The sequence below is a fragment of the Fundulus heteroclitus genome, unplaced genomic scaffold (assembly GCF_011125445.2).
Source record: "Fundulus heteroclitus isolate FHET01 unplaced genomic scaffold, MU-UCD_Fhet_4.1 scaffold_71, whole genome shotgun sequence".
Lineage (NCBI taxonomy): Eukaryota > Metazoa > Chordata > Actinopteri > Cyprinodontiformes > Fundulidae > Fundulus > Fundulus heteroclitus.
Genome location: NW_023397154.1, coordinates 1,205,391 through 1,275,734, shown reverse-complemented (window position 1 = coordinate 1,275,734; position 70,344 = coordinate 1,205,391). Strand labels below are relative to the sequence as shown.

Below are 70,344 nucleotides of genomic sequence, written 5' to 3'. Positions count from 1 at the left end.
CTGGGTAAGTTTGGCAACTGTACTAAAGAGAAATCTAGGATTATTTTTATTCTCTTCAATTAATGATGAAAAATATGCTGCTCTAACTCTGCGGAGGGTCTTGTTATACAACAATAGTCTGTCCCTCCAGATTAAGTAGGATTCCTCTTGGTGTGTAGAGCGCCATTTTCTCTCCAATTTCCTAACATTGTGCTTCAAGGAACGCAGCTCTGAATTAAACCAAGGAGCCAGCTTCCTGTGAATAATCACCTTCTTTTTCAAGGGAGCTACATTGTCTAATGCAGAACGCAATGAGGAAGTCACATTGTTAGCAAAGGTATCGATTTGTGAATGGGAAGAAACAGCAATGCTGCCATCTACAGGGCATTTCTGCAATACTGAGGATATTAAAAAGGGGACAGACTCTTTAAGTTTTGATACAGCATTATCCGATAAAAATCTACTATAATGGAACCCTCTTTTGGGGGTGGAGAACTCAGTTAGATTAAACTCAAATGTTATTAAAAAATGATCAGACAGGACAGGGTTGTGAGAGAATACTGTTAATTCTTCACAATCAATGCCATATGTCAGAACAAGGTCTAAAGTATGGAGCCGAGAGTGCGTTTGTTCATGCACATTTTGAGCAAAACCAATTGAATCTAGGATAGTTTTAAAGGCTACACTAAGGTTATCACATTCAGTGTCAACAAGGATGTTAAAATCACCCACTATAATAACCTTATCAGTATTTAACACCAAATCAGATAAGAAATCTGACAACTCATCCAAAAACTGAGTGTAAGGGCCTGGTGGACGATACAAACAACAAACAGAAGAGGTTTTATTGCTTTGCAGTTTGGATGAGGGAAACTGAGGGTTAAATGTTCAAAAGAACTGTAATTATTAGTTGGCCTGGGACTAATTAATAAATCAGACTGAAAGATAGTTGCCACTCCTCCTCCTCTTCCCACAGATCTGGGAATGTGGAAATTTGAATAACTGGAGGGGGTTGACTCATTTATACTAACGTAGTCCTCTTGTAGCCAGGTTTCTGTGAGACAAAACAAATCAATCTGATTATCAGAAATCAATTCATTAACTAACAAAGTCTTCGGAGGGAGAGACCTTATATTTAATAGACCACATTTAATTATTTTATTTTTTGGTTCAAAGTGATCCGTATGGATTTGTATTAGATTTTTATGATTTGTTCCTTTTAGATCAGTTTTTGATCTGTTAAGTTTTGGCCGTGGGAAAGACACCGTCTCAATAGGATAATGGGTGGGTAACAGTACAGAAGCTGCAGAGAGGTGTGTTAAACTACGGCTCTGCTTCCTGGTCTGGACCCTGGGTTGTCAGCATTTAGGAGGACTAATAAATCCGGCCAGATTTCTAGAAAGAAGAGCAGCACCATCCAAAGTGGGATGAATGCCGTCTCTCTTGATCAGACCAGGTTTTCCCCAGAAAGTTCTCCAGTTATCAATGTAGCCCACGTCGTTTTCTGGACACCACCTAGACAACCAGCGGTTGAATGATGACATGCGGCTAAACATGTCATCACTGGTCAGATCAGGCAGGGGACCAGAGAAAATTACAGAGTCCGACATAGTTTTAGCAAACTCACAAACCGAAGCAACACCAACTTTGGTGACCTCTCATCGGCGTGACCGGGTGTCATTACCGCCAGCGTGAATAACAATTTTGCGGTATTTACGCTTATCCTTAGCCAGTAGTTTTAGGTAGGATTCTATGTCGCCTGTTCTGGCCCCTGGTAGGCATTTAACTATGGTCCCTGGTTTCTTTAGTGCCACATTTCTCATTATGGAGCTGCCAATAATTAAGGTCGGCTCCTCGGCAAGACTGTCGCTCAGAGGGGAAAATTTATTAGAAACGCAGATGGGTTGGTGGTGATCTGGGGTCTGTAATCTAGAGCTATGCTTCCTACGAACTGTCCCCCAGCCAGCCTGGTTACCAGGCTGCTCGGGTGCTACTGCTTTAGGTCCACTACGTGAAGTTACTCTATGCGGCTCCGCGCTAGCAAAAGAGCGGCTATCAGCTGGTTTTTCAACAGCACGGAGCCGGGTCTCCAATTCTGACACCCTCGCCTCCAAGGCTACAAAAACACTACATTTATTACATGTACCATTGTCACTAAAGGAGGCAGAGGAATAACTGAACATCTGACACAGAGAGCAGCAGATAGGAGACTTAGTCAGAGACGGAGAAGCCATTATGAGGCTAAGGCTTGGCTAGCGCTAGGCTAACGCTAGGCTAAAGCTAGGCTAGCGCCCTATTATCACGCCAAAGAACAAACCGTGTGAAACACGAGGAGTTCCCAAACGTGATGAGCAGCCACAGACAATGTTTTAAAAGTGCTTATGTTTGGAAACAGATGTTACAGCAAAGAGGTTTAAAGATAAAAAGCGAGAGAGCCTGGAGCAAAGCTCCGTCGTTCACACACTAACAACAGGAAGTGACACAATACGCCTTACCGCAAACAGGAAGTCCGCGAGCCAATCAGCAATCTTTGTTTTACTTTTTACTTATACTTTTTATTACATTACTTGAGTACATATATTTTTACAGTAATTTTCATATTTAAATTCAAGACTTTTCAGATACTTTAAGATTTTTACTCAAGTAACATTTCAGCCAGTGACTTGGACTTTTACCCAAGTCAAATTTTGGAGAGGTACCTATACTTTTACCTGACTCCGAGAATTCAGTACTTTATACAACACTGGTTGGAAATGCCAGAGGATTATGTGGGAGATTATTTAATTTATCGAATCTTAAAAAAGAAAGTAAACTCGGGGGACAAAGATTAAAGCTTCTATGCTTGCCAACAGGAGAACTTTATTCAAAGTCACACAAACACCAACGGGTGTGAGTAAAAGTACTGATTACAATGCAGTGAATACCCCTTTTTATAGGCCAATATTGTGTGCGCGCTTCGGATGGACATTTGCGTGTACACCAAAATTGTGTATGTGGAGAACATACTGTGTGTGCATGATCTATCTCGGCAGATATGGCCTTCATTTCTGGGAACAGTTCCACAACCATTGAATAACAGATAGCTTTTTGGAATAACAGGAAACGAGTGTAATGTCATGTTCCAACCTTGTTCTCCCATTACCTCACTGCCAAGGACACCACAAACAGTCTTAAAACAATCATCAGGCCTCCGATGTTTTCCAAACTTCTGCATATCCCCTCTTGGTACGTTTAAAAAACGTAACACTCCTAAAGAAACCTCTATGTACTAAAGTACGCAGACTTAACATGGTATAAGCAGAAAGCATTACAGCATAATACTAAATTAGCACTAGCAATGACTCCATACTAATCAAGCTTAGTTGTAATAAAAAAACAACTGCTTAACCAAATAATGGATAATAGACTAATGTAATTAAGGTTTCCACATAAGTGCTGATCAAAAATGACATTCAACAAGTGCAGATTGCATTCAATAACATATTTCCAGTAATGGAAAGAGAGAGAGAGCATAAGTATGCAAAACATTCATTGCTTTCACATTGGCATCAATCCAATTAATATGGAAGCGAAAAAACCCCGTTGTTGGCACTTATTCATGTATTGTTCTCATGGAAAAACTCTTCCATGGACCCCTGTTTTCCATCAAGCATCCGCCAGCTGGCCACCTGACCGTCCGGCATCAGTTGGAAATTAGCCTTGCTACTCACAATGAAATCAAGCACTAGTCATTCAGAAAAATAAACAAACATAATATAACACAATATAACATACCATTTACAAACAACATAACAAAATACATGGACTATATATATATATATATATATATATATATATATATATATATATATATATATATATATATATATATATATATGCAAATTATCGTGTTAATAATACTGATACGGAGTGTTTAAAAAAGAAATGGGTTTAAAAATATAATGTTATGACAGTTTAAACTAACTGGCCGGGAGGTCAGCCCTTCGGATGGCTGCTGCCTGATGTCATCCATCTATACACCGTTCCTACAATCCACCTTTTCAAAATAGGCACAACACAACACACAAACAAAAAGATTACAATCAGTGTTATCACCAAAATTAGTCCTGTTTTAACAGCTAGAGCTCCCCATTCTCCTAACTTCATCCAGACTTTTCCACGACCAGTTGTTTCTACAAGCATTCTCTTTTACTTCATCTTTAAGTTTCATGAGTTTAACCATTACTGCCCTAAATGAACCCTTAGGAGCTGTGTTCATGGGAATGTATATGCAGCGCTGATCACCGAACATCTGACAAACTTCTCCCTTACTTGCTAAAAACCAATCTAAGGCTTGTCTGTTTTGCATTACCATTCTACTTTTCATGTAGTTGATCTCCCATTGCAATGAATCCTTCAACCGTGAAATTTATCATCCTTTGCTGATTGTAGTAAACGTAATTTATCCATTCAACATTTTTATCAATAGTAACCCAAGGTAAAATAGATTCAAAACCTGCTTTAACTGTTTGTGCTTTAAATTCATCTAGAATTCCTCTTGGTTGACCAATAAGATTCAAATAACGTCCTTAATTTAGTCCATAATCGCATAGACTCTAACGAGACCTAGTTTTACCTAATTAAATCTGAGCAAATTCTTTTACTCCTTCATACACTAAAGTTATCGGTACTTCCATTCGTACTAATGCACAGTTAAGTGGTAAGGTGTTCATTAACATGTCGTCACCACACATCCAGTAACTGTCTGCTACTGGATACGTCTGGTCTCCTTAAAAGACAAGTTTGGGAATAGTCATAGTTATATTTTTACAGTCCTCTTGTATAAAATCTGGATTTTCAAACCAAACGGGCTTTGTAGCAAACACTGGTGTTACATTTGCATGCTTGAACCAAGATAACACCCAGGTTACTTTACATTTTACAGTGGTGTTTCCTAAATGAACTTCATTGTCTTCAAAACCTCCACTTACAAAACATTCGTACTCTGCGTCATAATCTATTTCATAATCGGTAGGTGGAACATTATCTATAGTCCCTTTCCATTTTTCAAAGTATTGATGAGAATTTCTTGAGAGTTCTATAGCTCAGACCACATATAGGTAATTTAAAAAATGACACTGTGTCTTCTCTTGAAATGAACTCACCATTCCTACATTTTTCATGTTGTACAACTGCACATTCCTTTGATGTGTATTTTTCTGGAATGACCATAGGGACTGCTCCCGGAGCAACAGTACAGATTAAGCAATCATTTGTTAGTTAAAGCTTTTGCTGTATACCATGACGCGCTATACAATGTAGATTTTGTGTTTTCTAAGTTGCTAGCAACCTCTGTAGGTTGCACAACCTTTTTCAACTCGTATGTTTTATCAATCCGGAACGCTATTACATCTGCTTCAATAATCCAACCGCAATCTGCATTTCAAACAGTTAATTTACAATTAATGTTTTCTTGATTTTGACCTGCTAATTGATATCTTACATTAGTATGCGAATTACACATCCTTCGTCTGTCACCTTTTTGCAGTAATCTAGAGATAATCACGTTCCTTTCAACCAAGTCATATTTATTACTGTTTGGCTCGACATGTATCCTTTTTTTTTTTTTTTTTTTTTTTTTTTTTTTTTTTTTTTTTCCCTCGACATGTATCCTAATTCGGTCATTAAACATTTGAACTGTAATGGTTAATCCCTTGCTTCCTACCCGTCATAAATCACCACTTCCTGACACAACATTGGCGTTTTCTAGATTTTTCATTGTTAAGTCATATTTGTAAATGTTCACCTCAAACTCTGTATCTAATTTTGTATGAAATTCTGTATCTGTTACCGCTGCTTTCCATTTGAATTTAGCATGGGTTTTTCTTTTCTTATGCACCCTTTTTGTTTTTATTCCTAATTGTTCTTTAAGACCTGATGAGTCATTAGCTTTAGTTCAGCTGGCAAAAACCACTGGTGTGTACTTGTGCATACCCATTAACGTTGTGTTGTACTTATCTTGCTCTACAAAGGTGGATTTCCCTTTATAGACAGTAGTCCCACAGTTCATGGCTGGATGTCAATCGTCTCGACCCACACTACTCATTGCTCTCTCCACTCGTGGTTGAACTGATGTTGGCTAATGCTGTGGTGCCGGCTGAAGGCTGTGAGAGTTCATCTCCGGCCTCGCTGTTGTTAGATTCACCACTTCTGCCAACATCCACAGGAAAGGAGGGTCCGTCGGCTAGTCGAATCTTGGATTCAGGAAGAGCAGTGTTGTTTTCGTCCTGGCCGTGGAACACTGAATCAGCTCTACACCCTGAGCAGGATCCTGGACATGGGAGTTTGCCCAACCAGTCTACATGTGCTTTGTGGATCTGGAGAAGGCATTCGACCGTGTCCCTTGAGGGATCCTGTGGGGGGTACTCAGGGAGTATGGAGTACCGGACCCTTTAATAAGGGCTGTCAGGTCTCTGTACGACCGGTGTCAGAGTCTGGTCCCGAATTGCCAGCGATAAGTCGGACTCTTTTCCGGTGAGAGTTGGACCCAAGGTTGCCCTTTTTCACCAATTCTGTTCATAACTTTTAGGGACAGAATTTCTAGGCGCAGCCAAGGTGTTGAGGGGATCCGTTTTGATGGCCTTAGGATTGCGTCTGTGCTATTTGCGGATGACGTGGTCCTATTGGCTTCATCACGGCATGATCTACAGCTCTCACTAGAGCGGTTCGCAGCCAAGTGCGAAGCGGCCGGGATGAGAATTAGTGCCTCCAAATCCGACATCATGGTCTTGAACTGGAAAAGGGTAGAGTGCCTCCTCCAGGTTGGGGATGATGTGCTGCCCCTAGTGGAGGAGTTTAAGTATATTGGGGTCATGTTCACGAATGAGGGGAAGATGGAGCGGGAGATCGACAGGCGGATTGGTGCGGCGTCTGCTGTGAAGCGGGCACTATACCGATCCGTTGTGGTGAAGAGAGAGCTGAGCCAAAAGGCAAAGCTCTCGATTTACCGGTCAATCTACGTTCCTACCCTCATCTATGGTCACGAGCTTTAAGGTCATGACCGAAAGAACGAGATCCGGGATACAAGCGGCCGAAATGAGTTTTCTCCGTAGTGTGTCTGGGCTCTCCCTTAGAGATAGGGTGAGGAGCTCAATCATCCGGGGAGGACTCAGAGTAGAGCCGCTGCTCCTCCACGTCGAGAGGAGCCAGTTGAGGTGGCTCGGGCATCTGGTCAGGATGCCTCCTGGACGCCTCCCTGGTGAGGTGTTCCGGGCACGTCCCACCGGGAGGAGGCCCAGGGGAAGACCCAGGACACGCTGGAGGGACTATGTCTCTCGGCTGGCCTGGGAACGCCTTGGGATTCCCCCCTGAGGAGCTGGCCCAGGTGGCTGGGGAGAGGGACGACTGGCCCTCCCTACTGAAGCTGCTACCCCCGCGACCCGGCCCAGGATAAGCGGAAGAGGATATATATATATATATATATATATATATACATATATATATTAGTGCTGTCAGTTAAACGCGTTATTAACTGCGTTAACGCAAACCCATTTTAACGCCGACAATTTTTTTGTCGCCATTAACGCGTGTCGCGTCAAAACACACACACCGTTCCCTAATGTTTTTCCCCCGCCGCGCTCTCCGGACTGTGTTTCTTTTACCCTCGGCGCTTTCCGTAGTTTCAATAGTGCTAGAAAACTGTAGCAAAACACACCCGCCCCGAAGGGTTTCTTTTACCCTCAGACACATGCGACTTTGGGCTTCTTTTTTCTAAAAGCGCTTCTAAATTTCATGAGTCACGGGTTGCGGTTTTTTTTGGGCACGTTTCTGAAAGTGAAATCGCTTATTTGGGCTCTAAAATAAGTGACGAAACAGCGGTTATTATAAGACCTGCCTACATTGCCCACACTCTGTATCCAGCTGAACTATCCCTCCGCCATAGGAGCCGACGGTAGTAAAGGCAGACAGAGCAACTCTGCACGTATTTTCTGCAGTTTACGGTGCAATAACCGGTGATAACTGCTAAAAGTAGATTACATGGTGCAGATCACCATTTTATCAGACATTGGTTCTGAAGATGAGCTTTTACACGTTGATAAAATTGCAGAAACCCAACCCATAAACCGTACTTTAATGCTTATTAATTTGTTTTCTCTGTATTTGACAAACTAAGGCTGAATCACGTTGCCAAACGAAGGACCTGGAGTTACTAAACAGTCTCATTCAGGGTATTAAGCTTCTGCCCAGTTGCAAGCAAAGTGTAAGACTGGAATGAGCTGGAAATTTAAAACCTTTTTCCAGGCTTAAACTGTATAAATATGGATATAAACAGCAAGCAAAAATATTGTTGTTGGTGTGAAAGCTCAGAATTAGATGTGTGAGAGAGAGAGAGTGAAGAAATGAACAAAACTTATGACTTTATTGAAATGTACAGTTTTTATGAATTTATATGTTTATGCATAATACCATGTCTATCTTTGTTTAAGAGGCAGAAAAATATATATCGGCATGAAAACAGGTATTTATTTACACATTTGTTTACACATGGTGTAAACATCAGGGCGTCATGATTAGTCATTTAGCCATTATAGTCCAGAGTTTAACATTTGGCACCAGGATGTTTTCATTCCAATTCTGAAAAGTGCTTGAAAAATAACATAAAAATATGTTTTGTACAAGCATGTATTTTATTAGTGTCATTTATTGCAAAATTGCACATTAAAATGCCCAAACAGGCTATTACACTTTCAGAAATAAAAGGATAAAATATGCGATTAATTGCGATTAATCTGGAGTTAACTATCGACATTATGCGATTAATCGCGATTTAAATTTTTAATCGTTTGACAGCACTAATATATATATATATATATATATATATATATATATATATATATATATATATATATATATATATATATATATATATATATATATGCTGCACAGTGGCAGCAAAAAGGAGAAAATAAATCCACAAAATCACATTGTCTGATTTTTAAAGAATTTATTTGCAAAGTATGGTGGAAAATAAGTATTTGGTCAACAACAAAAGTTCATCTCAATACTTTGTTATATACCCTTTGTTGGCAATGACAGAGATCAAACGTTTTCTGGAAGTCTTCACAAGGTTTTCACACACTGTTGCTGGTATTTTGGCCCATTCCTCCATGCAGATCTCCTCTAGAGCAGTGATGTTCTGGGCCTGTCGCTGGGCATCACGGACTTTCAACTCCCTCCAAAGATTTTCTATGGGGTTGAGACCTGGAGACTGGCTAGGCTACTCCAGGACCTTGAAATGCTTCTTACGAAGCCACTCCTTCGTTACCCGGGCGGTATGTTTGGGATCATTGTCATGCTGAAAGACCCAGCAACGTTTCATCTTCAATGCCCTTGCTGACGGAAGGAGGTTTTCACTCAAAATTTGACGATACATGGCCCCATTCATTCTTTCCTTTACACGGATCAGTCGTCCTGGTCACTTAACAGAAAAACAGCCCCAAAGCATGATGTTTCCACCCCCATGCTTCACAGTAGGTATGGTGTTCTTTGGATGCAACTCAGCATTCTCTCTCCTCCAAACACGACGAGTAGACTTTTTATCAAAAAGTTCTATTTTGGTTTCATCTGACCAGGGGTGGACTGGGACAAAAAATCGGCCCTGGCATTTTGGATTAGACTGGCCCACCACATTGTCATGGTTCCTAAACAGGCGCGCTTGGCCTCCCCTGGGATTGCGCAATCCCATGTTAACTGCGCTGGCTTCCATTCTGTGAATGCATAATCCTGTCTCTAGATCATAAATTCAATTGTTCAAACAGTTATGAGCTGATTTTCCACAACCTAATATATGTGGATTACGAATTGTGTTTTGGTCATCAAACTGTGAGCAGGTAACATGTTTTTGTGCTGCTGCGCAAACATAAAAGGCAAAGAGCTGGTTGTAGGTGAGGCCGGCAGTTCCTTGGCCTCTAGGCAGGGGGCGCTCAAGGGGCACCGCTCCTGATCCAAAACTGTAGAGTGACAGCAAGTTATGGATGTATTATTAGTGAGTTATGCTAAACAAGTAAAGCACTAAAAAGACTCTAAACATACAGCTGGAACAGGACTGATGAAGGAAGGCTTTCCTCCCTGGCAGTGATCTCCACTGAGACTGAGAGACTTTTAAAACTGAAGAAGATAAAGAGAACTTTTACTGGAAAATGACCGATATGTTTGTGCAGAAAGAGCTGTGCATGGACTTAATTTATAAGTAGAGGTAAGACAGCGATAATTATTCATGTTTTGTTTCTGTAATGAAATGTGCTTAATGTGGGTTATAGTTTTAAAATGTGTTACAAATGCAGAAATCCATCATAACTCATAAACTGTTACAGTCAAATGACAAATAATTTATTTAAATTTTTTCATCAAAGAATCAATATTTTTCCATGTATCTTGGTGAATTGATTTGTCTCAATCAGTCTCCTTCAGCACTTTGCAATGAGTCTACTCTGTAGAGTGTATATATTTGTAAATCTGACTCTGATGACGTCAGTGCCTCACCAGCTATTAACCCTACCGCACGTCACGGACTACAACCACCACCACCAACACCACCATAGTTTACATTAGGGTGACCATATTTTCATTTGGGAAAACCAGGACACATTGGAGCCGGGGGGGGGGGGGATCTCTGTACACATGCATAGAGATGTTTGTGGCATGCACTCACTTAACATAGGCCTACGCAATCCTACAATAACATGATATATACAGTTGGTTTATTAAAAATGCTTTTCAGTAAAAGTCAACAGCAATAACTCCAATAACAACTGATAATTTTATTCAAAATGGATTTATTAAAAAATGCTTAACATTTCCTGTAATGAATGAATAGCACAATAAAGGCCTCCCATTTGTCTCGACACGGTCTGAAAGCGGGGAAACTCTTTTGTAAATCGTCGGTAAACATACATTTGAGCTTCGGCATTTTGTTGGCGTACTGACAGCCACGCTATCTATCTTCTGATTAAAAACAGGGCTGCCCGCACTGACGCGGCTCAGGGATTACGTCACACGCAGCGCCGTGCGCAGTGCCCTAGTGCCTGTCAATTTAATGGTCCAATGAAGGTAATTTAAAAAACATGACATTTCCTCACTTTCTAAAAAAAAAACGGGACGCCCGGGACAGGACGTGAAATACGGACATGACGTTTGGTCACCCTAGTTTACATCAGACACCAGAGCAGATGAAGGGCCTGCTGTTGGGAACATGTCAGTCAGTTTGACACAAACATTTCGCAGCGTCTGTTTGAAGAACTCGTTTCTTTTTTTCCCGCAGTTTCTCTGCGCCTCCCTTGCGTTTCTTATCCATTACTACTGTGAACACCGCTGCACAAAGTACCACATGGAGCGTGAAGGTGTTTTTCTACTTTATGATTGGCCTAGCCCTTTAGACTGTCAGGGATGATAACCAATGGGCTGCAGTAGCCTGTGGTAAGGGCCGGATGATCGGAACAGACTCTTGCTCTGCTGATTTTATTTTTCTTCATGCATTATGCAAATATAACGAGGCAGATATATAATAATAATAATAATAATAATAATAATAATAATAATAATAATAATAATACATATTATTAATATACATGTCGGGTCTGCCGGCCCAAACAGCAAGTCGGCCCACCGGGCAAATGCCCGGTACGCCCGATTACCAGTCCATGCCTGCATCTGACCATATGATATTCTCCCAGTCATCTTCTGGATCATCCAAATGCTCTCTAGCAAACTTGAGACGGGCCTTGACATGTACTGGCTTAAGCAGGGGGACACGTCTGGCACTGCAGGATTTGAGTCCCTGGTGGCGTAGAGTGTTACTGATGGTAGCCTTTGTTACTTTGGTCCCAGCTCTCTGCAGGTCATTCACTAGGTTCCCCCGTGTGGTTCTGGGATGTTTGCTCACCTTTCTTGTGATAATTTTGACCCCACGGGGTGAGATCTTGCGTGGAGCCCCAGATCGAGGGAGATTATCAGTGGTCTTGTATGTGTTCCCTTTTCTAATAATTGATCCCACAGTTGATTTCTTCACACCAAGCTGTTGACTTATTGCAGATTCAGTCTTTCCAGCCTGGTACAGGTCTATAATTTTGTTTCAGGTGTTCTTTGACAGCTCTCTAGTTTTGGCCATGGTGGAGTTTAGAGTGTGACTGTTTGAGGTTGTGGATAAGTGTTTTTTATACTGATAATGGGTTCAATCAGGTGCCATTAATACAGGTAACGAGTGGAGGACAGACGAGCCTCTTACAGAAGAAGTTACAGGTCTGTGAGAGCCAGAAATCTTGCTTGTTTGTAGCTGACCAAATACTTATTTTCCACCATATTTTGCAAATACATTCTTTAAAAATCAGACTATGTGATTTTCTGGATTTTTTTTTCTCCTTTTGTCTCTCATAGTTGAGGTATATCTGTGATGAAAATTAAAGGCCTCTCTCATCTTTTTAAGTGGGAGAACTTGCACAATTGGTGGCTGACTAAATACTTTTTTGCCCCACTGTGTGTATATATTATTTATTTCTGTTCATCCGAACTGCCCCCACTTCTTCTGCTGTACACAGCGTACCTCTGTTTTGCTCGACAAGAGCGCCCCCTATAGGCGAACTGTTATATTTCCTTTATTTACAGACTTAACAACCTAAAGAGTCTCAACCACATAGGAGCATCATCGGACCCAAAGGTGTAAATCTTAAACTTAGTGGTTCACTTATTTCTGTGTCGGGAACACCTCATAACATATTTTTTCAAGTGCATTCATTATATACATGGTATATTACCGGCTTGGTTTCTAATGTCAGCTTCAATGTTGACTTGGAATCTCTGCAGCTCTTGATGTTCTGTCATTATTTTGGTCATAAAGGGGACATATCATCCTTTTAAGTGTCCTTTTCAAATTGAAATCATTCAGTTGTGGTCTAAGTGGAACTGTAATGTTTGGTCTGATTTTACCCCCACGTTCCCCCATTTTACCCGTGTTCTGAGGTGTGTATGAGTGCAACTAGTTTTGGCCTTTAAAAACTGGTTAACTGTACTGGACCAGGAGTGAAGGTGCAGTGAAGATGAGTAGATTAATATTTTATGAAAAAAAAGAGTTGAAGCAAAAGGCAAAACAGATCCTTTAGCACCCTGCAAAAATATACATCTTGCATTTTCTTCACATACAAGCTTGAATGTTTTATTTGGATTATATGTCACCAACACAAAGACAGTCGTATTTGTGAGGGGAAGCAGAAACAGTAAAAAAGTCCTCAAGAAGGAAGATTAACCGTACAACACAGCGGTCCCTAGATCAAGCTTCTGAATTTCATGAGCAAAACAGGAAACGTCGAGCCCTGGACAGGATAAAGTTCTGGTGAGTTTCAAAATAAAATCATGGCACCAACTAGCTAGTTTAACCAGTGTAAACACAACAGCAACACTGAAACATGAGGAAACAGGGGCTTTTGGAAGATGAAATAGGATTTTTAAGTGCACAGAGTTTTGCCCTAAAAATATAAAAAAACATTGCTGTTTTTTAACCATTTATGAGGGATAGCAACAGAAAGGACCACATCAACTTCTGTTCCTGCCAGTACAATTTCCGAAGCCAGACGGTGTTTCCCTAGGAGCAGTGGAAGTGGGTGTTTGTAGCGAACTGCAACTAGCTCAGGACTGCAACCCATAACGTCAGTGTGAGCTGCTGGTAAGTGGTCTGCAGTGACATATATACCAATTTTCTATTAGCTTATTTAGGATGGTTCAACTGCTGTCCCAGGTGGAGATAACTGCATGCAATAAGACAGTTTATCTCAGTAATTTTCAGTTTGATAAGAACTTTGCAGTGTTTCCGTTTATAAAAATCTACTGATTGAATGAAAATAACTTCAAAAAGTGACAATATATGCTGGATTAGAGGTCAAATATGACCTGCATTGATTTTATTATACGTGGTTATGATATAAAATCAGTGCCAACCCACAAGTTGCCACCAGGCTTGGTCTTACTCAGATCTACTATCTCTTATGGTAGATAAAAGTTCTTCCTCTTCTCTTTGCAGTTATTTATCTGTCAGTTCTCCAGCTCATCGTCTCTTTTCAGAGCATTGCGCAGACTCCTCCAGAACTCTGGCCTCCTGTCCTCCTCCTGAGGCCACTCCAGGTAGGTTGTGGAGCTCATGAGTTTGCGGAGTTTGCAGAAACGTTTGGGGATGGCGTCCTTGGACAGGGGCTCCAGCAGGATCAAGATGGCAGCATCTCCACCGGCTTCAAACAGCCAGAAGTGGGAGAAGTCCAGCTCATAGCGGCACCAGTCAGACTGGACAAAGTTCTCGGAGAGGACAAAGACAGCACGACGGCTGCGCTCAATGGCGGTCATTATGTTGTCCATGATCCAGTGTCCAGGAAGAAAGTCCCGCTTGTGGAGACAGAGAGTCAATGGGGATGTTGGATTCACTGAGTCTGTATCACTGTAACAGATAAAAAATAAAACCAGTTTATTGTTTAGTTTACGTCGTAGATAATAAACATAAATTAACAATAATTCCGTCAATATACAGTATACCCTATATGGTTTGAACTACATATATGTATTTTACACTTTTAAATGTGATAACGAGAGAGTCATAAAATCAAGCACCGCAAGTAGCAGCAGCTATCGCACAGGTCAGATTTAAACACAAACAACGGTACTACGACTTAAATGATTAAACAGTGTTTAACATCATGGCATGTACAGACTCTCAGTGTGAACGTGCATGCCTCTACAATCAAGACACAAACTTCACACAGCTAACTCTCTTAGAAGCTGAGGAAGGAGGAAGCCTTTTCTTACTAAGACAAGGCGCAATTTTAGTCAAATTAAATTATTTGGCATATGAAAGCTAATCTTTACAATATGGCCTCATGCACTCAGTGGTCTCAATGTCACTAGTAGGACATCGTCGCTCAAAAATAGACTGTTATTATTCTAGACAAGGAGTCTGTTCTGTTAAGATAAATACCATTCTAACTTAGTTGAGGCAACATGCAAGAGGCAAAGCATGATGGAACAATTATGGCCACAAATCAAGAAAGGTTTATTAAAAATAAAGTAGTTTAAGGATTACCTTTGCTCCTCCATCTCAGGTACCAGAAAGTTTTCCACCCAGCTAGCATCTCTTTCACTGTAGGAAACAAATGCATCATAGGACAACAATGGTTCTGATCCCTCCATGTTTTTTTGTCGCCGGCGTTGTTGGGATTCTCTCTTGGCCTTGAGCCACGCCCAAGTCATCTTCAGATACCAGAAGGCGTGGCATCGCCAGAGAAGGACAGAAAGCAGCATCCCAAGAAAAAGGGCCACCCCACAGCTGACAGATACGAACAACACTGGCTGGCACTGGATAATAGAAAGGTTAACTTGACCCACTGCCATCCCCTGCAGGTAGAGAGGGGAGTCACAAACATAGCTATGCTTCCCGTCTTTTATTTTGATATCTCCACTTCCCACAAGTTGTGATCGTAGGAAGGTGACGAATTCACAGGAGCAGACAAACTTGTTATAACCCGCCTCCAGGTTCTCGAGTCGTCTGTATGACTGAAGGTCTGAGAGGCCAAATATGTTCAAGGTGTTTGACTGTAAAAGTACAAAAGAAGAGTAGAATAGGATGGGGAACACAAAGAAGATAGAACGTGACATAGATTGTTTCTTACCTGTATTGTAAGTGTTTGCAGATTGGGGTAGCTCCCCCCTGGTGGTAACCTCAGGAACTTGTTCCCAGAGAGGTGGAGTTCTCTCAGAAATGGCAGCACCAACACAAATTCTTTGAGCTCATTATAGCTGAGATCCAACACCTTGAAAGGAGTATGAAATAAATGGAGTGTATGTTTTCAAAGGCATGTTTACATATCTTTGATTCATTTTCTCTAACTAACCTGCAGAGATTTTGGTAGACATGGGGTGGTGGTGGTTAGCTTAGCCCTGGAGATGTTGAGGTACCTCAGAGTGGACGGCCAGGAGCAGCTAGGGGGCATGGAGCTGTAGCCGGTTCTGCTAACCTCCAGGTGGGTTAGTCTTGTGAGCTTTGTGGCCAGATGGCTCAATGCGGACAAAGACTAGACACAAATGGACGAACATTTATAATGTTGGCATTGTGAGAAATGTTACACTAACTTTACCTGAGGTTTAATGGTGACACCTTTAGAGGGTTTCCACTTATGTTTAAAACTCGGAGCTTCTGGAGTGTTTCTACGTCGTCACACACCATGTAAGACAGAGTCAGGTCCGTCAGGAGGTTGTTGGACACATCCAAGTATTGTGTGTTCACCATCAGTTTGGTAAGGTAACAGGATAACAAGAACATCTGAAGGTAAAGTTGAAACATATGTGTAAGTTTTGAAAAAAATTGTCTTCAAAGTTTTTACCGAATATATAATGCTGCATGTATCCTCTACAATTCAAGACAAAAAATCTGAAAAATAAATCATTAATAAAAAGCTCGAACCACTTGGTAGCAAAAGTGTGCAAACCCTTTTAACTCATTCCTTTTCCTTTTGAGTCTATTTTAGCTTTGTGGCTTATTTGCTAGGAGCCAGTCTGCATCCTACATCCTGACCATTTTAGGAGTACAACTTGCTAACGAATGCCCACATCTCAGTGTTGTTCTCCAAATCTTTCAGACATTGAAACGTTTGGACCTCTACAGTTGGATTTCTTTGGCCAGGTTTAATTCTACATTCAGCTCTAAGGTTCCTCTTAGGAAGTCATTCTTTGTTGAAAAGGGAAGGATACTTGGGATCTTTTGCACCAAACCTTCATTTTAGATTTCTGTTGGTTGCTTTACACATTCGTCCACAGCTTTTTGGAGGCTCTAGAAAGGTCCAGGTATTAAAGGAAGGGAGAGCTTCTGACCCTGAAACTGTCCCTTCCATCTAGACATGTACAATAGGGAAGCTTACTGACAATAGAGTTTTTGGACGGGAGAGCAGGTATTGCTGCTATACAGTATATTCAGATATATCTCCATCTATTCCTGTAGAGGAATTCTTCAGTGCATGGAGATGGAAAGTATTTGATCACCGCCCCTATGAGCAGATGCCCTTGCTCAATGCAATGACTGCTGCTGCCCAAGATATAGATGCATTGGCATGTCAAGGATGGATCAGGCATGCAAGAAGATTTTGAGTGTGATGTAGATGAGGCAATGTGGCCTATTTGTAAAGAGATAAGAGACTAGAAGAGAATCTCTGGAAAAAAAAAGAAAGAATAATCAATACACTTTGCATCACAACATATCTGTATCTGGATTCATTTTTGGCAAGGCAAATTTGACTACAAATTACACTGACATGTATGCTGCCTACTGTCATTAGCTACAATGAACCAGCAATGCTGCACTGATTCACAATGAGTGTGGTATTTTGTATTTTGTTGCCTCTTGTAAAATGAGTGATTGGAAGGGCTCAAACATTTGTGTGCAACATGTGTTGTTTGTGGGCAAAACCTGCTTTTGGTCCATATTTTAAATGTTTTGGCAGAATTGAAGCCTCTTGGAAACCAAATGTATCATTGTGACCATTGGTGCCACTGTTTAGGCCTCTGTGTTAACTGTTTTGAAAAATTTGGATTTTGAGTTGACTGCTGCATAAAAGCCATCAATAAAAACTGTAACAACATATATATTTAGACATTTTTGTTTTACTTTTGGTTAATGATTAGTGATTCCGATTGCAACTATAATTTAAGATAATTAATGTTTACTAGTGGCAAGTCTAATTCAGTCCTACAACTGACGAGACACCTCATTTCATGGTAAATATGGTTAATGTTGATTAATAAACCAAATTGCTAGTTATTATCATTATAAAATGCCAGTAGTGCTTAATCACAACCATTTGTAAAAAAAAATGTTGCAGCTTACCTTTGACTAGAATAATATAATTAATTACAACGTCCAATTATAATTTTTAATAATATTCATAATCAAATAGGTTAAACTGCACTGCACATGCATGCACAAAGAAAACCAAAAGATGCCAAAGAGGACAGAAATGCTGTTATAAGTATAGAATGATATTAATAGGAGGTGAAATGCTATTTGGTTACTTCAAATTAAAATTACACCCAAAAAAGTTTGCCTTATGATCAGTAACTTTCTGAATGAAATTAGGTTTATGAACAAAAAATAAAACATATTTTGCTGCTCTGTCTTTATCAATACTCATTCACATTAATGCCAGAACAGAGTTTAATAAGTTTTGTTTGTTGAGTGTTATTTTTACCTTTGAGTTTATGATGGATAACTTCTTCTGGTGTTGAAGAAGAAACTTTATCTGTACTGTCATGGCAAACTTCAAAACATCCAAAATTGTGACATCACTGACGAAGAACTCGTCCATGCTTCTTAGATCTGTCCAATTAGCATGTATCCACCTAACACAATGACAGCAAAGGCATTGGCCACATTAATTCTAAATACTTAGATTTGGGTAAACACCCACCCATCCATCCATGCATCCATTTTCTAACACGTCTATCCCTCATGGGGTCACCATGGGTGCTGGAGGCTATCTCCAGCTGTCACTGGGCTAGAAGCGAGGTACACCCTGGACAGGTTACCAGTCTATTGCAGGGATTTGGTTTAATAATTACAGCCATAACTATTTATACCCTCACAATTTTTTGTCAAAAATTCACTTATAATTTTAGCAAGATATTTGTTCTGTGCATTAAATCATATTTATGAATCTCTGTCAGTGTGGGTTCTCTTTGGGTACCCTGGCTTCCTCCCACAGTCCAAATAACATGACCATTAGTTTAATTCATATCGCCCATCTGTTGTCCTATGTGTCTATGATAGACTGGCAACATGTCCAGGGTATACCCTTCCTCTCCTCCATTGACCTTTTTAGAGAGGCACCAGTGCCCCTGCATGGACGGATGGATGGACTTTGACAAAAACAACTGGGCAGTGATCAACAGCTCATGCTAACACGCTGGTTTCCCACCTGCCCTCGCCTGTCAGAGTTAAACCCACTATGGAGAGGGATCTCAGCGGGACTCCATCTATCAGTGCCATTAGGGAGACAGTTGCTTCATCAGACATCAAAAGGTTATGGAGAGACAGATTTCTGAAGAGAAGAACCCCAAGAGAATTAGCGGCCTATTTCTATATATAGAATTTTGCTTCATTTTATTAAGAACAGCAAAAAAAAAAAAAACTGACAAACCTGATCCTCCTGATTGACTCTTTGAAAGGCTGAATGGGGAAAGAATATTTCCAATGAATGTCCAGCAGAGTTATCTGAGTTTCAGGGTTACACACGTCATCAAGCAGAGCTGCAGCCATCATGGGTTGTGTTGAAAATGGACCACGGAGGCTTAGGGTGACACTTCCCAGAGGCCAAATGTTCCCAAAGGTACCAGAGTCATACCTGTGGAGAACAAAGAGTCAAAAGAAAGCGAAAGATAGAAAAAGAGTGGACGATCAATAATGGTTTGATCTTTGTTTTTTGTTTCCAATTGTCCAGCAGTTATTTATTGGTAGTCAGCTCCTAATTAGTAGATCTGCAGGTTTACTGAAAATCTACTTTTTACTTGCACAGTGAAACAGTGGGTAGCACTGTTGCCTTGCAGCAAGAAGGTCCTGGGTTCAAGTCCTACTCTTGTCCTGGGTTTCTGCATGTTCTCCCTGTACATGTGTAGGTTCTCTCTGGGTACTCTGACTTCCTCCCACAGTCCAAAAACATGACTGTTAGGTTAATTGGCCTCTCTAAATTATCCTGTCTGTCTCTGTGTTTCCCTTCGATAGACTGGCGACCTGTCCAGGGTGTACCCTGCCTCTCGCCCATTGACAGCTGGAGATAGGCACCAGCACACGATCCCAGCAGGGAGAGCGTGTTAGAAAATGAATGTTTTAATTATTGTTTTAGTCCTGTTCTCCAGGACCTTGTCAAAGGAACTAGTATTTGTTTCTTAAACTGTTAAAATAGTGTCATTTCTCCCCACTGTCGCTACATAACTCGCTAAGTATGAAGTGAAGAATTGATGCAATCTACTAACTTCTGTGTAGATACGTTTTGGAATACTGGGATGGAAAAATTTCCCAAAGTATTAAGTTTTCATCTCAGCCTGGGCAGTTTACTGCTTGTGTTCGCCTACTTTCTCCGCCTTTTTCCTGTCTGGAGAACTGTCAAATAATGGCAGCTAGAGCCTCACACAAAAATTTCACTGAGAATAAAGCGGTAAAGTGGAAAAAAACTGGCAAAGATCATTAGAAGTTTTTCGTTCGAAGCACTTTAAAGGATTATAAGGGACTCTGGGTGCTAGACAGGACTAAATACCTGGCCAGGTTGCTGCCGTGCACTGTAAGCTCATCGAGGTTGGTTACTCCTGAAAGATCTTCTTTCCTCAGCTCCTTAAGATCTGGACCTCCAAACATCAGCCTTCTCAGTCTGACGAGTCCGAGAAACAATGGTGGAGAACCGAGCGTGCTGCAGGTGACCCAGAAAGACATGAATCTTGATCATTCTGCCTGGTCTTTATTCAGGTATAGGCCCCACAGATGAATTAAGGCTGGCCTGGCAGTTCAGCTTTCACTATGACAAGGACCCTAAATCAGCCTGAGGTACCGTAAGATGGTTTAGATTCAAGCATATTCCTGGGTTAGAATGGCCCAGTCAAAGTCCAGACCTTCATCTAACAATAGAACCTGTGATAAGGCTTTGATAATTATTATTCACAGATTATCCCCATTCAGTTTTCATCCACAAAGTATAGGGGTTAAAGATAAATCCAAGCTACATCTCTTAGATTTTTATATACAAAATAAAGACTGATTTGAATTTATGCACACACTTAATATTGCAAAATGTCAGGATATAAATGCTTCTCCAGAGAAATGTAACCTGAGCTCCTGACCTGTACGGGTTGTTAAGCAGATTGAGCTGCAGCAAAATCTCCAGCTTGCTGAACCATCGGTGGTTGAGAACCGTCAGAAGGTTGTCAGAGAGGTCCAGCTCCTCTAGGCTCCAAAGAGAGTCGAACGCTATTGGATGGATCGCAGCTAATCTGTTACCTGAAGGGCAGAGTTATATGCATTCAGACACACGTCACTAATGAGTTCAGTTAGGGTGTATTAAACACCATCATGGCTACCGTGGAGATCCAGAACCCTCAGTCGGACGTGTCCTGTCAGGTCATCTTGGGTCACCATGCTGATGTTGTTGAAGGAGAGATTGAGGATCAGAGCTTGGTCTGTCACCACAGGAATGCTGGTGAATCCATTGTAGGAGCAGTTGCAGCAGAGATGCAGGTCACAGCGACTGCAGGATGGCCTCCCATTATCGCTGTTTACCGTCTCACCCCAGATCGGCGAGAAGAAGAGGATTAGCATCAGTATCGTTAGATGTCTCATACTGTAACGAAAAAGTTGAGTGTTTCAGTTGATGAATTGCAGCAAATGTCACAAATTTTGGTTGTTTGGTTGTGGTTTTCACTTTTGGTTTGTGTTTTTCAGTATGTATCCTGTGTTTTACAGCTTTGTCTCCACACTGTCTCTGCCTCTCTGCAATTGGGTCTATCTCCGAGAACCTCACCTGACAGAATAATCGAGCCAAAACTAAGACCCAGCAACAGGTTATGGATCCATCCATCCATCCATCCATCCATCCATCCATCCATCCATCCATCTTTCTCTTATCCGGGGTTGGGTCGTGGGGGTAGCAGCTTCAGTAGGGAGGCCCAGATGTCCCTCTCCCCAGCCACTTGGGCCAGCTCCTCCGGGGGAATCCCAAGGCGTTCCCAGGCCAGCAGAGAGACATAGTCTCTCCAGCATGTCCTGGGTCTTCCTCTGGGCCTCCTCCCGGTGGGACGTGCCCGGAACACCTCACCTGGGAGGCGTCCAGGAGGCATCCTGACCAGATGTCCGAGCCACCTCAACTGGCTCCTCTCGACGTGGAGGAGCAGTGGCTCTACTCTGAGTCCTCCCCGGATGACTGAGCTCCTCACCCTATCTCTAAGGGAGAGCCCAGACATACTACGGAGAAAACTCATTTCAGCCGCTTGTATCCGGGATCTCGTTCTTTCGGTCACGACCCAAAGCTCGTGACCATAGATGAGGGTAGGAACGTAGATCGACCGGTAAATCGAGAGCTTCGCCTTTTGGCTCAGCTCTCTCTTCACCACAACGGATCGGGACAGCGCCCGCTTCACAGCAGACGCTGCACCAATCCGCCTGTCGACCTCCCGCTCCATCATCCCCTCATTCGTGAACAAGACCCCAATATACTTGAACTCCTCCACTACGGGCAGCACATCCTCCCCAACCCGGAGGAGGCACTCTACCCTTTTCCGGTTCAAGATCATGGTCTTGGATTTGGAGGCACTGATCCTCATCCCGGCCGCTTCGCACTCGGCTGCGAACCGCTCTAGTCAGAGCTGTAGGTCACGCCCTGATGAAGCCAATAGGACCACGTCATCCGCAAATAGCAAAGACGCAATCCTAAGGCCACCAAAACGGATCCCCTCAACACCTTGGCTGCGCCTAGAAATTCTGTCCATAAAAGTTATGAACAGAATCGGTGACAAAGGGCAACCTTGGTGGAGTCCAACTCTCACCGGAAAGGAAGTTATGGATCTTTACAAATACTTCCTGGGAGGCAGAGAAGGATTTATGCCATTCAGCAGGTCTAATGGTGCTACAAATGCATCATTAGAGGCCTCAACATGGGTGATTCCTTCTCTGGGGACAGATCCTTTGAGACGCGGCTCCTCTACATCCAAACAAAATGCTGCAGCAGAAGCTATGCCCATGCTTTCCTTCTGCAGCTAACAAAGCTGTCTTGGGGCGGCTCCCTTATCCTCTCCTGCTACAGCAGCAGATTCATCCTCCACAAAAGTGCAGTCCATGCCGTCATCAGCTGCCGTGGTGTCTATCAGCTCCAAAGTCCCGTCACTCATGGAATCGTCATCGTCAACAACACTCCTGGTTCAGTCGGCATCAGTGACGCTATTGTCAGCTACACAGCTGTTTCCACCATAACTATCTGCACCTCCTGTCCACGCTGCAGAGTTCTCCAAAGACAATGTCCAGTTGGGATTACATCAGGTTCCTAAGCTCCATCAAAAGTTCTCTCAATGGCTCCAGCACCACTTTTCAAGCTCCCGTCAGGACTCCATGCCTTCTGGGCCTTACTGTGGTCTCAGCACGCCTAAACTCTTGAACTCTGTGTTTTGCTTCTAGACCACTGTACAGAGACCGCCCTCATCAAGGTGTTTAATGACATCCATACAAACACAGACTGTGTTAGACCTCAGCGCAGCATTCGATACTATCGATCACTCCATTCTGTTAGAACGCCTCGAAAACTGGGTCGGCCTCTCTGGTTTAAATCCTACTTAAAGGACAGGGAATTTTTTGTATCAGTAGGTAACTTTACATCAGAGATGACAAAAATCACATATGGGGTTTCCTAAGGGTCCATCCTGGGTCCCCTCCTATTCAATATCTACATGCTCCCTCTAGCTCAGATCATAAGAAACAACATCAGCTACCATAACTATGCAGATGACACACAGCTCTACATCACCATGTCACCAGGTGACTATGAACCAGTTCAGGCACTGAGTAAATGCTTAGAAGAAATCAATGCATGGATGTGTCAAAATAATAAAAACAAAACTGAAGTAATAATCTTTGGACCAATAGAGGAGAGATCAAAAGTTAGCACACAGCTTCAGTAGCTTCAGCTAGAAACCACCGATCAGGCCTGAAATCTGGGTGTAGTGATGGACTCAGACCTGAACCTCCAAAAGCATCTAAAGACAATAACAAGGTCGGCTTTCTATCACCTGAGGAACATTTCCAGGTTTGAAGGACTAATGTCTCAGAATGATCTGGAAAAACTAATCCATGCGTTTATTTTTAGTAGAATTGATTACTGCAACGGTGTTTTCACAGGTCTGCCTAAAAAGTGGATCAGACAGCTGCAGCTGATCCAGAATGCTGCTGCCCACGTCCTCACTAAGACTAAGAAAGTAGAGAACATGGACCCGGTTCTGAAGTCCTCACTAAGACTAAGAAAGTAGAGCACATCACCCCAGTTCTAAAGTCCTTACACTGGCTCCCTATATCTCAGAGAATAGACTTTAAAATACTTCTGTTAGTCTATAAATCCCTGAATGGCTTAGCACCTAAATACATTACAGACTTGTTATCAGTGTATCAACCATCCAGACCACTCAGGTCTTCTGGCTCCAGCCTGCTCTGCAGAACCAGAACCAGAACCAGAACCAGACACGGAGAAGCAGCATTTAGTTCCTATGCTCCACTGATCTGGAACAAACTTCCAGAAAACTGTAAAAGTGCTGAAAGCCTGAGTTCCTTTAAATCAAGATTAAAAACACATTTGTTTAGGATTGCCTTTGACTGTTCTAGTTAAACTGTTCTACTGAAACATCACTATTTTAACTTTTTTAGTCCAACTATTTTTAATGTTGTATTTTTGTTTCTACACTTTATTCCAACTTGCTTTTATTCTATTTTATTTTGATATAATTTAATCATGTAAAGCACTTTGCATTGTCTCTGTACTGAATTGTGCTATATAAATAAATTTGCCTTGCCTTGCCTTATTGACACACGATCAACAGGTACATTAGCCACTCAACGCATCATAACTAGGCAGCAACGGATCAACGCTTAACTAGTGCTGTAGTAAACTGTTTGCCACCGGTTTCCCACTTCTCATTTGCTCCTCACTGGATTATATTGTTTTCTTACCAAGTCTGTCTCATACAAGATTGTGTTTAATGCCATGTCACTTGCATGCCTGACTTCTTGCCTCACCTTGTAAGTTTTGTTTTTATTTTATTCATTAAATACTTTAACTCACCACACTGTCTCTGCCTTCCTGTCTGTACTTGAGTCCATCACCAAGATCCTCACTCTGAGAGGAACAGAAAAGTAAGAGTGTTTTTTGCTGCAGCTTGAATGGGCTGAACATGAAGCAGAAGTGAATGTCAGGAAGGAAGAATTAGGAAACAAGTTTATGAGGAAATTAAGTCTTGTCTCCACTGTCGAACTTAGTTGCATCACACAGGCACGTAACCGTTAGACAGGGAAGTTCTGTTGAGGGTATCAGGGTTTTTATATGTGACTTGGGTTACACCCAATGCAGAAAAATCTGGAATATATACTTCGATCAGTGTTTAAATCTTACTTGTGATTATTAAAAAGTGGAAAAATAATAAAAGCCTAGACATACGATGTTAAGAGGAGCGCTTGACAGCTTGCAAGCCCCACCACTGAAAGACCAATGGTCTAAATTCCCAGCAGAGCAACATTGCGACTGTGGCTTGATGGGTTGAGAAGTTGTCTGGCAACTTCTCAACCCAGAAGGTTGTGGGTTCAATTCCAGCTTCCCCTTGCCACATGTTGATGTGCCCCTGGGCAAGGCACTTAACCCCAAGTTGCCTACCAAGCTGCGTCCTGGTGTATAAATGTGTGCATGTTAGTGAGAGTGAATGTGGCTATAGTGTACAGTGCTTTGGGTGGTCAGCATGAATGGAAAAGCTCTATTTAAGTTCAGTCCATTTAGCAACACAATGCAAGCATCCAAGACCTGATCCCCATAAGTCCAATATAAACCATATCAACATGTCTGAGGTATTAAATAGCTGAAAGTCTGGTTTTGTAAAACATACCCAAAATAAAAAGACAAGACATGTTGCTGGTTAAAATGTATTCACCTGAAAATATGAGTAAAATTAGTTGTTTCAGGTATTGTTCATGAAAGCAGCATCTACTGGTTTACGTGTTTAGAGAAAGAAAAACACATCTAGTGCTGGAAATTACACGCTGCTCAGAAAAAAAAAATGGTAAATGCTTCGTAACATGAAACGTGTGGAGCTAAACAGAGAATGTAAAATAATTAAACAGAGAACCAGAAAAAATACTGTTCGATTTGATGGAGGAGTAGTCAAGATCCCAACAGACCAAAGACAATGATCATCTCCGGAAAGATCTAATGATGCCCACAGTTGCCGTTTCTGAGCAAAACCAAGAAATGCAGATGAACGGTGGAAGGTGTCCAATGGTCCTGGGCTCAGATATCTGTTGACAGGAGCCAGTGGTTTGTACCACTCCACTCAGCTCAGATAGGAGTTCAGTGATTCTTATGAAAACCAAATCTACAAGCTATTTTCACCATATACCCTAAATGTTTGAGTATACAATACATGTTTTAAGAGAAAACAAATCTGATAAGTTTATCTTAATGGTATGATTAAGAATAACATGTTTACAATATTTTTCTGTGACTAGAAATAATTATCCACTCTTTTAAACACTGTAAGTGTTTGAGTTTCTGCACCTTAAGTAAAAGCCATGTTGTGGCTTTTTTAACTGTGATGATAAAATGTAAAATCAACACAGGCTGTGTGTTGAAAAAAAAAAACTTCAGTTCATCCTTTCCTCTGTTTTTATTAATTATCTAATGTGAAAATCTCTTTTGAGCTAGCAGCTCTGAAAAAAGAATACTTGTTTTAAAAAAAATAAATAATAAATAAAATAATAAATAAATAAATAAAATTTTAAGGGATACAAGCATTCTGAAACGGCGCTCTTCATGGCTAGGTTTCTAGGCAATTTTTCTTACCTTAGTATCTGCTGAGCAGAGATGTAAAGGACATCCAAAAACCTGAGAAAGAATAAAATTCTTATTTTGTCTTACAGAGGAACTATGAGTTGAAGTGTAACCTGTTGTGAAAGGAGGAAGTGAGAATGCAGAGCAGTGTCATGCTATATGCAGATCATGCAAATATGTCCTGTTTATGACCCAATATACAGGTGTTTACATTTTTTGTCTTGCTAGCAAGGTTTGCTGGACTGCATGGAGTAAACAGATTCCTTTGGGTCAAAAATTAATGGAGCTGAAACAAAAGTTTGATTTCACAGTTGCTCTGTTTCCTTTCCAGGTGCTTTTGGATATAAGAATAACGTTTTTAAGTAATGTGGGTGTTATTAATTTGTTCAGTAAATGCTTGCATAATGTTGAGTGTTACATATTAAATGCTTAAAGGGATTAAGTTGGATTCATTATTGGAACATTAGTGCAGTGTGGATTAGATGTGTGCATTTAATTAGACACTCAAGACCTCCACAGAGTAAGACATGCTGTAAAACAAATATAGTTTGCATGATGTCACATCCTTTTTTCAGATATCACGTGAGGAGACTTTCCCTCCTTAAAGTTGTTTGGCTGTTGTATATGACGGCATTATATGAGACATGAAAATGTAAATGGTTTAAAAGCTTGCAACAAAAATCTCCATGAATAAAGCTCCATGGGCAGAGTTATCAATATAAGGGAGGAAAAGAAGGATTTTGGGGATATACATAATACTTAAAATATAATATAATAAAATTAAGTAGAATATTCACACAATCACTACACCAGCTGATGCTGATACTGCAGTAGAATATTGCAATAGGGTTCAACCCAGCCAAAAAAAGTAAATCAGTACAAAATCAGAGCCCTCAAATGAAAATATTTGTTCAGTATAAAACAAAAAAAATAAATAAATCAGTTCAGCATCAGAACCCTCCAAACCAAAGCATCTTAAAGTGTCAGAATCAGTGCAGCATCCGAGCTCTCATCTCTTTGACCCTGGGATTCACCTTAGTTGTAGCAGCATCAATCTGGTAAACAGCGGTTTGCAAGAAGTGGTAGACATTGGCCAGATCCCTGTTGTACGAGGTAGCGAAGACGAAATGAGCTTTGAAAAGTTCATCAAAAGAGGCAAGCGCATCTGGTGACCGACATGGGATTGCATGTTTGTCAATCACAATGAAGTATTTTTGTATGGCGCTCCTCTGGGTCCCCACAGCCAGCAGATAGGGTTGACGGCTCTCTGTGATGCTGTCCAGATGCCCCTCTACACTGGTCCCAGTCTGTGACAAGAAAATATAATTAGTCTTGCTATTAAAATTAATCTGTTGCAGTTTAAGGCCCCATCGTCACAACCACAATCACTTATTGCCACAAAATGCAATTGAACCATAACATTTTCAGCCTTATATTTTTTATTCTTCTAAATGTAAAAGAAATAAAAGACTTATATTAGCGTATGTGAGGCTGACGATGATAGATTTGTGGGGAGCCAAATCAGATAGATTTCACAGGGTTTATTATAATGTTACAAACAGAACAGTTAGCCTTCTTAAGCTTTAAATAAACTGTAACATTACCTTGATAAATTTCACAAGGTGGTCAATGGCTTGTCTGGCAGAGAGCTTTCCTGGTCTTTTGTTGCGGCCATGAGGTGATGGCGGCATGAGGTGGATAAGGAGCAAGATGGATGACATTTCACTGTCCCATCCTGAAAATAAAGGAAATGTAGACATTTTTACTAAAATGTTTATACACACATACACACGTACACACGTACATACATACATATATCTCTTTTATTCGAGTGTACCATCTTCCAGTTCGTCTGTTGTGGATTCTGCGTTATGAAGGAGATCTTCAAGGTCGCTTGTCTGGGTGAGGCCACGACTTTGTTCAAGGACTTTCTGCCTGTAGTGAGTAGGCCACTTCTCCAGGAACCTTGCGGAGATGTCATCACCAAACATCAGACTGAAATCCTGCTCTATCTGCAGTCAAGATGGAATACAGAAAACAACATGGCATACATCATTAATAGGTGCACCAGGGCTTACCAGGGATGTCATCTGTTTAAAGTAATTTCTCATCTCAGCTCGATTTCAGTGCTAGGTAGTTTAAGAGCGACCTACCATTCCCTTGATGTCAAGAAATCTTGGAAAGGTGGTAAATATTTCAGAGGACTTTACTGGGTCATTAACCATTGCTTGGCGATGGGTGAAGGTCTGTTTCATCTTCTCCCTGATAATTGCTTCATCAGTGCAATGGCCTCACAACACTGGGTTTCTGTGGCCAGTTGGTTTTCCTTACAGAAGGGGGTTCTCTCACCAGAAACCGGACCGCCTGTAACAGTGAAACCACTTAATGATGCAATACTTTAACTTCCCAAAAAAACTTGAGCCACTTTCACCCCTTACATAGTGAGCCACTTGTCTTTTTTCTAAACCCCTGCAATGCCCACTACTGTAACAAAAGTCACTATGCACATTAATAATGAATTTAATGTGTGAATTCTCATAAGAAAAATATACAACTACACTCAAATTCATGTACCTGTCAGTGGCTGAGGGCTTCTTTTCTTTTGTCCCTCTGAGGCTTCTTTCTGAAGCGTTTTCACTCTCCATGCAAGAAATCCACTCCCATCAACTGGATTGTAATACTGCTCCTAAAAAACAAGAAAGTATTTAAACTTTTCATCCTTAAAACACTAACATGTACCTGTATAGACAGTTGCTAAAATCAAGGTCAGCCAGTTTGATGTCTGCTGTGTTTAACTTGTCGAGGTAGGAGAAAGGGTCAGCATACAGAAATGTTGATATCTAATTGAAATCTCACTTGTTTTTTTGATCTGTAACAAAAGTAATGAGAGTTGTTTTATGTACTTACATAGCCCAAAGTTCCCTGGGGATCAGCCAGGTATGGAAACAAGGCTGTGATACCTTTTGCGTAGTCCTCTTTCACGCGCTTTGAAGGACTTGTCCTACAGTGCGCGCACACACACACACACACACACACACACACATATATGTGAGAGCTAAACAAAAGTATTGCTGTGCCGATGCTTTCTGCACTGGATCTGCACCAAATAAAACCATAAATGTTAGGGTTGGACATTAATTACATGACAGCATACCCATGTTCACTCGCCATGTGTGCAACCAAGACCTTCACCATGTCACGTCTTGTGGAATCTGTTAAGCTTTTTGTCCGACCATACTCTGTAAGGATCCTCTCTTCTCCAGGTTTCTTCCTCAGAATATTTTCAATGAGCTAAGTGTGAAGGGGGGAAATGAGGGAAGGGACATAGGGATTTGGTGGCCAATTACATTTACAGTGACATTTTTTTAAAGAAAAATAACTTAAGAGACCTGAGTTATGTTATTAAATACTGACTAAGAATAAACTAAAGTGACCAGTAAAATGGCCAAAATAAATATACCAAATAAATAAATAAAATAGCCTATTTAGGTGGGAATAGTACACTAGTTACTCCTCAGGTTTCATAATTGAGAGGCTAATGCAGGTCTGAGGTTGTGGCGTGGGAAGACGCAGACTGCAGCTCATTTTGCACTGATTCCCGGCACTAGTTTGCTTGATTTTGTAAAGTGCCTTGAGATGACATGTTTCATGATTTGGCGCTATATAAATAAAATTGAATTGAATTGAATTGAATAGTTGCACAATTTAGGGAGCGCTGTTAGAGAAAAACTTGCGGCCCGGAACTTTATATCGCGGATCAAGAGTGGCGAGTAGTTGTTTGAAGCCAGGTTTTTCAGCTGCAGACAACAGCAGCACACCATCACTATGAAGCACGTTACTGCATGCATGATGTCCTTATGCCGCTTGGACGCTTTGTCATTTTATCACAAAGAAGGGAGCCCAGTTTAGCTGCTATACCTGCTTTGTTTTGGAAGAACCTCCAGAGGATTCCGACGACGACGACGGTTGCGTTACCAGACTTTGTTTTTACCGGTTTCTTGCAAGTTTTACAAATCACTGTGATTTATTTCTGTCAGACTGGCGAACTAGTAAAACCCCGTTTTGGGACTGTTTCCTCCGCCGCTCCTTGCTGCGACATATTCACGTGCTCTTTGTTGTGGTTTGAGAGGGCGGGGCTTTGTGACAGCGTGCCTGGGTCTGCCATTACGATTGGTCGAGAGGAAGTAGTGACTGTAGCATCAACTAATATGATAGGCTGAAAGGAAGGAAGGAAAACTGTTTTTTATCGAACATTTATTGACCCGTTTTTTTCCTATCGCGTCACACGTCTATCGATCGATATATATTGTTATTGAATTATTGTCCAGCCCTAATTTCTCCCATACCCTTTTATCAGAATCACCATCTTGATCCCTCCATGTGTCTGACGAATCTAGTGATTCGTCAGATAATATGTCATTAGCAAGAGAGGATCATCTGTGATAAGAGTAGTGTACAAGACCCCGTTAGATTAGGATGGATCCACACACTGAGCTAGTGAAGAGGCCATGTTTATTCAAAATGTCATGCAATGTGGATAAGCATCTCTTTACTATGTTGCATTACAAAGTTAGACAGGACTGCATGGATTATGAGACTCTGAGTTAACAAGTTACTCACCCTCAAAATCTGAACCCTTGGGCAAACGGACCTCAAGCACACCCAGGTCTGGTTTCATTACAAGAAACGCAAATACATCCTCGTCAACTTCAGTGTTCGAATCATCATAGACTTTTAAGTCCAAGGTAGGAATCTCAAACTTCTTGGAAACTGTGAAGACAAAACAATATTGCTAAAGATTGATATTGTGTTGTGCAATTTATAAAAATTTTATTGAAAGGTCACACATTTGGAATCTCTTTAGATATGGACCACTTAAAACAACGATTTCATACTTTATAAAAAAATCATGAAGATCTTTGCTAATATGTGAATATACTTTTCCAGCGAACATTTCTAACTCAAATCATTCGTTTTATCGGGGTACACAAAACACGATTTAGAGAGGGGGTCCAAAGTCAAATACATACTTTTCTAAGGGTCCTTGAAAACAACAACAATTATAATGATAATAATAATAAAAGACAGCACCGCTAACTAACATATGACACCCAGTAGGTTGTGCAATGTTTCACTCACCACACTCCAAAAATGATTCGAAGGTCAGCTGCCCTTCATGACAAATGTATTTCTGGCGGTCTCTGTATTTCACTCTTACAGCCTGCATCCTTTATGGAAAGTGAAAAAATAAAAGTTACTAAGATGATATAATTCATGCACTGAAGGATACAATTAGCTTAAGTATTACAAAAGCCCTATCTACAATTAGACTCGATATCACTCTACATTTGCATCTAATTAAATGCTGTTTGAAAGCTGGGTAAAGTACTTATTTTTCTCAGTTTGCTTCCAGTGTGTTTACATGGCTTTCAATTCACATTACAGTGCTGCCGCTCCAGCATAGACCACAACACACCATCTCTGAGTGAATAAAGAATGGCTGGTGTCAACCAGTTTCATTTGAGCTCACCTCTGTAAACCTCACATAATTCCTTTCCACCCTTTGCTACACGGGAAAACTATCCAAAACTGTCCTTGAGGACATGTTCGTTCCATGACTCAATTCAAAGTAAAATACATGTGCTTACTAACAAACACACACTAGCTAAGTAATGACTCAATTCAGAGTAAAATACACGTGCTTGCTAACAAAATACCAGGTGAAAACGGTCTACATGAAAAAACCCCCACCATAGAACGGAAAAACAATTAGAACAATCGTGTAAATGCCTTAATTCAAAGAAGATAACCTTACACGTGATTGCTAACGGTCCAAACACACACTAGCTAAGTAATGACTCAATTCAGAGTCAAACACATGTGCTTGCTGACGGTGCACACCAAAACCTCACTTATTAACCAAAGTCTGGTAAAACCTCATGATAGTCCTTGCTACCCGAACAGCAGAGAAAACAGACCACTTCACCGCGGTCATATAATAGACTGGTACATTAAACATTTTAAATTGAAATACATTTGCAAACCGAGGGCACAACTCAATAGAGAGTAAACCTTCGATAAAATGGGCAGTAAAAACTAAGCTCAGTAAAAACACACGTGGTAAGTTAAGCTAACAACAGTGAAGTTCGGTTTAAATTCACATTTAAAAATATAGTTTGTGCTGAAGCTAACATTAGCATCGACATAACTGCAGTTATACCGTGTGTGAGACCCACAAACTGGCAAGCTGCAATGCTACTCACAAGTAATACCTTCCCATAAGCTAACAAAATGCTGCTGACATTTTGTCTTAAATAAAATCAATTTTAGTAATTTGCTGACTTACCCGACAAACATCCGTCTTCACCTTGACCTTCCACTGCTGGGATCGCAAATGACGGCAGAAACGAAACCTAAGGAGCATTAAGGGGCGTGGTCTTGATATTACTCCAATATAATTAACTCTATTTTTTTCCTCCTACTCTAGTGACCACGGGAAGTAATTAAACTCCAAAATTAATAAACATTACTCTTTTAGAGGAAAATAATGGTAACTCTGAAAAAAGTACTCTCTAATTTTTCCTGTGTAAACCTCCTTCCGTCAGTTCTTCCCTGCCGGATCGTCATCAGTCACCACTCTAACCTTGTCTACTGACAGAGATTGTTCCTCGTCTGTCAGTCTGAGCTTCTCTCTCTCCTGCTAGTCTGAGTTTCCCTCGACTGCAGCCACGCGTTCTATGGACTCCTTACCTGCTGCTCTCCTGGTCCTTCTACAGCTCCCTGCGTCCAAGAAACTCTCTCCGCTGCTCCTTTGGTTCCACAGCAGCCCTGCACCTCCAAGAACTCTCTCTCTGCTGCGCTGCTTAATCAAATGCATTCTAAGGACTCTCTCTGCCTTGCTGCTGGATCTCCTGCTACCCCAGTGCTCCAAGGAATCTCTCTGATGAGCCGGTACAAGGACTTTAGAACTGGGGTGATCAACTTTTAAGTCAGGCCTGTGAAAATACCATTGCATTGATTGATTCGACTACAGATAAATGCATGGATTTGTTTTTTGAGATTCAACTGAGACATTAGGCCTTTAATTCTGGAACTGTTCTTCAGGTGATAGAAGGCCTTCACTAAGTGTTGAGCCCATCCCCTTCTGTCAGGCTCCCCTACATTGACTGGCACCTTGACCTGCTGGTGCGTTGTGGTCCTCGGCATCCGAAGCTGGGTGCTTGGGTATGTGCTGACTCACTCAGCACATACCCAGGTGCCCACCCTGTGGAAGACCTCCTGTGTGGTACCGGTTCCCAAAACGACGCACGCCAGGGAACCGGCCCACTTCAGACCAGTCACCCTGACCTCCCACCTAATGAAGACCATGGAGCGCCTCATCCTAGCACACCTGCGCACCGTGGTGAGCCCCACCCTGGACCCGCTGCAGTTTGCCTACTGGCCCAACATCGGAGTAGAGGATGCCATCATCTACCTGCTGCAGCGGGCGCTCACCCACCTGGAGACCACTGGGAGCGCTGTGAGAGTCATGTTCTTTGACTTCTCCAGCGCTTTCAACACCATCAGACCGGTGCTGCTGAGGCAGAAGCTGGAGGACGCTGGGGTGGACAAACATCTAGCTGACTGGACCATGGACTACCTCACTGACCGCCCTCAGTACGTGTGGCTGCATGGCTGTCAGTCAGAGGTGGCACTCTGCAGCACCGGGGCCCCCCAGGGCACCGTTCTGTCTCTGTTTTTTTTTTCACCCTTTACACCTCGAACTTCACCTACAACACGGACAGCTGCTACCTTCAGAAGTTCTCTGACAACTCGGCCATTGTGGGCTGTGTGTCTGAAGGGAACGAGCTGGAGTACCGGTCGGTCATCATTGACTTTGTGGACTGGTGTGAGAAGATAGCCTCGTGAGACCATCCTGATCTCGCGAGCTTTCAAGGTTTCACTCGCAGATCAGTCTGGCTACTCTCCGTTAAAGAAAATTTGGAGCCGTTCACCAAACGAACGTCCAATCAGCGTTGGCTTTGAGACGGGTTGAGGTGTGACGCAACGGGAAGCGCGACAGTTCAGTCTAAAGAACATGGCGGCTTCAGCCGATGAAACTAGCGTTAGCGCGGCTATCGAGCAAGTTTTATCGGAATTACAGAGTATTTCTTTGCTGAGCTAACAAGCCTTTACCTGCAGCAGCAAGAGTAGCTTGGCTTGTGGTTGTGTTTTCGTCGTCGCTCTGTTACGAGCGACGACGAATCTGATTGGTTCATTTGGCCCGTCTATCACCAACATAGGCCAATCAGCTAACCAGTATTTTCGCCCCTTCCCAAAATTACTTCAACGGAAGGTTTCCAGATGGATATGCGGAGCAAATCTATCTGGCGGAGTCAGGTAAGTAAGAAGAACCACCTGTGTCTAAACACCAGTAAGACCAAGGAGATGGTGATCGACTTCAGGAGAAGACCCCCACCTCACTCACCTGTGAACATCCAGGGGCAGGACATAGAAACTGTGGAGAGTTTTAAATACCTGAGTGTTCATGTCAACAATAAGCTGGACTGGACTCACAACACAGACGCTCTGTATAAGAAGGGCCAGAGCTGGCTCCACCTCCTGAGGAGGCTGAGGTCCTTTGATATTAGCAGACCTCTGCTTAAGACCTTCTATGACTCTGTGGTGGCCTCAGCCCTCCTCTACGCTGTCGTGTGCTGGGCCCCTGTTGAGATTGACATTACCGTTTTTACACAGGGAGCACAATGTGTTTGTCTTGATTTCATAAGTCTCGTTAAAAACTGTTACATTTTCCCAATGACTTTATTTAGCCATTCTAACCGAAATATAAATGTTATGAAAAGCATTTATTGACCATTTTAAGGTTATTTGGAAAATACAGTCTTGGTCCCAAGAAAGAGCAGTCATGATGTAATTTGTCCTACAAATATCCTTGATCACCACTGTAGTTAATTCTATATTGTGCATAAGTATAGAAGCTTGATAAGATAACATACTATGACCAGCAATTTAACAATTTCTGTCCCTTCTTTGTATCTTATTTTACTTTGCAAAAACCTAATTTAGAAAATAGGACATTATCTCTTGGAAACCAGGAGTCTATCAGCCCCCAAAACACGAACAAGCCAAAATCATGTCACTATTTATAACTTTATTCAGAGTAAAAAGATATTTATAAACTTTCACACTTTATGGAATAAAATTCATTCCCAGTAGAAGTGAAATTTGTTTTCATTCAGAGCAAAATTGTAAACTTTTCGGAATACAAGTTTTTTCAATTCTGGGTAAAAATCTTTCCTATTTATATGACAAATTCTGCTCCATTCAGACTGAATTTCGTTCTACTTGGACTCAAGCTATGGTAAGAGTAGTTTTTATAAAAGATGTGCTCTAGAGTAAATTTTACTCTAAGTTTTACTTTGGCATGGGGTAAATTTGATTATATTTAATTGGGACCAAATTTCTTTTCAATTAAAGTAAAATTTACTCTGACCTCCCACCTAATGAAGACCATGGAGCGCCTCATCCTAGCACAGAAGAGAAAGTCATGTTGCCATGCTATTGAGGCTCATCATCTTCGGGACGTTGCCCGTGTTTTAAAGTAAGAGTCCAGCGCTGTAACTTGTGATTATTTATTTGCCGTATTTAGAATAAATGTTTAAACTAAACACTGATGTTGAGTCATCCTTTAGTGGTAAGCTGCTTGGAGGAGTTATGCGGACCGGAGGGTTGCAGCCATGTTCAAGTACTATTGGGTGCACTTAAAATGAACATGTGGGTGCCATGTCCAAAGTCTGACCTATGTCTCATGAATTGATCACAGCTGCACAATATATTGTGCTCCTTAGAGTAATATTCGTAATTGTCGTGCATTTTTTGTTGTTTTGCAGAGAAAATACAAATAAAAATATGAAAAGAATATTTCAATTAATCCAGTTTAACCAATTTTGTCTGAGGAGCATTTTTTTTTAGTAAGACGTTCATATCTGTGGAAATGTAATACTTTTGAGGAGTGCACCAGTCTGTCCGGTTCTGTGACTTATTGATCTTCAGAGATAACCTTTGCTTTGCTAAAAAGTCAACATAAAAGTAGCCTTGTTTACTCCTGAAGTGTCATACATTGCGGCATGGCTGTGGATCATCCAACAACTTAAAAATCTTGAAGCTTGATGTTCAACCAAGTGCTCATACACAGACCAAAATTTCTGACACACTTCAGGCACAGATGGACACAGAGACTGAGCAGTTGGCAAGGTTAAGTTGAATTTATTTTGTGGCTCTCTTGGTCAGATCTGCAAGGTCAGTCAATGGTTAGGTTAATCAGTGTCAGATAAGCAGGAGGTAGAAGGCAGGAAGTAGTTGTCCTTATACGGCGGCCGCTGCTCATCATGGTGATGAAGCTCAGGTGTGACAATTTGCATAACAAACGCATCTGCTGAACGGGTCTAAAAATCATTATGTTCCAGGGATGTGTCATGTATTCAAGGTTGGTTAATTTGTCAAACTGATAGAAAATAAATTAAATGAAATAACTGTCACACCTACAGATGCATGCAGCCAGAACACACAGTCACATGCAATCAGCACTATCTTCCATTGGAGGGAGCTGAAGGAGTTTTCATCGCTTTTTTTTAAAAGACGTATAACAGAAAACGAGTGGCTGTGGATACAAATTGAAGCAGTCCAGACCAAAGTAATGCAAATTTGCCTTTATTTCATTCATTCATTCATTTATTTATTTATGAAGCCCTTTAAAAACAGTCAAACAAGGAGACCAAAGTGCACGACATAAAATCATAAAAGTGCAGATAAACCAAGATAATTAAATTCAATATGAATGTGCTAAGGAACATCAATAGCATTTCTGAACAAACACATCTTCAATTTGCATTAGAAAGTGATTAAGCTCAGCCTTTAGCATTATATGAAAGATGACTGGATGACCTGTCACACCCTTAAAGCTCAAACACTTACTTAAGCTGATCAGAAACGCTTTTTGTTATACTGGGTGAAATGGTCCTTCCATCCTGAAAGTAGTAAATACATTACGCATTCAGAAAAGGGAACGAAAAATTTACATCTCTGTGAGAGCTGCAGGACTGTACAATATGCAAAATATTGCACTAAATTCCTTTTTATCAAATTTATACAAAATCATGAATAACACTGAATAAAAAAACTCAAACTGCCCTTTAGATGATATTGTTGGTGTAATAGGCGTATCATAGTTTTTCTGTATATGTTTAATATATTGTGCTTCTTATCTTTTTTTATTTGTGTCCAAGTTTTTATCTTATTTGAGAAGTTTGTTAGAACATTTTAGTTAAGTTCTCTTTAGTTTTCATAGCTTAACAGTAGTTTCCTACAGTTAAACCTTTCTCCTGGGACCCGGGTCCCAAAAGTATTACAAATCCACAGCTCCACCTGGTGGCCAGGTTTTATTATTGGTAAAATGATAGTACTCACAGAAGCCAAGCACCAACTAACCTCTTCAGTAAACATTACACTGTTAGCTGGGGGAATGAAGTAAGGTCTAACATTTCGACCTTACTTTCTTACTTAATCGACCCAGAAAAAAATATATATTTTGCAGTTCATATAATCCAAGTTTCTCCAAAAAGTGTTAGGTGCCAGGATCTCCTGTAGCGGTCTATATGACACTGGAAGCCTCTGACTAGAAACATATTACATTTTTTGAAACATGAAATCTCACAGTCATCTCCAGAGGTTTTAGTGGAGTCCCCAGAACGGAACCAGCTTTCTTTATGGGCTTGTTGAGCTCTTATAAGTCACTGGCTCTGATGCAAGTAGAGTTGTCCCTCTTCCTTCTTGTAGATGACTTCATAGTTGCGTTTCCAGTCCAGTCTGTTGTCCAGGTGAACACCGAGAAATTTTTTGTCCTTCACCCCGTCCACCTGTTCTCCAATGATGCAAATAGTGCTGGACATTTTAAAATGCCCATAGGGGTGACATAAGTAACAGTATTGGTGCTTTGGATCTCTTTATTCAAAAGAATTCAGCATGAATAATTTGTTAGCTAATTGGGTAAGTTTTACTATATGTCAATACTTTTCCTTCTTACTGTTTTTTGTTTGAATCTACACTCATTTTTATTTATCTTTATCTCCCTCTATCCTTTCCAACTCTTTTCTTTTCAGTCGCCGTCTCTTTTCAGAGCGTTGCGCAGACTCCTCCAGAACTCTGGCCTCTTGTCCTCCTCCTGAGGCCACTCCAGGTAGGTTGTGGAGCTCATGAGTTTGCGCAGTTTGTAGAAACGTTTAGGGATGTTGTCCTTGGGAAGTGGCTCGAGCAGGATCAAGATGGCAGCGTCTCCACCGACGTCAAAGAGCCAGAAGTGGGAGAAGTCCAGTTCATAGCGGCACCAGTCGGACTGGACAAAGTTCTCAGAGAGGATAAAGATAGTCCGTCGGCTGTGCTCAATGGCGCTCATGATGTTGTCCAGAATCGGCTGTCCAGGAAGGAAGTCACGCTTGTGGAGGCACAAAGACAACGGCCGAGAGAAACTGGGACTCCTGGAACCATCCTCACTGGCAAGAAACAAGCAGGAAACAAGGTTATGGACTAACTTTCATATTGACATATGCAGAGGTCATTGTTTACCCGTTTACATTGATGAACTGGAACTGAAAAATGTCCACCGGGTAAATTCCATATATTTTGTTATGACTGCACTGCCAGTCTAGAAAGCATCAGGGCAAATGGTTAAAAAAATACTCACGTTGGTTCTTCCAGCTCCGGTACCAAGAAGTTTTCCACCCAGGAAGAATCCCTTTCACTGTAGGAAACGAAAGCATCAAAGGACAGCAACCCCTCTGACTCCACGGTGTCTTTCCGTTGCTTCTGGGAACATCGCTTGGCCTTGAGCCATGCCCAGGTCATCTTTATGTACCAGAAGGTGTGGAGTCGCCAGAGCAGAACACATAGCAGCACTCCAATAAAAAGGAAAACCCCGCAGCACAAAGAGATAAACAAAACCTGGTGGCAATCACGGACAGAGAGGCGGACCTGACTCACTGCCTCTCCCTTCAGATGGAAAGGGGAGTCGCAGACATAGCCGTCCTCTCTGTCTGTTAACTTGACGTCTCCTCCTCCTTTTAGCTGGGACTGTAGAAAGTTTACAAAATCACAGGTGCAGATGAACTTGTTGTAACCTGCTTGGAGGTTCTCGAGTCGTCTGTATGACCGGAGGTCTGGGAGGCTGAACACGTTCAGGGTGTTAAACTGAAAATAAAGAAATCAGGTTTCAAAGCCTGGAGAACAGAGTTGACTTGATTGGGAGGTATAGTATTGTTTCTAACCTGCATTGTAAGAGTTTGTAGATTGGGGAAGCTCTGTCCTGCAGGTAACCTTAAGAACTTGTTTCCTGACAGGTAGAGTTCTCTCAGCCAAGGTAAGGCCCGGGAGAAGCTTTTGAGATCATTGTAGCTTAGATCCAGCACCTGTAATTATTGAAGCACAAAGGAATTTAAGAGGGTTTTTGATTCAACTGCTTCAAATTTATTGGGTTTACCTCTTCAAAGATCAGTGTCTTTACCTCAAGTGATGTTGGTAGACAGTCCGTGGTGGATCTTAGCTTAGCTCTGGAGATGTTGAGGTATTTCAAAGTAGAAGGCCAGGAGCAACTTGAGGGCATTGAGCTGTAGCCGGTTCTGCTGATGTCCAGGTGGGTCAGTTTCAGTTTGGCCACCAGTTGGTTGATCGTGGACAAAGACTATGTAGACAGAAGTGGACAAACCCTTGAAACCAAGGTAATTGGATGCCTGGAAATTTGGAGATTTTACTTTGAGTTTCATGCTGAGACCTTTAGAGGGTTCCCACTGATGTTTAAAACTCTGAGTTCCTCAAGTGTTTTCTCTCCATGACAAAGTGATTCTGCCATGGTCAGATCAGTCAGTAGATTGCTGGACAAGTCTAGGTACTGCAGATTTACCAGTAGTCTGGAAGTCTCACATGGCATTAGAAACACCTGAAGGATAAAGTAAATTTTAAAAGAAAGCTTAAGAAATGACAACTCCAGCAGTTTCAACACAGAACGGTTTCCCCTGCTGATGTTTGGCTTTGGTAAGACTGGTTCATACAAGAGCACGGAAAACTTTCAGTAGTTGCTATCAGCACATGCTTACCCCGGCGTTTATAAGAGACACCTTCCTTGGGTATTGCAGAAGAAACTTTAGCATTAAAAATGAGGTGAATTTGAAGACATCTAGCACCACAACATTTCTGAGAAAGAACTCATCAATGTTTTTGTGATCGGTCCAATTGGCTGTTTCCCACCTGCCACAGACAGAGCAGGAATCACACAGTTAACTAGAAATAAAAGTCATCACATTATGTCAGGACAGATGGCAAATTTTATCTATTTATCTAAAAATAAGATGAAAATATTGCTGTAGATAAAAAGTTATTTTTGTCACAACAGTAACTATTTAAACATGTATCAATAGGACTATGTAACAGTAGATACTCCTTCCTAATCTCTATATAAGTTTCTTCTGGTACCTACAATATTCTACCTCCTGTGTAAATAACCTCAGAAACAAAAAGTAGGAACAAGCTAAGATGATATTGGGTTTCTGGGTAACATGGACTTACAGGAGTAATGGAAGCAGACCAAAAATTATGACAATATGCCAGTGATTCAGTCTACAGAAATAGACTTGCTATGTCTATTTAAAACATGTCACTCTTTAAGCTGAAACCTTCTATCTCAATGAGATTTAACTACTCGGATGCATAATATCCTGTAGTTCTCTGTGGGGACCACATCTAATATAAAATTAGTTAATTTCAGTATCATTGTGCCCTTCATTTTCTGATTTGTCAAAAATGACCTGTCATCATGCATTAAGACCAGCAGGTGTCACTGTTGGTATCTTACTAGAATCCACCAAGAATACTACTGTTTATGGAAGTGAGTATTTTAACAGGTTTCACTGAGCCGTCAATGTGTTTCACCAGTTCTATATATGGTTATTCTGATGAGTGGTTAATTTATCCAAGGTAAAAAATATTAAATGTGATATGTTTGTTGAAAGGTCTTACATATTTCATAAATATCATTGAAGATCACCTGATGGCTTTCTTAGTTTTGGACAGTCTGCTTTTCTGGGCTGTGTTCCCCAGAGCAAAATCACTTTTCACTGATATATTTTCTTTGTTCTGCTAATTGATTGGTGGAGGCAATGATTTCCATGCATTGAGTGCTGAAATATTGGCAGGTAATTCTCATGTCTTGATTTCCTACCTGCCCTCGCCCGTCAGTGTGACATCTTCAAAGGAGAGCAGTGAGAGTGGGACTCCATCTAAAACCACCAGTACGTCGACACTCGACTCGTCAGACACAGACAAATTGCGGAAAGAAAGATGCCTGAAGAGCAACAACACCAAAAAAAGTTTCTGGAGGCATGCAAAAAATAAAGTGTGTTTGTGTTACAGCAGGAACAAAACGAGAAGAACATAACAATCAAACCTGATCCTCCTCTTGGCCGACTCTCTGAAGGGCTGGACTGACTGATTGCCAACCAGATGGAGGTCCTCTAGAGTGATCGGAGTCTCAGGGTACGATATGTCAGCGAGCACAGCTGCAGCCACGGCCACATTGGTTAGGAACGGGCCGTGGAGGCTTAAGGTAACACGACCCAGAGGCCAAATGTCTCCTAATGTGCCAGAGTCATACCTGCAAAGAACGGAGAAAAGTCAAGGATTGAAATGGCTAACCTTTAGCTGTAAGAAGATGCTTATAGGTTGTCACATCAGTGCGTTGTAAAGGATTAATGCGTTAACACCTGACTAGGTTGTTGGCATGCACAGTGAGATCCTCCAGCTCGGTGACACCCAACAGATCTCCAGTCCTCAGCTCCTTCAGATCTGAACCTCCAAACTTCAGCCTTCTCAGTCTGACGAGTCCTTGAAACAACGAAGAACTGAGGCGGCTGGAAGAGACCAAAAGCAGAGTTGATTTGGATGTTTCTACTCGTTTTTGCACCGCTTCCTTGGGTTCTCAGGTGCAACGAGGTCCAAAATATTGTTGGCGCTTCCTAAAATAATATTCTAAATATTTCTTTGTTAGAAATTTCATAAAATGTAAAGAATTGCAGATCTTGTATTTAAATGCTGCATTTCCCTCTGCAAGTATGGCGATAGATATAGAGTAAATAGAATGCACCCCGCTTTTTGTCCGGCCTACACACGGTACAACACGTGACTCTTAACCCTTCGGTGAAACCCATAAATGAAAGGTTGCCTACCTCCCCTGAATGAAGATAATAAATATATTATGAATATATTTAGCTAGAGATGTCATCAAAAAACATAGAACTCCAATAGTTTTCTTAAATAATTGTTTTTATGAGCGCAGAAGTCCGCACACGTTGGTGATATTACTTGCTTTGTCCATGAGAACAGCCTAGCAACGTGATGTGACTGCTTGACGTCTTTCTGAGATGTAACAATAAATGAAAGTTTGTCTACCTTATCTGAATGAAGATTAGAAATATATCAAGCATACTTTTCACTAGAAATGTAATCAAAGTGCATCCAACTGCAGATGTTTTGCTTAAATGTTGTTTTCATATGTAACAGAATCTCGGTGGCACTCGGTGGAGTAGGTAAGAAATGTCACTTCGTCATGTCTTTCTGAAAAAATATTTGGTGAAACTAATAAAGGAAAGGTTACATACCTTCCCTGAACAAAGATTATGAAAATAATATACACACTTCTCGCTAGAAATGTAATCGAAATGCATATAGCCAATGCAAGGCAAGGCAAATTTATTAGTACAGCACATTTTTGTCATGTTTTAGGTTTTTGTTTGTTTTACTTTGGACATTTCTGAACTTTTCCTGTCAGCATGTCAACTCTCAGCCACTATCCAACCAGCTTAGTCTCCCTCTATCCAATATCCTACTCTAGATCATCTTCACCTGTTGCCACTAATTAGTCTACTCAGCTCACCTGTCACCAGCCTATATGTACCTGCCTCAGCCAACTAATCATGACCAGAATGCCTCCTTTCTTCATTGCTTCTCATGTTCCTGTGTGATGTACCCTGTCTCTTCCAGATCCTGTGTGCTCTGCCAGCCTCTTCAGTTAAAGTTGTCTGTGTCTGAACTAATGTTTCAGTAAAACAGTTTATCCAATCCCATAAACGCAGTTGTTTCATTGCACATATTCATGTAGAGTTCTGTATATTAAAGTTTAAGAGTATTGCACATTAACTATCAGGACTGTTCATTGCACAGTTTCGTATTTAAATAGGACTGATTTTCTGAACTCGATGCGAGGCCTAGCAGACCCTAAAGACTGTTTTGTTTTGCATGCTATAATATCTTTAAAAAACAACCTTGTACAGATTGTTTGGTGTGTTATTAACTGTGCCCATTGTTTATTTACTGCTTGTTTATTGTGTGCACACTAAAGGCCTATTCATACCATACGTTTGGCCTACAGGTCCGTATTTCTGTCCGTACGTTCTATCCGTTGACTCCTTCATACCTCCGTCCGTTGAGGTGCGCAATAACCAATATTTCCTCTAGGTGGCAGTGCTGAGCGCCAATGATTCGTCACTGACCAAACATGGCGACGGTCCAAGACGTGATTTTGTTGTATTTGCTCCGTAAGTAAACTTTTTGTTTGTCCCTGTGCCCCGGACACGACACATCATATGTGTGGGTAGTTGCGGACAAGCTCCGCAAGTCGTTCCTCGAATCCCGCCATTGTTTAAAGCCCAGAATTCTTACCTTCTTCGTAATTTTGTTGACATTTTGTACTACAAACTCAATAGCGCCCCCGCCGTTTCCGGTAGTATTGCTCCGTTTCGTCCGTAATCGTAAGCTCCCAATTTTCGTGTCAAAATACGGACGAAATCGACGGTTAGAACGTATGAAACACTCCACACGTATCCGTATCCGTCTTTTACGTGAGGTATGAATGGGCCTTAAGCCGGATTATGTCCCAGAAAATGATTTCACCATGGTAACACGCAGTGACAATAAATGATTCTGGATGGTTTTGCTTAAATCTTTACTTTTCCACGGGCAACAGCAACCATGTTCTTTATTTCGCTTTGAAAACTTACTCATGTAACCTGGTTGCAAGCCAACATAAATGAATAGGCCAAATGAAACGTAAGCCTGAAGAACCAAATTGTGACAATACTACGTCTCCCCCTGTGGACCAAGGTGGATATTACATATTTTTCAGTGAGACTGGGTTGATTATAATAAATTATACTAAGCGCTGTTCCATTTTTGTGCATCCCTATGTGCAAATAGTGTTTGTCAAGTACGTAAAATAGCAGTTTTCCCAATAAGTCCCCATTATACCCTGTAGGTGTCACCACCAGGCTCATAAATGTGGAGATGTGCGTAGATCAGCAATAAGGTTGCAGTGTGGCTGCAGACATTGCCACAGACGGGTCATTCAGATACTTCTGTTGAACTCCTCACCTGTACGGGTTGTCGAGCAGGTTGAGCTGCTGCAGAACCTCCAGCTTACTGAACCAGTTGTGGTTGAGAGTTGTCAGCAGGTTGCCAGAAAGATCCAGCTCCTCCAGGCTCCACAGAGAGTCGAACGCTGATGGATGGATCACAGCTAGTCTGTTACCTGCAGGACACAAACGTCTGCATTCAGCCACGTCCTGCTGGCCGATGCAGCGAGACTCACTGAAAGCAATGGTTACCATGGAGGTCCAAAGCCCTCAGTCGTGAGTGTCCCATCAGATCATCTTGGGTCACCATTGTGATGTTGTTGAAGGAGAGGTCGAGGCTCAGAGCTTGGTCTGTTACCGTGGGAACACGGGTGAATCCGCTGAAGGAGCAGTTACAGGAGAGGTGGAGGTCGCAGTGATCGCACGACGGCCTCCCATCATCGGGGTCTAACATCTGACCCTGGATCAGCGATGGCAGCAGCAGGAGGGTCAGGGAGCAGGTAGTCAGGTGTCTCATGCTGCAGGGAGGCTGAGCAGATTTATTGAACTGTACAAGACAAAGAAGTGAAACTCACACATTGGGGAAGTGATTTAATTAAACAGGAAATACAGTTTATTTTTGGTTTTATAATGGGTTTTATGCATCTGGGCAGGATGTAATAACGAATATCTGAACAAAAATTAGTTCTTCTTTGGCCGTTTCACTCACATTCCACTCTGGGCTTATGTCGACCAGTTTCAATTAAACGCTTGGTTGTTGTTTATTGCAAGTTGCTCAGCCGCTTAACTGTGACATCTGAACAATGCAAACTTTATTAAAGCATTGGAAAATGGATAGATGACCCAAAACCATCATGAAATAATTACTGATTGGTTTTTGTAACATCAGCCCTTTCGACGATCCTGCTGCCCATCCTATCAGAACAAAAGTCGACAAACAGAAAAGGAGAAATGAGCTCCACAACGAGCTGCTTTCTGAAAACCTAACATGGAGTAAATGATCAGCTGAGAATGGATGTATATATGTAAGCTTTATGTAACCTTTCACAAGAATTTTTTTTTGATATTTATTGATACAAAATTAAGAATAATTACTTAAACAGTGAGATGTAAGTGTGCATCAGTCACTGGAAAATGGTAATTATGCTCAGGTTAGCATGAACGTTAGCTCATACGTTGCTGAAATCTTAGAAACTACTCAGCACCACATTATAATGTTTGGGTTTAAAACACATCAACGTCAAAAACGTAGAGGCAACTGTACATGAACTTCTCCTGAAGAAACGTGGACATGTTTTCCAAAGAATACTGAACATTTGTAACATTTCCACTCAAACTTTCAATGCAATAAAACAAATCAGAGGAAAATCCTTTATCCTTTATACCTTAAACATACTGGAACTCAAAAATGGGATTTTCTGACTCTGTGTTTAAAATGCATTGGAAAGGTTGGTTTGCAGCATCTTTACAAGTTCATGAGTAAGGACTCTCTCTGGCTGTACTGGGCTGTTTAGGTCTAATACAGCTGCAGTCTTCGTTAGCTACTGCGTTTGCTACTTTTGCAATGCTACTGTACTATAACCTGGTGTAATAGCACTGCAATAACTGTGCAATAACTATTTGATATTCTGATATTTGATTTTTTTCCCCCATCCACTGTATACATCTGGATGTACTTCATGCACCTTTTCCTCCTTTGTGCACCTTCTGTTGCTTATAAGAGCCGATGTCACAAGTAAATCTGTCCATTGTGAGATCAATAAATTTCTATCTTATCTTATCTCTCCTAACTGTAGCAAAGTGTCTTCTTCGCCGCCTCCAAAGGTCCACTTTAACAGCATAGAGCCTCCCTCTGCTGGTTGTTTTGGAACAATACATTGCATAGTTGCAAATTAATTTACACAGACGTCCTAATCTGTGTTCCCCCACCAGGCCCAAAGGCTGAAACAACCACAGTGTGTTGATGTATTCCCCATCAGCTGAGCCATGACATGGGGATCTAGGGCTGCTCCGGTTAAGGTCAAAAGATGTTCCCATCAGAGAGAGAAAAATTACTCAAAAGCTCCTTCTGGACCAAAGTCCTCCTGTAAATTTAGTCACAGGATGATTTTATTAAACTATAGAGAATAGATCAGTGTGATTATCATCCATCACATTTAAAATGACATTTTGTATGAAAAGAAGATGCAACAGTTAGGGTTAACATGACTCTCTATGGCTGAAAGAGAAGAGCTGAAAGAAGAAAATGCAAAATCCAATTTGTTTTTTAAAACTTGCTATAAATTAAGACCAGTGATTAAAGCATATTAATTCTTGAGTTTGGTTATTGAATAGGTAATGAGACTGAGAAGCATTTTTTCTAAAGAGGCAGATACATCGTTGATGTATCAATATCATCTAAACTAAAGCATCTCATGAATTGCAATGATAAGATTCCGTAGACATAAAGGACATCTATTACTTCAACAACAGATTTTTCCGCTCTGCAGTGAACATCCAATACAGAACCATACAAACTATTCAACTATCTTTCTTGTAGTATTTTGTTCCTACGTCTGACTTCCACTCAGGTTAAAAAATCCAGACTCTATCAATTTCTAACCTCAGATGCAATTTCTGTTGTCACTGAATTGAAAGCACTGCTGCTGAGCTTTTATGTTTCCCTTCAATATCTTTAAATGTATGTTGTCTTACCTAATTTGCTCCGGAGTACAGTCCTGATAAAGGAGTAAACATAAACTGATAAAACTGAAAGGGAAAAAAGAATGAAATATGAGGGTGGGAGGAGGGGGTTATGGCGTGGAAAGAGGAAGTTTAAACAGTGGGCTGACATCTGGAACCAGAACTGAAAAACGGTAGTAAGTATGAGTCAATGTTGTGGAGGAAACATCCTCCAGTGTTTGCCAATGTGGGAAAGAAATGATCAGTTTTACCAATTTGTTTTTTCAACTAAAAGCTTATTTTGTATTTGTTAAAATTGATACAACACTTGTAGAGACCCAGTCCAGTCAAAAGTTGTTAGACTCTTTGAGTTTCAGTTAAATCGCATGCAAATGTTTGCTGGCACTGGACCATGATGCACAGCCTCTGCTTTTAAACCTTTACTAACAGGAAGATTACTGCTGCAAACTCTTAGCAGAAAGGAAACAGGATCTCAGGTGGGTTTTAAATACCATTTATTATTTGTGCATCTTAATGATAAATGGTATTTAAAAAATCCCCTGAACTGCCTTCAGCTAGTTGAAAGCATTTTCACATTGTTCTGTAATTAGACTGCAGTTCTTCCTCTTTTTTAGCTTCAACATATCCCTTTTATAAGATGTTAACAAATACTTTCACACTTTTTTGTTTCTCATGGAGTGCTTTTCTGGTACATTCATGCAGGTTGCACAATTATTTACATCGCTCTGTGAATTGACTGCTGCTTCTCTTCATTTCGTTTGTATTTGAAGATCTCAGTATTATCTGAATATGCTATATTAAGTGAACAATATGTTCCCCTTTAGATAAGTCAATTTCCTCTGCTGTACAGCATAACCTTAAATGTAGCTTTTTTCGTACTGTTTTTACATTTCTGAGTGTCTTCTCTAAAAATTCTCATTCTTTGAGTTTTTTTATTTATGTTTGTATGTTATATGTGCATTCAGACCTGAAGTCTCGCCAAAATGATATTATAGCTAAATAATGACAATAAATATAATTGAAATGCAGCTGCCAGGCGTTTCACTAGTTCTTTTAAATGATGCCATGTTGCACCTTTATTAATAAAACTACGTTGGCTCGCTGTTTAAAACAGAAAACGGGTTAAGTTAAGGTTTTGACAGTAAAATTTAATCTGAAGTAATTTCTGGTCACTTGTAAGTTTGGGTTCCGTTTTCGGTTTCACTTTATGTTTACTTTTTCTGTTTGCCTTATATCATCTTTAACAATCAGCGATATATCCTGTGACAAGTTATTTTAAAAATAATTCATTTGTGACTTTGCATCTTTGTTGTGCAGATTCCTATTCCGGGCCTCATCCGCATGAGCTGTCTTGGCATGAGCTGTCTTTTCTCACAGTTTGTGTTGTTCTGATGCTGAGCTGAACTGTACAAATTAACTCAACACTCACCAGGACCCTGCGACTTGAAGTGCCTACAGTGCATGATCTACCCTGGAGGGTTCTGACCACAGTGCGACGCAGACGGCCACTTCCTCCCGCTGCAGTTCTCTGGCTCCACCGGATACTGCTGGTGCGTTGGCGTGATCACCAGAGAGGAAATCCCCAACTCAAAGACATCGTCTGAGGTCAGGCCAGTTAACTGCGGTGAATGTCTGAGCACAAAGCATTAAATGCCATAATTTAGCTAATTAGCTCATAATTTCGCTAAAGTTTTTTAATAATTTAAATAGATGTCATAAATCTGGCAAAATCTGATCACTCCGCTGCTTCTGGGATTCCTGAACAAAATGTTCACGTCCAAGTAATTCTTTTTAGATGCAAACAGCAGTTCAAGTTTTTTTGTCTCATTTTGAAGTGGTATAGATACTGAATATTGTGACAATTTTACTGCAGATAGAAATGATTCACACGCCCGTGTGTTCACGTCTGGCTGCTTCTCTGACTCATAGGTTCCTTGCCCGGTCTGTAAGTTTAGATGGACGACCATGTCTTGGTAGGTTCCCCGCTGCGCCGTCGTCTGATATGTTTGTTCGTTAGTGTTCTCTAACAAACCTGTGGGGCAATGCAACTAAAACCTGAGACTAAAACTAGCTAAAGAAATGGAGCAAATAACTAGCACTACTAGGTTTTGAAAAATATTGATATGTGTGTCTATGTGCCTTTCACTTTTCATCTCTTAGCCAAAACTACAAAAGCTTGGATGTAGTTATTTTTTTCTTTTTCTTTTTTGATTTTTTTTCTTGTGTGGACTATTTAAATTTTCAGCTAATTCACACAAGATGACTCTTTACACCCCACAGGGGGTCAGTTCGCAGGAAAAATGCTGTCATAGAAAGAAATCAACATGAAGTGGATATGGAGAAGAACCACCCGATTCCAGCTACTCAGCAAAAGATGCCTGCCTTCACCACAGAGGACCTTGACACGCTTCTACAGAAAATAACTGTTATGGAGCAGAAAATCTGCTGACTCAAAGTGAATTATTACAATTAGACTTAAACTTAGACAACTTTTTTGTCATTTTATATGTACAGAGGGCATATAGAATGAAATTTCGTTGCATCGAATTTCCGTTTACATCAATAAATTATGATGTAAACCCTGCGTATGGAAATGAAACAACCCTGCTTGTGATTCCGAACGGTGACCTCCAGCCCAGCAACTCTGTGAACAAACAGTTCCCTGAGGAAAATGAGAATCCTTGGACCACTCTGTGTGCAAGACCAGAGGATCAACGAACCCCCCACCTAGACAAAGGAAACTGTCCGGCACTACAGAGAGGTGTCCCACGAAAAGTGAAACAACAATGGTCTGTTCTCACAACAAATAATGGGAGTAAACCTGCTGGAAATGTTGAAATTCCGTTACTAAACAGATTCGCTCTGCTCCAACATGAGACCCAGGAGGATCACACCAACAATAAAAGGTATGTCAACAATCTTCACTCCAAGCTACCAGAAAAAAGCAAGCCACAGAACCCTAATATTATGCAATGGATCTGTAAATGGGATTAAGCATTTTTGTAACAAGAAAAACACAGAGGTGTTGGTTTATAGCCTTTTGAACAATACCCTGGTGTCTGATGTATCTGATACATCTGATTAAATCAGACATCCTTCCAAGGTTCTGGAAAGAACGCCCAACTCTGGAAAAACTCATAATACAAGCTGAAGCCCTGGGTGATGCTGTACGGATATGAAAATCAGAAGTATTGAAAGATGATTACATTCGTCTGCTAAATCTAGTTGATGGCCTTAATGTCAAGGTGTTTCTCAGCGGCCCTCACGCACCCATTAAGTGTGGAGATGAGATTTTTTCCAGAGTTCTGATGCTAAACAAATGACTGAAAAAAAAACATGCAAACAAACAACTGTAACTTTCATGGACAACTTTAACATATTTTGGGAGAGGAGACATCTGTTCAACAGAGATGGTTTCTCTCTAAATTGGTCAGGTGCAAAACTGCTGATTTCAAACATCTTCTATTCTGTAAACCATGCACCATCAGCTTTGTCCCAAAACAAAGCACAACCAGTGCCAAAACAAATGATAAGCCCAGTACAGCCCGAACAAGCCAAGATAAAGATAGCCATAAAGAGGACACAGAAAGAGGCTACGTCAGAGCTACAGGACGATTCATCCCAGATCTCAACAGGAGGACAAAAAGAGAACCAAAAACCTCCATCTACTGTGGCTTGTTGGGGGACGTTGACGTGCTTGGTTTGGTGAGTGAAGCAGCCATTGTATACCTGTTTTAAGAGCGTGTGTTTGTGTAGCAGTTTGAGTGATCGCTCCCACACAATCATAGTAAGTCGCTGTGGTTCTGTCCCTGTTAGGCTTAACAATGACTTCCCTTATGGAGTTTGTTGTGGGGGTTTGTTGTGTTTTAGAGTGTTGTGAACGTGGTTAGAGCAGTTGTCTGGATGGTCCAGACACTTGGGCTTTAGTGCATAAAAACCCTACACGGTAACATCCGAAGACTAGGGGGGAGATTAGATAAATTCTGGTTAGGCATTTAGAGGGACGGGGTCACTGTGATGCTGTGGCTGTTTTGGTAAAAAAATAAATAATATATATATATATATATATATATATATATATATATATATATATATATATATATATATATATATATATATATATATAAATATATATATATATATATATATATATTATTTTTTATTTTTTTTACATATTTCTGTATTTATTTGTAAAATATGCAATATTTACGCAAATACAAAGGTACACATAAAGAAACCCCCTGCCCGAAAAAAGACAAAAGAATAAAAAAGTAAGAAAAACAAAATATTGCCTACCGGAAGTTATTCTGTACGCGTGTGCGCGAATGAGCTGATGGAACGGATCGTGCTACCTGTACGATTCGGATAGTGACAACCCTTGATGCTCCGAGCGTTTAGTTAATGACTGAACGTAAGTTACCACATTCGGTGCTTGGTTATTGATTACACACTCAGTTTGTTTGTACAAGCTGCAGAGAGAAGTATTTTAGATCTAACAGTTCTATTGGTCTTCAAAAGTTTATGGTAAAAATGTTTACCTACGGTTTGGATTTTCGCTGCATGTGCGCTGTGTCGCCACTATACCTCATGTGTACATGTGATCGGCAGCGTGCCGCTGGCTGAAGCCATGGTGTAGTTTATTTATTTGACCGCATGATGGCTCCAAAAGCTACTCATTATAATTTGACCCAGAAAACGTCTCTGTTTAATGTGTTTTATTGAAACTTAATTTGAGTTCTTGCATTATTTAAGCCAAGTGATGCTATATTTACATAATTTGAATTATATCTATTATGTTGGGGAAATGTATTTCCACAGATGGATGTTTAAGCTTGCCTTTTTTGGATATTTAAGTTTATTTGGTTTAAACCTCTACTGTTGCAATATATATTTGGCCTAATGGCAATTCATTTGTCATTGCAGACTGTTGGCAACACTGTGCATCGAAGTGGAATAAACCTGCTGACAGCAACAGTTAATGGAGTGCGATCCTTATTATATTCCTACCTGTATCCTGACCATTACACCATCTTGTTGACTGTTAAGACCTGAAAAGAACTAGCCTTTAACCTATTACTCCTTAATACCTCCTCTTTATCAGTAAGATTATTGAAAAAGCTGTGTTTCAACAATTAAACACCTTCTTAACAACGACCAGCCGCTTTGACGTTTTCCAGTCAGGTTTTCTCACCACAGTACAGAGGCCGCCCTTATCAAGGTGTTTAATGACATATAAATACAGACTGTGGAAGAACCACCGTGCTGGTTCTATTGGACCTCAGTGCAGCATTCGATACTGTTGATCACTCCATTCTGTTAGAACGCCTGGAGAACTGGGTCGGCCTCTCTGGTACAGCTCTCCACTGGTTTAAATCCTACTTAAAGGACTTTTTTGTGTCAGTAGGTAACTTTAAATCAGAGATGACAAAAAAATCACATGTGAGGTTCCCCAAGGGACCATCCTGGGTCCCCTCCTATTCAATATCTACATGCTCCCTCTTGCTCAGATCATAAAAAAACAACAACATCAGCTACCATAACTATGCAGACGACACACAGCTTTACAGTTCAGGCACTGAGTAAATGCCCAGAAGAAATCAATGCCTGGATGTGTCAAATCTTTCTTCAATTGAATAAAAACAAAACTGAAGTAATATTTGGACCAGTCGAGGAGAGTTTAAAAGTTAGCACACAGATTCAGCTGCTTGAGCTAAAAACCAATAATCAGGCCTGAAATCTGGGTGTAGTGATAGACTCAGACTGGAACCTCCAAAAGCATTTAAAGACCTTCTATCACCTGAAGAACAATTCCAGAATTGAAGGACTGATGTCTCAGCATTATCTGGAAAAACTATTCCATGCGTTTATTTTTAGTAGAATTGATTACTACATCAATGTTTTCACAGGTCTGCCTAAAAAGTGGATCAGACAGCTGCAGCTGATCCAGAACGCTGCTGCCCGCGTCCTCACTAAGACTAAGAAAGTAGAGAACATGGACCCGGTTCTAAAGTCCTTCCAATGGCTCCCTGCATCCCAGAGAATAGACTTTAAAATACTTCTGTTAGTCTATAAATCCCTGAATTAGCACCTAAATACCTCCAGACCACTCATGTCTTCTGGCTCCAGCCTACTCTGCATACCTAGAACACAGTTTTTTTTTTAAATCAAGATTAAGAACACATTTGTTCAGGATTGCCTTCAATTTTTCTACTTAAACTGTTTTAACTAAAACATCATTAGTTCAGGTTGTCATTCAACAGTTTTTTTATATTTTCCCAAACATTTTCCCCATGTTATATTTTGTTTAATTTCTCGTACATTTTATTCCAACTTGCTTTAATTTTCCTATATTTTAATTGTGTAAAGCACTTTGCTTTGTCTTTGTACTGAAAAGTGCTATACACTAAATTTGTCTTGCCTTGTACATGGTACAAATAGGATCTCTGGAAGCTGCCTGATATGTTTTTTCTCCACTTTTACTGTCAGTTTGAAGGAGCCAACCTAGCGTCAGTACACAGCTATGAGGAGAACCACCATACTTTGACCAGAGGAGACACCCACAGCTTCCCAGAAACCTGGATGGGAGGCAACAATGCCATACATGTAAGACAATATTTAAAACATGTTTTAGCACTGAATATTAATAAGCGCACAAGATTAGTCAAATTTATAAGTCTGTTATTTGTATGATGGCCTCTGAATATAAAGTCAGAGCGGGAGATTATTTATATTATTGTTTGGTAATGCAGTCAGATGCATTAATACTTCTTCTACAAAACTGTTTGAAAATTTTTAAATTGTTTTCACATCATTATTCCATATAGTTAAGTTTTACCTTTTACCCTGAAGAAGTGGTCACACATTGAATAAGTTATTTTAAAGGAAATTACTCTTGACACAGAAACTATACTTTAAGCCTAATTTGAGAAGTTAGTTACGGCAACTTAGTTAAATTCTTCATAGTTCCTCGGGTCCTAAAGTTAAAGCTCTCTCCTGGGATCAGGGTCCAACAAATATTACAAATCCACAGCTCCACCTAGTGGCCTGGTTTAAAACTAGTTTAATAATACTATGCACAGAAGCCAAAAACACCAATTACCCTCTTCAGTATACAGTACACTGTTGGCAGAGGGAATGATGCTTAACATTTTGATCTTACCTCCTTACTTTAACCAATCCCTGAAAAAGATTGCATTTTAATCCAGGTTTCTATAAAGAGGCGTTGTTGATGCTAATGGCCTTGAGTAGGAAGAAAGTCATGTAGCGGTCTGTATTACAGCGGGTCTGACTAAAACACATTAGATTTTATGAAACATCCGTCACAGTCATCTCCAGGGGTTCTAGAGGAGTTCCCATATGAGAACCAGCCTTCTTTTTCAGCTTCTTGAGCTTTTTTAAGTCACTGGCTCTGATGTTTCTACCCTAGCAGAGGATGATTGAAAAGACCACTCTCTCCACCACAGACTTATTGAAGATCTGCAGCATGTCGCTGCATAACCTGAAAGGCCTGAGCTTCCTCAGGAAGTACGGTCTGCTTGGTTCCTTCTTGTAGACGACTTCACAGTTGTGTGTCCAGTCCAGTCTATTGCTCAGCTAAACGGCAAGATATTTTGCCCTGTTTATTCAACCAAATTTTTCTGTATGTCAAAATTTGTTCCTTTACTTTCTTATTGTTCTTTGTTTGAATCTACACTCAAAAAATGTTTTTCTCTCCCTCCCTCTATCCTTTCCAACTCTTTTCTTTTCAGTCACTGTCTCTTTTCAGAGCGTTGCGTAGACTCCTCCAGAACTCTGGCCTCCTGTCCTCCTCCTGAGGCCACTCCAGGTAGGTGGTGGAGCTCATGAGTTTGCGCAGTTTGTAGAAACGTTTGGGTACGTTATCCTTGGGAAGCGGTTCGAGCAGGATCAAGATGGCAGCGTCTCCACCGACGTCAAAGAGCCAGAAGTGGGAGAAGTCCAGCTCATAGCGGCACCAGTCGGACTGGACAAAGTTCTCAGAGAGGATAAAGATAGTCCGTCGGCTGTGCTCAATGGCGCTCATGATGTTGTCCATAATCGGGTATCCCGGAAGGAAGTCACGCTTGTGGAGGCATAAGGACATCGGCCGAGAGAAACTGGGACTCCTGGAACTATCCTCACTGGCAAGAAACAAGCAGGAAACAAGGTTATGGACTAACTGTCATATTGACATATGCAGAGGTCATTGTTTACCCGTTTACATTGATGGACTGGAACTGAAAAATGTCCACCGGGTAATTTGCATATATTTTGTTATGACTGCACTACCAGTCTAGAAAGAATCAGGGCAAATGGTTAAAAAAATACTCACGTTGGTTCTTCCAGCTCCGGTACCAAGAAGTTTTCCACCCAGGAAGAATCCCTTTCACTATATGAAACGAAAGCATCAAAGGAAAGCAACCCCTCTGACTCCACGGTGTCTTTCCGTTGCTTCTGGGAACATCGCTTGGCCTTGAGCCACGCCCAGGTCATCTTTAGGTACCAGAAGGTGTGGAGTCGCCAGAGCAGAACACATAGCAGCACTCCAATAAAAAGGAAAACCCCGCAGCACAAAGAGATAAACAAAACCTGGTGGCAATCACGGACAGAGAGGCGGACCTGACTCACTGCCTCTCCCTTCAGATGGAAAGGGGAGTCGCAGACATAGCCGTCCTCTCTGTCTGTTAACTTGACGTCTCCTCCTCCTTTTAGCTGGGACTGTAGAAAGTTTACAAAATCACAGGTGCAGATGAACTTGTTGTAACCTGCTTGGAGGTTCTCGAGTCGTCTGTATGACCGGAGGTCTGGGAGGCTGAACACGTTCAGGGTGTTAAACTGAAAATAAAGAAATCTGTAGGTTTCAAAGCCTGTAGAACAGAGTTGACTTGATTGGGAGGTATAGTATTGTTTCTAACCTGCATTGTAAGAGTTTGTAGATTGGGGAAGCTCTGTCCAGCAGGTAACCTTAAGAACTTGTTTCCTGACAGGTACAGTTCTCTCAGCAAAGGTAAGCCCCGGGAGAAGCTTTTGAGATCATTGTAGCTTAGATCCAGCACCTGTAATTATTGAAGCACAAAGGAATTTAAGAGGGTTTTTGATTCGACTGCTTCAAATGTATTGGGTTTACCTCTTCAAAGATCAGTGTCTTTACCTCAAGTGATGTTGGTAGACAGTCCGTGATGGATCTTAGCTTAGCTCTGGAGATGTTGAGGTATTTCAAAGTAGAAGGCCAGGAGCAACTTGAGGGCATCGAGCTGTAGCCGGTTCTGCTGATGTCCAGGTGGGTCAGTTTCAGTTTGGCCACCAGTTGGTTGATCGTGGACAAAGACTATGTAGACAGAAGTGGACAAACCCTTGAAACCAAGGTAATTGGATGCCTGGAAATTTGAAGATTTTACTTTGAGTTTGATGCTGAGACCTTTAGAGGGTTTCCACTGATGTTTAAAACTCTGAGTTCTTCAAGTGTTTTCTCTCCATGACAAAGTGATTCTGCCAAAGTCAGATCAGTCAGTAGATTGCTGGACAAGTCTAGGTACTGCAGATTTACCAGTAGTCTGGAAGTCTCACATGGAATCACAAACACCTGAAGGTGAAAGTAAATTTTAAAAGAAAGCGTAAGAAATGACAACTCCAGCAGTTTCAACACAGAACGGTTTCCTCTGCTAATGTTTGGCTTTGGTAAGACTACAAGAGCACTGAAATATTTCAGTAGTTGCTATCAGCATGTTTACCCCAGCGTTTGTGACTGACACCGTCCTTGGATATTGCAGAAGAAACTTTAGCTTTACCAATGAGGTGAACTTGAAGACATCTAGCACCACAACATTTCTTAGAAAGAACTGGTCAATGTTTTTGTGATCGGTCCAACTGGCTTTCTCCCACCTGCCACAGACAAAGAGTGGGAATCACACAGTTAACTAGAAATAAAACAGTCATAACGTTATGTCAGGAAAGATGTAAAATTTTATCTATTCAAAATCAAGCTAAAAATAATCCTTTAGAAAAAAAAATAGGTGTCACAACGATACAGTATTTGTGTATATGTATAAAAGAAAAGGAATGGCAACTTGGAATAGAAGGTTGCAAGACTAACACCAGCATAAATGTCTAAAAGATTATTACATCATACAATTTTGCATTTACACAATCTGAGGTGCCAAGCTCCTGAACACTTAAGGAGTTTCGTAACTTATTCCAAGCAGAGGGACAGGCATACAGGAATTACGTCCTTCCTCGTTCATTGTTGACCTCAGGAATGAGAAAGTACGAACAAGCCAAGATGGTAGCTTCCAGTATGATTGTGGGTAATGTGGGCATATAGGCAAGGGTGAAAGCAGTTTAAAATTCTTACAGGTACTATAAATAACACCCCACCCCCACACACACACAAAAAAAAATGTATGGCAATTTCTGTGCCTGCATCTAGTCCCATCAAATATTCACGGGGTTGTGTTGAAGGATTTTAGAACTCGGGGAATGTGCTCTACTTTCATCGTCTTGGTGAGGACACAGGCACCAGCATTCTGGATCAACTGCAGCTGTCTGAATAACTTTTTTGGCAGACCTTTGACAACCCCGTTTTAGTAATCATTTCTACTAAAGATGAATTAGTTTTTCCAGATTCTGCTGAAACATTAGTCCTTTAATACTTGGAACGTTCCTCAGGTGAACAAAATACGTTGTAAATATGTTTAGATGCCTTTGAAGGTTCGGGTCTGAGTCTATTACTACACCCAGATTTCAGGCCTGATCGGTGGTTACTATTTGAAGCATCTGAAGCTGTGCCTGACGTTCTGTTAGCTGTGACACCATCCAGGTGGGCTGATTATCTGCAATCACCCTTCTAACATAGAAAAGATTCCTGGATCGGTAGCTACGTTTACATGGACAAAAGTACCCAGAATAAATGGCAGATCGGAATAAAAATGTGTCATGTAAATAACACGATCGAAATATTACGATCAGATTAAACTCAATTGGAATGAAATTGTATTCCGAATGAGGGGTGGTTTATGCCGATTGATAGTCCGATCGACATGCATGTCAGAATTAAATTATTCTGAATATGGCAAATTGTGCATGAGTGCCTGACCTAAATGTGACATATTTTTGTGTTGTTGAGATGCGGAAATAAGTCGGGAAGCAAAACTGTTGTGGCTCCAGATACAAACTTTCTATTCGTAACATTAAAAGAGCTCAAAATTGTTAGTTATTCAGTAATGTTGCAACTGTAATTACAATCTGGTGCAAGTCTAGTCTGGGCACTTGGAAGACAAACAAACTGGTAAACTACTGCTGTGTTTAATATGTCTTTGTTGCTCAGCAAAGATGGAAGTTCTTCTTGTAAGGGCAATTTGATAACTGTGCATCTCGCAGTTGTTCTATTCTGAATAAAGCCAGGTGGATATATTGTATTCCCCCGATCATACCCTGACCTGGGTACAGCTGATAGGCTCCCGCTACTATCAGCTGTACCCAGACGAGGCCATTGCATGCATATATAGAATTCCAGAAATACAAAAAGAAGGGGTTCATCTCAGACCCATTGTCAGCAGCATTACTCGGTCACAAACAAAATTGCAAAACATCTTGCAACAATTTTGGTTCCGCTGGTTGGAAACACTCCACACCACATACAAAACTCCGCAGACTTCATTTCCAAAGTCCGACACCTGTGACTGTCATCAGGGGAAAACATTGTTTCCTTTGATGTCATTTCACTTCCTTTCTGAAATCAGAGGCAGTGAACACTGTCAGCACTTAGTTGGAACATGGAGAAGCACAGGGAACATTTTTACAAACAGAAACATGGGTGTGCCATGCGCTCCCCAGTGTCAGCCATTGTGGCCAATTTGTGCATGGCGGAGGTGGAGAGCAGGGCAGTCAGTGCTTACAAGGGAACACCACCAACTCACTGGTTCAGATACGTGGATGACGTTGGGTCAAAATCCAAACCAAAGAAGTTGCGGCATTCACCAACCACATCAACTCAGTGGACAACAACATACGTTTTACCAGAGAGGAGGGCAAGAACAACACATTACCCTTTCTGGATTGGGCGGTACACATTGAGGAAGATGGTCTCAGTACTAAGGTTTACCGGAAGCCCCCACACATAGACCAATAACTGCATTTTGATTCACATCACCAACTGGAGCACAAACTCTCTGTTATCAGAACTCTGAGCTACTGGGCTGAGAACAATCCATCTGCCACAGAAGAGAAACAAAAAGAACACAAGCACGTCAGGAAATCATTGTAGATGTGTCTGGCCCTTCTTTGGACTCAATGTGCATAAGCTAAGTCCAAATCCTGCAGACGGCATCCCACAATTCCCTGCGCTGTTCTCACCACCCATGCTAGGTCCTTCCTCTCCTGGACTATGCAGCTCCCATACCATACAGTTATGCAGGAAGACATAACACGTCTCCGCAATACTGTATGGTAGCTTAATAGAAGTAATTTAGCAGTTTAGTGGAAAGTCCAGACCTTTTCAGTTTCTTGAAGTCACATTTCCTTTCCTTTATGCCAAGTATGCATTCTTAGCATTTCTACTAATGGAAGACATCCTGAAATAAATGTTTTTGTTTTGCTTGTATATTATTTTCCTTTGCCTGGAGGACAGCATAAGTAAAAAATGGCTCAATTTACCCCACTCCCCCCTACGCAGTAACATACCATACCGTACCGGCTTACTTTCACCCCTGCCTATATATGCGATGGAAAAAGACCAATAATTTCCTTATAGATGAAAATATGCAGGTGATTCAGTGTACAGGAATAGACATACTATAACTATTTAAAACATGTCACTCTTGAAGCTGAGATCTTGTGTCTCAATGAGATTTAACTCAGTCATTGAAGAATACAAACATTTTATTTATGCACTTGTGTGCAGAATATCCTGTAGTTCTCCTTCGGGACCAGAAACTACCTGTCATCATGTGTTAAGGCCAGAAGGTGTCACTGTTGGTATCTTACTTGAATCCACCCAGACTACCACTGTTTAAAGAAGTATTTCAGATTCTAACAGGTTTCAAAGTGGATTTCACCTCATTTGAGTTTAATAACAACTGATGTCATGTATTTCATCAGTTCTACATACAATCATCCTGGTGAGTGGTTGGTTTACCTAATGTAAGAAATATTAAATATGTTTGTTGAAAGTCCTTACATAGTTTCTTTCTTAGTTTTGGACAGTCTGTTCTTCTGGGCTGCGTACCCAAGAGCAAAATCACACTCACTTAATTTTCTTTATTCTGCTAAATGATTGGTGGAGGCAATGACTGGACTCGGGCGATGTGCTCTACATGATGTCATGGTGAAGTGCTGAAATATTTGCAGGTGATTCTCATTTTATGATTTCCTACCTGCCCTCGCCATTCAGCGTGACATCTTCAAAAGAAACGAGAGAGAGCGGGACTCCATCCAAAACCACCAGTAGGTCGACAATCGACTCGTCAGACACAGAAAAATTGCGGAAAGAAAGATGCCTGAAGAGCAACAACACCAAAAAAGTTTCTGGAGGCATGCAAAAAATAAAATGTGCTTGTGTTACAGCAGGAACAAAACGAGAAGAACATAACAATCAAACCTGATCCTCCTCTTGGCCGACTCTCTGAAGGGCTGGACTGACTGATTGCCAACCAGATGGAGGTCCTCTAGAGTAATCGGAGTCTCAGGGTACGATATGTCAGCGAGCACAGCTGCAGCCACGGCCACATTGGTTAGGAACGGGCCGTGGAGGCTTAAGGTAACACGACCCAGAGGCCAAATGTCTCCTAATGTGCCAGAGTCATACCTGCAGAGAACGGAGAAAAGTCAAGGATTGAAATGGCTAACCTTTAGCTGTAAGAAGATGCGTATAGGTTGTCACATCAGTGCGTTGTGAATGATGAATGTGTTAACACCTGGCCAGGTTGTTGGCATGCACAGTGAGATCCTCCAGCTCGGTGACACCCAACAGATCTCCAGTCCTCAGCTCCTTCAGATCTGAACCCCCAAACTTCAGCCTTCTCAGTCTGACGAGTCCTTGAAACAACGAAGAGCTGAGATGACTGAGGCATCTGGAAAACTCAAAAAAAGAGTTAATTTAGGTCAAATAGGTAAGACAACTAAATAGTTGTATTTATCATGTATGTAAAATAGCAGTTTTCGCAATAAGTCCCCATTATACCCTGTAGGTGTCACCACCAGGCCCATAAATGTGGAGATGTGCGTAGACCAGCAATAAGGTTGCAGTGTGGCTGCAGACATTGCCACAGACAGGTCATTTAGATACTTCTGTTGAACTCCTCACCTGTACGGGTTGTCAAGCAGGTTGAGCTGCTGCAGAACCTCCAGCTTACTGAACCAGTTGTGGTTGAGAGTTGTCAGCAGGTTGCCAGAAAGATCCAGCTCCTCCAGGCTCCACAGAGAGTCGAACGCTGATGGATGGATCACAGCTAGTCTGTTACCTGCAGGACACAAACGTCTGCATTCAGCCACGTCCTGCTGGCCGATGCAGCGAGACTCACTGAAAGCAATGGTTACCATGGAGGTCCAAAGCCCTCAGTCGTGAGTGTCCCATCAGATCATCTTGGGTCACCATTGTGATGTTGTTGAAGGAGAGGTCGAGGCTCAGAGCTTGGTCTGTTACCGTGGGAACACGGGTGAATCCGCTGAAGGAGCAGTTACAGGAGAGGTGGAGGTCGCAGTGATCGCACGACGGCCTCCCATCATCGGGGTCTAACATCTGACCCTGGATCAGCGATGGCAGCAGCAGGAGGGTCAGGGAGCAGGTAGTCAGGTGTCTCATGCTGCAGGGAGGCTGAGCAGATTTATTGAACTGTACAAGACAAAGAAGTGAAACTCACACATTGGGGAAGTGATTTAATAAAACAGGAAATACAGTTTATTTTTGCTTTTGTAATGGGTTTTATGCATCTGGGCAGGATGTAATAACGAATATATGAACAAAAAATGTATTTCTTTGGACATTTCATTCACATTCCACTCATTTCTGCTTATTTCAACTAACATCAACAAGACAAATTTTTGTGCATGTTTGTTCAGCCACATAACTGTGACATCTGAACAACACAGACTTTAATGAAGCATCAGAAAGTTGGTAGATGACCCAAAATTGAAATTTGGTCACTGGACTTCATAATTATATGCAAGTACATAAGTATAGGCCATTTACCATCTTTGCCCTTGTGTTTGCTAGCTTTGACTTTGTGATACCGTTCACTATTGTGACGATTTTCCATGTCTACAACAGAGATAATTCTGAATATATTTCTGAACATTTTTATGGATTTCTAATTACCCAATGAAAAGCAAATGTGTGCTAGAAGAAAATAACCACAAAATGAAGTCGGCATGTGAAAATAAATTAATGACTCTTAACTGCCATAAGATGTTTGGATTAGCTTAGTAGTACATACAAACACCTCATATACAACCTTTTACACACATTTAGCTACTTCCACCAATTTAGAGGACTTTAGCTGGGAGGTGGGGGTGTGTGGCTTATACTTAAACTTTAGCTCATACTTTGCTAAAATCGTAGAAACTACTCAGCACCACATTATAATCATTGGGTTTAAAACACATTAACATCAGAAACCTAAAGGCAACTGTACATGAACTTCTGAAGAGACGTGGAAATGTTTTTGAAAAAATGCTGAACATTTTTGACATTTCCATCCAAATGAAAATAAGAAAAGCTTTGTGAATAATCCTTCATAAAAATAAAAGAACTCAAATTTGGGATTTTCTTTGTCTCTGTGGTGAAAATGCATCGTACAGGTTAGTCAAACCGCAATGCTGATGGGGCGGGGTGAGGTGTGCTCAGCTATTCTAATATATCTGGACCGGGTAACAGCTCTTGCTGTCTGCAACTTTTTTGCTGCATCATAAAAACCTCAAATTGGGGTCAATCCCGGGGACATCTTTTGTCAGGGACAGGTCAAATCAATTTTATTTGCATAGCACATTTCAGCAGCAAAGCGGTTCAAAGTGCTTTACATCATGAAAACATAAAATCATAAACACATCAAGCAGCCAATGGTTGTGAGACCAGTAAAAAACATTGAATTGTATCAAGTGAAAACATCAAACGTGTTGGTCAATGTTCCTGTTATTATGGGCCGAAAGCAACTCCAAACAGGTAGGTTTTCAGTTTTGATTTAAAGTAAATCAGTCTGCTGGACGTTTGTTCCAGATTTGTGGAGCATAGATGCTGAATGTGGATCCTCTCCTGTGGAACCAACTCCCAGTTTTGGTCCGTGAGGCAGACACCCTGTCTACTTTTAAGACTAGGCTTAAAACCTTTCTTTTTGACAAAAATTATAACTAGTGGCTCATGTTACTCTCAGCTACCTTTATAGTTTTACTGCTATAGGCTTAGGTTACTGGAGTATATCAGGACCTAATTTTCTCACTATATTGAGTTCTACTGTTCTTCAATTATGCATTATGTGTTGTCATTTCTGCTTTAACTTTCTGTTCTCTCTCTTTTCTCTTCATAGTAGGTACACCTGGTCTGGCGTTCTGTTAACTGTGACATCATCCAGAGAAGACGGATCACCCGCTACTACCATCTAATGTAGAACAGATTACTAGATCAATGTGTGCTTCTGTGCTTTTTTGTTTCTCTTGTTGTGTCTCTGTTCTGTCTTCTGTAACCCCAGTCGGTCGAGGCAGATGACCGTTCATACTGAGCCCGGTTCTGCCGGAGGTTTTTTTTTTTCCCGTTAATGGGTGGTTTTTCTTCCCACTGTCGCTTCATGCTTGCTCAGTATGAGGGATTGCAGCAAAGCCATGTACAATGCAGATGACTCTTCCTGTGGCTCTACGGTTCCCCAGGAGTGAATGCTGCTTGTCGGGACTTTGATGCAATCAACTGGTTTCCTTATATAGGACATTTTTGACCAATCTGTATAATCTGACCCAATCTGTATAATATGATTGAACTTGACTTTGTAAAGTGCCTTGAGATGACATGTTTCATGATTTGGCGCTATATAAATAAAATTGAATTGAATTGAATTGAATGCTGCTTCTCCATGTTTGGTTCTGGGTATGGAGAGTAGACCAGAACCAGAAGATGTGAATGATCTGGAAGCTTGATACAGCAACAAAAGTTCTTTAATGTATTTTGGTCGTCCAAAACGGGGACTGTCCCCAGAAATCGGGGAGGTCTGGTCACCCTACCGTAGCAAAGTGTCTACTTTACCGCCTCCAAAAGTCCCATTTAACAGCCTAGATACCCCTCAGTTGGTTGTCTTGGAACAATACATTGCATAGTTGTAACTTAAATTATATAGACATTGTATAAATTACATTGTTTCAGGCCCAAAGTCTGAAACAACCACAGTGTGTTGATGTATTCCCCATCAGAAGAGAGAGAAGTTGATTCTGGACCAAAGTGAGGATTCCTCTTGTCAGTTTATCTGTTCTGGTGTGCAAAGCAGATATACCTAACAGTTTCTGTCCTTTGAACCCTTTATTGGCTTTCCTCTTCAAACATTTCGGCCATATTTAACTTAGGTTGTAAAACTCAAAATGATGCTTTAAATTCCAAAGAGAGATCAATGAACTCCTGATAAAAGTTAGAATTTTACTGAACATTTGAACATTTCAATTTATGTAATGTCAGTTTGTCTTTTAAATAGACACTTTATGAATTATATTTTGTATTTGATTTGTTAAACTATAGAGAATAGATTAATGTGATTATTATCCATAACATTTAAAATGATAAAAAAGTACATTTTGGTCAAATGTGCAAAATTATTTTGTAAGAAAAGAAGATGCAAAAATTAGTGTTAACATGACTCTCTATGGCTGAAAGAGAATAGCTGAAAGAAGAACAGGCAAAATCTAATTTCTTTCATTAAATTTGCAATAATTTAAACTCAATGATTAAAGAATATAAATTCTTGACACTGGTTATGAAATAGATAATGAGACTGAGAAGATTTTTTTTCTAAGGAGGCAGATACATCGTTGGTGTATTAATATCAAATAATCATCTAAACTAAAGCATCCCATGAATTGCAATGACAAGATTCCGTAGACATAAAGGACATCTATTACTTCAAGAACAGATTGTTCTGCTCTGCAGTGAACATCCAACACCAAACCATACAAACTATTGTTCAACTATCTTTCTTGTAGTATTTTGTTCCTACGTCTGACTTCCACTCAGGTTACAAAATCCAGACTCTATCAATTTGTAACCTTTTACTGCCTTTAGTTGCTTCTTTTTTCTTTTGTTCTCTGTTAGAAACGGCCAAACAATTGCAGATGCAATCTTTTGTCACTGAATTGAAAGCACTGCTGCAGAGATTTAATATCTTTAAATCTAAGTCGTCTTACCTAATTTGCTGCGGAGTAGAGTCCTGCAAAAAGAATGAGGTAAAGGGGGTTTATGGCTTTGCAAAGAGGAAATGTGGGCTGGACCACAACTGAAAAACGGTAGTGAGTATGAGTCAATGTTTTGGAGGAAACATCCTGTAGTGTTTGCCAATTAGAGGGAAAATTGGCAAAATTAAAGTGCTACTTTTTACCAAATCACCTTGCACAATGCTTTTTTATCACAGAAAATGTTTTTTAACTGAAAAGTTATTTTATATTTGTCGAAATTTATACAACACATACCAATAAGTCAAGCGTGAAAGTGCCAGTCCAGTCAAAAGTTGTGTTACACTCTTTAGGTTTCAGTTACATCGCATGCAAATGTCTGCTGGCACTGGACCATGACTGCATAACCTCTGTTTTTAAACCCTTACTAACAAGAGAACTACTGCTGCAAACTCTTTGTGGAAAGGAAATATGGTCTCAGATTGGTTTCAAATACTATTTATCATTTATGGATATATGTGCTTAAAACCCAACATATATAAATCATTTCTTTTTCTATCTTATTAGGGATTTCAAACTTAATTTCACTCAATAACGTTTACATTTTAGACCAATTTCAGATGGGTATTTATGTACCTTACTCTACCCAATCACCTCTCCGCAGGTGATTGGGTAGACTAAAGGCTTGTTGTGAAGGGATGCAGGTGAATCTGAAATTCCACAAGGCTCTGTTGTTGGCCCTATTGTGTTTTATTTGCTTCTCTTACATAATTGTTGCTTGATATCTCCCATCACTGTCACACTGACGACACTCAGCTCTTTCATACTTTCAAACTCTGGTGGGTTGAGAAAGCTCCTTGGTTCCCTTTCGTGTACTTCGTGCACTTCTGTATTAACTCGCCTCAGTAAAACTCCACTCAAAGGCTTTAGTCTTAGTTTTGATTAACATAAAGTCTTAATTGTTGTATTAGTTTAAGGACAAAACTGAGCTCCATAAGTTAATCAGAAGCAGCTGAAGGCTTAAATGTTTAGACTGCCCGAAAACAAATGCTGTTGTCAGAATCTGGCCTCCCTGTTGGCCTTGAAAGGCGGACAATTTTAATTTCTCCTGAATGTTATGTAAACAAGACGCTCTGTGACATCTGTGACCTGGAACAGAGCGCTACTGCACTGCCTGATAATGTTCCATCACTATCAAAGGCGATGGCTGCGAGTGCTATCTGCCACAGTCCACAGACTTGCACCAAAACACTCAAGATTACATTAACACACACACACACACACACATACCGCCTTTGCCTTTTCCCTTTACCCCCTGCTTGCTTCCTATTTTAGGTGTAGTTTCAGAAAGGTCAGATCAGAGACCTTAAGTTGTAGCTTTAAGGATTTTGTGTGAACAGAAACAATTCAGCTATGAATTTTTAGTGACAACTCTTGTTCCAGTGGAACTAAAAAAGTCTAGTCAAGGATTTACTTAGCTTATTCGTTACAATAAAACAAAATAAGTTCTTCTAGATGTAGCTTTAAAAACGTTAGGCAAAATTACTTTAGATCAGAAACCCTCTAGGATTTAATGAGTTTATTTCTTATGATGAATAAAAAACAATTAAGTACTGTGATTTCATGTGTTCTGTATGTTTGTTAATGTATAAAAACATCTAGTCAAAGATTTACTTAGCTATTTCTCTCTGTAATGTTTTTTCTGTTCATGTTCAACACTTCGTCTTGTTACTGAAAAGTGCTATATAAATAAACTTGCATTGCCTTGGCTTGACTTTTGGGTAGCATTGTTTCCTATTAAATTTGTTTCCTTGTTTTTATATTTTATTAGTTTAAATTGATATGCATATTGTTTTCTTTTCTGTTATTCATTTTGTGAAACATCCTATTTTTTTTACTGAAAAATGCTATATAGGTAAAATTTACTTATAGTTTGAGCTATGGCCAAGTTAGATTTTTTTCTCTGTCTCACTGTGCGCTTTATTTAGAAACAAGTTTAAATCTAGAAACAAGTTTGAATCTTTTCCCTTTTCTTCCATTTGATTCTAAATGTAATCAGCTCTGCTTATTTGTTTTTGTTGTTTCAGATAATATTCAATGATATTATAACTTACAGAGATTGGCAGATCCGTTAACATGATTTTTTTCTTCATCTGATCTAGAGGATCTTGTTTTTTTTATTCTACATTAAACCTTAATATGAAATAATTCTCTTGTTATCTAAGAAAAAAAGTTCCATCTGACCTAGTTTTCTACAATAGCAGAACAGAGAAACCAGAGTAGAGTACAATCAGATATAAGCTGAATGCAGAAACCTAAAATGTGAGAAGAAGTGCGACTTGAAAGCGACTTGAAAGCTGAGAGGTGTTCAGACATCAGATAATTGTATGAGAATAATATAAAAAATACAAACCTAGACTCTCTGGTGGCAACAACATGAATCCTCAATGGCTCTTTCATTGATATACCAGGAATTAATAATACAATGAGATGGGAACCAGAAAGTTTAATTGTTATTAGGACATTGGAGCCAGGGGCCACTGTTTTTTGTGGACCTGAAATAAGAAGCCGCTGAAATCTGCAGAATAAAAGCCAGAGGAGCAGCAGAGACGCCAACACTGCTTCACCCAGCGGGAAGTGAGTAAACATCAAGTTTTTTTTTACATACATGTGGAGTTTATATTTGTGTCAAAAGTTAACTGTTTTTATTTTGTTTTGCCATTTGAATTATGATTGAATTTATTTTAAAAGTAACTCATTTGTAACTTTGCTTCTTTGTCGTGCAGATTCCTTTTCCAGGCACCATCAGCATGAACTGTCTTGGCGTTTTTCTCACAGTTTGCGTCATTCTGACGCCGGGCCAAGGTGTACCAATAAACTCGACACTCACGAGGGGCAAAGGGGGTCTCTGCGACTACAAGCGCCTGCAGTGCATGATCTACCCTGGAGGATTCTGCCCACAGTGCGACGCCGATGGCAACTTCCTCCCGCAGCAGTGCTCTGGCTCCACCGGATACTGCTGGTGCGTTGACGTGATCACTGGAGAGGAAATCCCCAGCACGAAGACCCCGCCCGGGATCAGGCCAGTTAACTGCGGTGAGTGGTTTTGCCTGAGCACCAAGCATTAAATGGCATCATTTTACTAATTAGCTCATAATTTCGCTAAAGTTTTTTAATAGTTTAAATGGATGTCATAAATGGGGGAAAATCTGATGACTCTGCTCCTTTCAGGGTTCCTGCACAAAACATTCATGTCCATATTAATTTTTTTACACACCAACAGCAGTTAAAATTTATTTCTCATTTTGAAGTGGTATAGACACTGAATATCATTATGAATTTATTCTCGATATAAATTATTCATACCCTCAAAGTTTTTAAGCCACATGTGCAGCATTATCGTGGGCTTCTTGACTGCTTATGTGACTCATACGTTCCACGCCGGGTCTGACAGTTTAGGTTGTCGGCTTGTCTTAGTAGGTTCCCCGCTGCGCCGTGGCTCATATGTTTGTTTCATTTCTCTAATTTATTTTAGTGTCGGGTTTTGGTTGCATAGCCCCAGAGGTTTGTTAGAGAACACTGGTGAAGAGAGTACTAGAAATATTAGATGTTGAAAACGTTGGTATATGTGTTTATGTTTTATAGCAAAGAACAATCGCTGCCCACATGGATGGAGCAGTTTTGGCTATCGGTGTTTCCTCTTCATCGACACGCCAAAGACATGGCCTGGAGCTGAGGTGAGGGCTGATAAAGCAAGAAAAACTAATGACTGAGTTTGTACATGGTACAAATAAGATCTCTGGAAGCTGCCTGATATGTTTTTCTTCTACAGTTTTATTGTCAGTTTGAAGGAGCAAACCTGGCGTCGGTACACAGCTATGAGGAGAATCACTTCATCCAGACTTTGACCAGAGGAGACACCCACAGCTTCCCAGAAACCTGGATTGGAGGCACCAGTGCCATACATGTAAGACAATCTTTAAAAGATGTTTTAGCACTGATAATAATGGGTGAACCAGATTAGTCATATTTATAATTCTCTGTTTTGTATGATGGCATATTCAGTCGGATGCATTATTACATCTACACACCTTTTTGACAATGTTTAAACTGTTCTGACATAAACATGCTGTATAGTTAAGTTTCCCAGTGGTTTGTTTGAGTTTATGGATTTTTGTTCCCACAGCCTGATCTGTGGATGTGGTCCGATGGCTCCAGGTTTCAGTATGAGAATTGGTATGATGGCGACCATCATGAGAAGGACGGGTGCTGCC

General features: G+C 40.8%; 5 protein-coding genes across 7 annotated transcripts in view; 1 reads left to right on the top strand and 4 right to left on the bottom strand.

Moving 5' to 3' along the window:
• Positions 1-13,151: 13,151 nt before the first annotated feature.
• Positions 13,152-26,690, bottom strand: LOC105923990 (toll-like receptor 2 type-2). The gene is made up of 13 exons (XM_036133992.1): positions 26,604-26,690; positions 24,840-24,893; positions 21,103-21,362; positions 20,866-21,022; positions 20,289-20,438; positions 19,176-19,379; positions 18,954-19,076; positions 18,228-18,378; positions 16,145-16,309; positions 15,882-16,061; positions 15,660-15,800; positions 15,074-15,582; positions 13,152-14,434 (listed from the first exon to the last, which is right to left on the bottom strand). The coding sequence occupies exons 2-13, from the start codon at positions 24,875-24,877 to the stop codon at positions 14,038-14,040; spliced, it is 2,475 nt and encodes an 824-aa protein (XP_035989885.1). The 5' UTR covers positions 24,878-24,893; positions 26,604-26,690; the 3' UTR covers positions 13,152-14,037.
• A 739-nt stretch (positions 26,691-27,429) lies between these two features.
• On the bottom strand, positions 27,430-29,907 carry LOC118561772. 2 transcript variants are annotated; one of them, XM_036133972.1, is made up of 7 exons: positions 29,746-29,907; positions 29,499-29,592; positions 29,166-29,277; positions 28,745-28,955; positions 28,429-28,603; positions 28,196-28,326; positions 27,430-27,898 (listed from the first exon to the last, which is right to left on the bottom strand). In XM_036133972.1, exons 4-7 carry the CDS (start codon positions 28,844-28,846, stop codon positions 27,581-27,583), a joined length of 726 nt encoding a protein of 241 aa, XP_035989865.1. In that variant the 5' UTR covers positions 28,847-28,955; positions 29,166-29,277; positions 29,499-29,592; positions 29,746-29,907; the 3' UTR covers positions 27,430-27,580. The 2 variants fall into 2 exon arrangements, with proteins under 2 accessions (XP_035989865.1, XP_035989866.1); XM_036133973.1 differs by having other exon boundaries at positions 28,196-28,316; positions 28,437-28,603.
• An 8,469-nt stretch (positions 29,908-38,376) lies between these two features.
• LOC105917580 (toll-like receptor 2) lies at positions 38,377-45,627 on the bottom strand. The gene is made up of 11 exons (XM_012852429.3): positions 45,293-45,627; positions 45,060-45,216; positions 42,398-42,544; positions 42,082-42,288; positions 41,857-41,979; positions 40,736-40,886; positions 40,414-40,578; positions 40,147-40,323; positions 39,911-40,051; positions 39,331-39,833; positions 38,377-39,139 (listed from the first exon to the last, which is right to left on the bottom strand). Exons 1-11 carry the CDS (start codon positions 45,555-45,557, stop codon positions 38,746-38,748), a joined length of 2,430 nt encoding a protein of 809 aa, XP_012707883.2. The 5' UTR covers positions 45,558-45,627; the 3' UTR covers positions 38,377-38,745.
• A 9,485-nt stretch (positions 45,628-55,112) lies between these two features.
• LOC105917581 (toll-like receptor 2) lies at positions 55,113-62,655 on the bottom strand. 2 transcript variants are annotated; one of them, XM_021310560.2, is made up of 11 exons: positions 62,252-62,655; positions 62,019-62,175; positions 61,630-61,785; positions 61,314-61,520; positions 61,090-61,212; positions 57,451-57,601; positions 57,138-57,302; positions 56,871-57,047; positions 56,635-56,775; positions 56,052-56,554; positions 55,113-55,860 (listed from the first exon to the last, which is right to left on the bottom strand). In XM_021310560.2, the coding sequence occupies exons 1-11, from the start codon at positions 62,514-62,516 to the stop codon at positions 55,467-55,469; spliced, it is 2,439 nt and encodes an 812-aa protein (XP_021166235.2). In that variant the 5' UTR covers positions 62,517-62,655; the 3' UTR covers positions 55,113-55,466. The 2 variants fall into 2 exon arrangements, with proteins under 2 accessions (XP_021166235.2, XP_035989887.1); XM_036133994.1 differs by having other exon boundaries at positions 62,019-62,145.
• A 5,833-nt stretch (positions 62,656-68,488) lies between these two features.
• Positions 68,489-70,344, top strand: part of si:dkeyp-75b4.10 (ladderlectin) — a 4,187-nt gene continuing 2,331 nt past the window's right edge. The window contains exons 1-5 of the mRNA XM_021310555.2: positions 68,489-68,707; positions 68,857-69,166; positions 69,716-69,807; positions 69,903-70,037; positions 70,257-70,344. The exon at positions 70,257-70,344 is cut by the window's right edge and continues 18 nt beyond it. Coding sequence (XP_021166230.2) covers positions 68,881-69,166; positions 69,716-69,807; positions 69,903-70,037; positions 70,257-70,344 — 601 coding nt within the window. The 5' untranslated portion in view covers positions 68,489-68,707; positions 68,857-68,880. The remainder of the gene's footprint in view (positions 68,708-68,856; positions 69,167-69,715; positions 69,808-69,902; positions 70,038-70,256) is intronic.

Excerpts from the sequence above, each read along its gene's own strand:
- LOC105917580 (XM_012852429.3), bottom strand. The coding sequence starts at position 45,557 with ATGAGACACCTGACTACCTGCTCCCTGACCCTCCTGCTGCTGCCATCG. Across the intron at positions 41,980-42,081 it reads TCGGCCAAGAGGAGGATCAG|GCATCTTTCTTTCCGCAATT; the intron begins GTTTGATTGTTA and ends GTTGCTCTTCAG. Across the intron at positions 39,140-39,330 it reads CCGGAGCTGGAAGAACCAAC|TGAGGATGGTTCCAGGAGTC; the intron begins GTGAGTATTTTT and ends GTTTCTTGCCAG.
- LOC105923990 (XM_036133992.1), bottom strand. The coding sequence starts at position 24,877 with ATGGACTCAAGTACAGACAGGAAGGCAGAGACAGTGTG. Across the intron at positions 16,310-18,227 it reads TATCCATCATAAACTCAAAG|ATGTTCTTGTTATCCTGTTA; the intron begins GTAAAAATAACA and ends CTTTACCTTCAG. Across the intron at positions 16,062-16,144 it reads TAAGTGGAAACCCTCTAAAG|TCTTTGTCCGCATTGAGCCA; the intron begins GTGTCACCATTA and ends ATTTGTGTCTAG.
- LOC105917581 (XM_021310560.2), bottom strand. The coding sequence starts at position 62,516 with ATGAGACACCTGACTACCTGCTCCCTGACCCTCCTGCTGCTGCCATCG. Across the intron at positions 61,786-62,018 it reads CTGCTTGACAACCCGTACAG|ATGCCTCAGTCATCTCAGCT; the intron begins GTGAGGAGTTCA and ends TGAGTTTTCCAG. Across the intron at positions 61,213-61,313 it reads TCGGCCAAGAGGAGGATCAG|GCATCTTTCTTTCCGCAATT; the intron begins GTTTGATTGTTA and ends GTTGCTCTTCAG.
- LOC118561772 (XM_036133972.1), bottom strand. The coding sequence starts at position 28,846 with ATGAAACAGACCTTCACCCATCGCCAAGCAATGGTTAATGACCCAGTA. Across the intron at positions 28,327-28,428 it reads AACAGACGAACTGGAAGATG|GATGGGACAGTGAAATGTCA; the intron begins GTACACTCGAAT and ends CTTTATTTTCAG. Across the intron at positions 27,899-28,195 it reads ACCTTGTGAAATTTATCAAG|ACTGGGACCAGTGTAGAGGG; the intron begins GTAATGTTACAG and ends TTCTTGTCACAG.